Source organism: Spea bombifrons, chromosome 1 (genome assembly GCF_027358695.1).
Source record: "Spea bombifrons isolate aSpeBom1 chromosome 1, aSpeBom1.2.pri, whole genome shotgun sequence".
NCBI lineage: Eukaryota > Metazoa > Chordata > Amphibia > Anura > Pelobatidae > Spea > Spea bombifrons.
Genome location: NC_071087.1, coordinates 64,496,526 through 64,561,024, shown reverse-complemented (window position 1 = coordinate 64,561,024; position 64,499 = coordinate 64,496,526). Strand labels below are relative to the sequence as shown.

The window sequence follows — 64,499 nt, the reverse complement described above, 5'->3', positions numbered from 1 at the left end:
CCCGCGCAAGATCGGCAGCCAGGGCAACCGATCTTACGCGGTCCGCACCTCGAGCCCTGCTACTTACCTGTGGGAGGGTCTTCTCTACTGCACAGAGGAAGCGGAACCCAACAAAGTTCACGTGACATAACATCCCGCTTCCTCTGGCAGTACCAGAGAACGCAGAGGGAGGCCGCGCCCCCTGCTGAAGTCTGTGAGCGGCATCGAGGAGCTGCAGTGCAGGTAAGAGGGTGGGGAGGGTGTTTGAATAAGTATGCGTGATTGATGGAATGAATGAGTATATGAATGAATGAGTGTGTGTGTGATAGCATGGATGTGTAAGTGCTGGAACCTAGGCATGATGGGACTGTGATTGCTGTTAGCAATCACACTCCTATCATGCCAAGTCAGCCAGTACATGCTGAAACCTAGCTAGCTGCCCCCCTTGTGTATTGATGCTGCCAGCAATATGGGGTCTGCACATCACTTACAGCCACCCTGTACCAGCATGTACTGGCTGCCTGGGTATGATAGGAGTGTGATTGCTGTTAGCAATCACACTCCTATCATGCCAGGTCATATTGCTATTTTTTTGGTCCAATTGTGGTGTGTTACCTACTTTTATAAAAAATGTGAGTTTTTATTATTATTTTTAAAGGTGGGGGGTCATTTTCGGTTTTGGCCGTGAATGTTTTGGTCCAGAATTTTCATTTTGGTGCATCCCTAGAATAAATTTTTAATTATCCTGAGTCCTGAATTTGTAGTCACAAAACTTTCTAGGCCCAGAAATCAGTGAGAGGAAAAGCAAAGTTTTTGAGTCATTTACTTTATTTTAATCTGCATATTTTATTAAAGGCCATATTTTATCACAGTGAAAAATGAGTGTGGCCCGCACACATATACAATTCTTATGAAGTGGCCCACTGCAGAAAAAACTTGGACACCCCTGGGGTAGACAGTGAGAAGGGGGGGTAGGAAGAGGGTAGCTAGTGAGAAAGGGGGTAGGGAGAGGGTAGCTAGTGAGAAGGAGGGGTAGAGAGAAGGTAGCTGGTGAGAAGTGGGGGTAGGGAGAGGGTAGCTAGTGTGAAGGGGCGGTAGGGAGAGGGTAGCTAGTGAGAAGGGGAAGATAGGGAGAGGGTTGCTGGTGAGAAGGGAGGGTAGGGAGAGGGTAGCTAGTGAGAAGGGGGGTAGGGAGAGGGTAGCTAGTGTGAGAAGGGAGGGTAGGGAGGGGGTAGATAGTGTGAGAAGGGAGGGGGTAGATAGTAAGAAAGTGTGAGAGGGGGTAGATAGTGTGAGAGATAGGGAGAAAGTGGGGATCTGATGGGGGGAAATGCTGTACCCCCAGATTTTTAGGGGTTCCTACGCCCATGATTGAACACCTTTGGGATTAACTGGAACAGAGATTGTGAGCCAGGCCTTCTCATCCAATACCAGTGCCTGCCCTCAATCAAGCACCTAGCCATGGAGTCTGCATTTGCAAACATTTGTGAAAAAATGGGTCATTCTAAAGAGCTCAGTGAATTTGACTATGGTACTGTGATAGGATGCAACCTTTGCAATAAGAAGTCAGTTTGTGAAATGTCATCCCTGCTAGATATTTCACGCTTAACTTAGTGGCATTTGTCACGGTAACCCCTGAGGCTGAGGACACATGGGGGGTATGTTTGAGTTTGGGATGTGAGCAATGGTAGATTTCTGGGGAGACTTCTTACCTGCCTGCCCAGTCCATTCTTATGTCTAAGTAACCCTGTGGGGGGCACAGGGTGAACAGGAAACCCTGTCTGGTCTGCCCTAACCAGACTCCCGCAAACTAGCCGGCTATGGGGCTCTACATGCACAGAAACGCTCGGTGCTCCTGACCAGGACCTAGCCGCAAATTCATGGAACTGTACAGCAGCTAGGTACTGCGGCAATGCCCACCGACAATTGGAACTGCGTCTCTACAGACACCCTTTGTTACACCACGTCGCTCTTTTGAGGTTACATTAAGCTTGTGGTGGGGAACACTTGGTGGTGGTTACAGAGAGGGAGCTCATTTGGGAACCCTGGTTTTTTTTTTACCAAACTTTACTGCTCTGTAGGTTCTCCTAAAGGTATGTGCTTTTTAATTTTTTTTTATATTTTTTTTTTATGATTGTAAAGAATTCATATTAAAGTACTTTAATATCCATTCTTTATTGGTGAGATGCGTAGGAGACTGGATTGCCTCTTTAACATTAAATAACCTGATGCACCCACAGCATTTTTAACAGTTGTCTATACTGCCAGTTACTCTGTAAATATTTACCACTAATAAACTGAGTAGGAACCCATGGAATGTTTTCACATGAAGGACTTTCAAAGTATGTTTCACACTTCTGCTTTTTTTATTTGTGTTAAATTTAGAGCCAAAAGATTTATTGTGTCCCTTTTCTTCACAAGCTTTTTAAGTTAAATGATTATAAGGCAAAAGCTGGTAAGATATAATTTGCACTTGAGAGTATGTGTCAAAAAGTAAAGTACATTCATTTCACTTTTCAACACAAATAGATTGAGTTCCTGTTACCACGGTTATGCAATTACGCACTAAAGCTATGTGTGGTTACATGGAGACACCATAAGAAGGATGATATGCTGATGTGTCAAAGGAACCTGTTGAGTTGCTGGGCCCAAACAGTTCAAGGTACTGGATGCCTAGGTGGCACTTAAAACACTTAGATATACCTCCTAACGTGGCCAAAGAAAAGACACTTATTTCAGATATTACCGTATTTGCTCGATTATAAGACGACCCCCCAAAATCAAAATATTAATTTAGGAAAAAAACAAAAAGCCTGAATATAAGACGACCCTATAGGAAAAAAAGTTTTACCAGTAAATATTAATTCATGTAAATATATTTTTTAAATTTCCTTTTATTTGCCAACCTGCCCCCCTCCAGTTATGCCACTCTGCCCCCAGAAATGCTTTATACCCCCCCTTTTTGCCACTCTGCCCCATGATATGCCTTATACCCCTATATGCCACTCTGGCATATAGGGGGTTAAAAGGCATATCATGGGGCTGAGTGGCATATAGGGGGTTAAAATGCATTTCTGGAGGTATATATGCATATCATGGGGCTGAGTGGCATATAGGGGGTTAAAATGCATTTCTGGAGGTCCAGAAATGCATTTTAACCCCCTATATGCCTTTTAACCCAGCATGTACTGGCTGCCTTGGCTTGATAGGAGTGTGATTGCTGCTAACAGCAATCACACTCCTATCAAGCCAAGGCAGCCAGTACATGCTGGAACCTGGGGATGATAGTAGTGGGATTACAGCCTCCCTATGCCATGCTACAACCCCCACCCCCCTTACACATCCATGCTATCACACACAAACACACATTCACAAACATTTAAATACTCATTCATTCCATTAATCACACATACTTCACACATTAATCACACATACTTACCCAAAAACCCTCCCCCACCCTCTTACCTGAACTGCAGATCTCTCACTCGAAGACTTCTGCAGGGGACCGGCTGTACCAGCAACTTCTCTGGCCCCGCCCCCAGAGGAGGGAGGGGGAGATAGAGTTCTGTGAGGAAGCTACAAGCTTCCTTTCCTCCTGCTTCTAACGGAAGAGACGCTGCTCGCGACCGGTAAGCAGCATGGCCCCAGCCATTTTTTTGGGGTCTGATTAGAAGACGACCCCGATTATAAGACGAGGGGTATTTTTCAGAGCATTTGCTCTGGAAAAAACCTCGTCTTATAATCGAGCAAATACGGTACTTGGTGGCAGGGGTTTACTAAAAAAATACATTTGTGGCCTGTTGATAGCTGTTTATAAAATTAAAGGAACTGTCTAATATCCCTGAGACCACTACTATAGACAAATGCATATTAAAGTACTCTGTGATTACTTTAACCCCTTAAGGACCAGGCTGGTTTTTTTTTTCATACCCTTCGTGACCAAGGCTGTTTTACACTTTTGCGGTACTCTTGTTAAGCGGTCATTTTCTCCTCTCCTATTTAGTGTACCCACACAAGTTATATATTGTTTCAGGAAGAGCTTTCTTCAGATCCCATTTTGTTGATCATATTATCTAATTTCCTATTAAAATATATATATATATAATGAATTGAAAGAAGCACTTTTTCTCACTTTTATTTGACAAATCTTTTACTCATCTACAAAAGCTAATGGAAAAAGAACTGCTAAATATATACTACTATTTGTCCTGAGTTTATAAATTCTCAATGTTCTTATGTTATAGGGCAATAAGTACAAGTAGCATTTTGATATTTCTAAACCATTTTTTTTCCAAATCTGGTCATTCTGCTGCATGTGCTATTTGGGACATCTTTGAAGCTGGACAATGCATTTTACCCCCATGAAACCATATAGACACTCCAAGGTATTTCAAAGGGTGGTATTTTAACCCATTCCATGCACTAATTCTACTACCACCCTTTGTCAAACTTTGTGGTAGTAATTTATCTTGTGTTTTTTTATCACACAAATTTTACTTCAGGTGTGAATTTACAACTCCTGGTATATGCCACTGCCAAACAACACCCCAGTATGTGTTAGGCAACAAAATCTCCGGAGTACAGTGATACCCCCTAAGCATGGGTTTGTCGGGTTCTTTGGGAAGTGCGCATTTATCAACTTGGACCTTTGACATATGGTCCTTCTGCCACCATGTCCTAAGCAGGCCATCGTTAAAGCCGGCTTATACTATTTACCCCATCAAACCATATATTTTTAAAAACTAGACACCCCAGGGTGTTTAAAATCCTTTCCGCACACACATTTTACAACCAGCCTTCATCAAAGTTTGCAGTAGTATTTTTTGTGTATTTTTTTCCCCCACACACATTCTGGATTAGGCTTGAATTTACAGCTCATGGTATATGTCACTGTGAAACAATCCCCTAATATATGTTCAGCAACATCTCCCGCGTACAGCAATACTGCCCATGCAGGGGTTTGGGAGGTAAAACGCTACATTTGGGAAGTGTGCATTTTTTTTAACTTGGAACTTAGACATATGGTCCTTCTGCCACCATGTCCTATTTGGGACCTCTTTGAAGCCGGTCAGTTCAATTTACCCTATCAAATCATATATTTTTGAAAACTAGATACCCCAGGGTATTTCAAATGGCAGTATTTTAACCCTTTGCATGCACTAATGTTACCACCAGCCTTTGTCAAAATTTGTGGGAGTATTTTTTGTGTTTTTTATCACACAAATTGTACTTCAGGTGTGAATTTACAGTTTGACCCGGAGATCTCCCGGTCAACACCCAAATCCTCTGGGTTGCAGGAGCGGGGTCTTGACATGCCCCGCTCCCCGCCCATTTGCCCTTTAAATTAGGGTGTTTACCGCTGACATTAGCGGGAACTCCCACCGAAGTCAGTGGGCAGTCCCGGCCGCATCCTGCAAGGGAAGACTCCGGGTAGCCGGAGTGAAGATGTTCCCAGGTATGGTCACTGTCACACACTCCAATATTTGTTCAGCAACATCTCTTGAGTACAGCGATATCACCCATGCACGGATTTATCTGGTTATTTGTGGGCTAAAAGGCTACATTTGGGAAGTGTGTTTTTTAAATTTTGGTCAGTCTGTGCCTATGCCCTATTTGGGACATTTTTGAACTGACCAGCTTTGGGAAAAATGGTTTTGAAATAGCAAAAAGCTACTGGTACTTATTGCCCCATAACGTGCAGAAAAAAGCAAAAAAACATAAAAACATTGGGTATTTCTAAACTCAGGACAAATAGCAGAATCTATTTAGCAGTTTTTTTTCATTAGTTTTTGCAGATGAGTAAGTTTTTTTTTTTTTTTTTTTTTTTTTTTAAAGTGAGGATAAGTCATTTTTTAACAAAAAAATCACCATATTTTATAATTTTTCTTAAATAGTAAATTAGATGATATGCTAAAACGAAAGGTATCTAAAGAAAGCCCTGTTTGTCCTGAAAAAAAACAATATATAACGTGTGGGGGCACGAAATGAGAAAGAAGAAAATCACAGCTAAACAGCAACACTGAAGAGCCATTGCCCCACAATGTACTACGAGTAAGAAACAGTCTTGTCATTAAGATCATGGGCAAAAAAGTGTCTAACTCCTAATATGGACAAATACACTATATGGACAAAAGTATTGGGACACCTCACCATTTAACCAACAGGGGCTTTTATGGAATTGTATAACAGCTTACACTCTTCTGGCAAGGCTTTGTACAAGATTTTTGAGTGTTTCTGTGGGAATTTTGGCCCATTCATCCAGTAGAGTATTTGTGAGGTCAAGCTATGATGTTGGAGATGAAGACCTGGCTCGCAATCTCTGTCCAAGTTAATCCCAAAGGTGTCCGATGGGGTTGAGGTCAGGGCTCTGTGTGGGAAAGTCAAGTTCTTCCACACTAAACCCCAACCATGTCTTTATAGACCTTGCTTTCTCCACTGGGACAGTCATGCTGAAATATAAAAGGCCTTTCCCTAAATGGTTCCCACAAAGTTGGAAGTATAGTATTGTCAAAAATGTCTTGGTATGCTGAAGCATTGCGATTTCCCTTTATTGAAAGTAAGGGGTCCAAACACCATTGGAACCCCCCAAAAAAGAACCCCATAACATTATTCCTTCTCCACCAAACTTCACAGTCGGCGCAATGCAGTCAGGCAGGTAATGTTCGCATGGCATATGCCAAACCCATCAGACTGCCAGAGAAGCATGACTTGTTACTCCACAGAATACATTTCAGTCCAGTGACAACATGGTTTACACGACTCGATCTGACACCTGGCATTGTCCTTGGAGATGTGATGCTTGCATGCAGCTGCTCATCCATAGAAACCCGCTCCATGAAGCTCCCACTGCACAGTTTATGCCTCAGCACTTGGTGACCCAGCTCTGTGACTTAACGTGATGTAACGCTTCGTGTAAATCAAAGCAGATGTGTATTTCACATACTTTTTGCTGTTAAAATTATTGCATAATAATTTAAGGGAACACCTTTTTTTTACAATTGAAACTAATTTATTTTTTTTACAAATACTTGACAAAAAAAACAAAAACGGAAAATACCGTATTCGTTTTTCAAAAACGTGACAAATATTTACAGAGCTCCATAGCAAATATGATACATCACTATATATTGGTCCAAAATATTGCCATCAGTAACTATCAATAGTGCTTAATTTTTAAACACACTTTAGCACATCAAACTTATTTAATTTTTTTTGAAGAAGCTATTTTCAACAAAAATCAGGATGGTGTAATGACAAAGAAACAATTGAGGTCTCACAGTAAAAGACCTTTAGTTTTAAGGATAAATAATTAAGATGTTCCTGCAAGGTTTTTATGTTACTGGAAATGTTGTACATTGCCTTGCTGTAGAAAATTTTTGAAAAACAATGAATAAATCCAGTAATTTATGGGAAATCCTTTACTATTCTATGGTACACGCTCATCTTTAACAACTAAAACCACAGACCTCACCACCTGCACATTTCAAAAGGTTGGCACTGATAAAGAAGGTGCATTTTTCTGAAGAAGTTTGACAAGTTGTATTATCACAGTAGCATCCTATGTTCTACATTTCACCAGTTGCTATAAGGCCCCTTTTGCACCAGAACACCTTTTTATACACACCTTTACAAGGTGTGCAAAGGCTGTAAAACACATTCTAAATACCTCCTTTCCCCATGTGTGCAACACGCAATCACAAATGCATTCAAAGGAAATACATGTGGTGTTTTATTTGCAAACAGGAGGAAAACCGTGATATGGAAAAACACAACTGGGCCAGAATGTGTGCATGATTAAGAAAACGGATGCACATCACATGGTACATACAATGTCCTTTCATATTTTGGTTCAGCTGGTTTGTGTTACGCACTTGTTTATACCCTGTGCAGAAGTTACAAGGAGCATACAGAACACTTAAACCAGTATTGCTGTATAATAAGATGCATTCTTTGCCTCAATCATTGCTTGATGCTAGGAATCTTTTATATATCAGCAATAGTAATGCAAATAACTGCCATCATGGCTTTTTACAACAACTTCTAGGTAGCAGGGTTTGCAACAACATAGCTGGTCCAAGATTCCAAATATTACTGACATATGTATGTGTATATATATATATATATATATATATTATATATATATATATATATATTATATATATATATATATATATTATATATATATATATATATATATATATATATATATATACACACACACACACACACATTATCATATACACACATATACACGCAGTAACACTGTCATTTGCCAACTTTATATATAACTGTCATTTGGGCAATATCACCCAAAGAGACCCTTTTTCTTCTCAACTTTGACTTTCTTGATCACATTAGATGAGGCGGAATTTGCTCCTCGAGATCCAAACCATTCAGGTAATTTCCTCTTTGGGGTTGTTGCACTGCTCTGAAATAACAGTTTCAAAAAATGAAAATAAACATATACTGTGATACCTTGAAGAAAAAAAATGACGTACATATACTACGTAATGATGAGAAATGTTAAGTGGGATTTAATTGCCCCTTTTTCATGGGCATTCACTTATATCACGGAACTATTTTAAATTGTTTGGTGTTAAATAGTATACGCTGGCGCAACGTATGTTTAGAGCCGTTCTAGCAGGTACAAATGCCTAATGTGGCGATTTCTGATGGCCTGCACAATAGAATTTAAAAAGCAGAGTTGTTTCATTAGTTCCCAAGCATTTAATTAGCATATTTCAGAAATGCCACCTAACACCTGCCCATGAGATCAAAACTGGCCCCTCAAGTAGAGACTCAGACCTTAACTATTCCTTGGTGTTGTCTTAGGTTCAGAAAAACTATATGCCTATGCATGTTTAAATCACCTTACTAAACCCACTACCATTTCTGATGGTAGGGTGTCCCTATTAGCTAACACCCTCTCAGTAATGTAAAACTTTCTCATATTGCAATACAAATTGGAATAAACTCTCCATTCATGCACTATGGATGTTCAACTTCCACATTACATTAAAAAGTGTAAATACACACACAAAACATTCTATCTTCAGTATATTCTGGTGCCTTATGGCAGTTGCTAAAGGATTTTACCTGTAACTGAGATTCTGAGAACAGTTCCTCTGTTTCTGCATCCAGCGTGGGCTGGTTCCATGATGCCAGTTTGATCGGAGCTACATTTGGAGCTTTTGACGGTTCTGATTGAGCTATTGCAGGCTGCTGAAAATTCGATTTAAGTGTTTCCATTGATTTCTAAATAGATTAAAAAGAACAGAGACAATGCTTTTTGTGATACATGTAATGAACTGACAAACAGTGACAAAGAACAGTATCCTTAATTTGACATTATTCAACATACATTGAAATATCCTATGCATTACCCTTATTATTCCAATTCAGCTGTACAACCCAACTTCCATAATGAAATACTCCTTAAATTACACATGCCTGCAACAGCAATAAACTCACTTTTTTTCTGGCATTTTTATGTGATAACCATTCGTGGATAAGCATAAAAAGACAGCTTTAGTAAAGTGTATTTGTTTAGCATGTTAGTGCAATTGAAGGGACAAAAGAGCCATCATATGTCCGTTGATGCGTGTGATAGCTGCGTGTTCCCTTTGAATTTCTGTGGCACTCCCCTTGCAAATGCACTGGGGGGTCTGTACAATCCATTTTGCCATTTTCTTTACCCCTCAGCTATTTTCCATGCAGAAGATGTATTTAGCCTCTAGTCGACTCTTGCACATGCAGGGTTGCAGCATTGAACTATATTGGAAGCCAAACTGTACATCTACCTATCCCCACAGATACCTGCACTAAAAAGAACTGTTTGGCAGTACAGCCTTTTTCTCTGCCTACCTCACTGCATGAATCCATTTAAGAATGATGAACATAGCAGTCATAATACAGCATATTGCAAAGTAGCCAACAGAGAACTCTCCAGTTGTGGAAATCCCACAATGTTTAACTACTCACAGACACATTTTCCTTTACAATACAGTCAAAGCAGGCAGAACCGTTGAATAGGTAACTGAAGGCTAATACTCTGATATAGTTTCTAACCTTTTTGTCTATCCAGGTAACGGTTGTGCCCTTCATCAACTCGGGTTTTGGCTGTTCTGTGGTAATCGGTAGGCTTGTGCTTGAGAGCGCTTTTTGACCCTCTCTCTCCTTGCTGGGCTCCTTTTCCAGTAGAGCAATTGCCATTCGGATGAGGTAGCTATCAATGGAAGGAGGAACCTGCTCCCGAATTGATGTAAAACTAGACAGATCTTTAAACAGAAATAAAAAACAATTACTGGCAGATGAACAAACCATGACCAGTCAAGTGAGCCACATTCTATTAAGAATCTATTCTAGTATACATCATCAGGTATACAAATCTCCACAAAAACCTAAACATATAAATGAATTTAAAACAGTTGAATTAAAATACAAAGAAGTGCCAGCAACTAAACAAGCAATAAAGTCTGTAATACACAATTAGTACTGCTGAAAAAGCTTATTTTGGTTTATTTCTTTTACAAAGATGTTGTGCTGTCCTATATTAACTATTGCCATGCCAGGCAAGATAAATCCCCAGTAGGCTCCAAACATGGCTTACTCATTAAGCCTCAGACTATGTTAGAAGAGGCATGAGTTTATTAATAAACTATGCTAATGTAAATACATGAGTCAACATTTAAATTTAGAAAGTAATGATTATCTATTAATATATCTGATAAAACTGTAAATACACTTAAACATGCCCGTTATCACAGAAAACAGCACTGAATGTCTTCAGCATATTAATTCATTATTATACAGCCTACTTAGGCAAATTAGTTTACAATTGCTTTTTTAGGCAAATTTCTGCATCTTATGTACACCGATCAGCCATAACATTATGACCACTGACAGGTGAAGTGAATAACACGGATAATCTTGTTATTATGGTACCTGTCAGTGGATGGGATATATTAGGCAGCAAGTGAACATTTCGTCCTCAAAGTTGATGTGTTAGAAGCAGCAAAATTGTGATGGCTAGATGACTGGGTCAGATTACCTCCAAAACTGCAGCTCTTTTGGAGTGTTCCCGGTCTGCAGTGGTCAGAAAATATCAAGTGTTCCAAGGAAGGAAAAGCGGTGAACCTGCGACAGGGTCATGGGCGGCCAAGGCTCAGCGATGCACATGGGAGGGGGGCTTGCCTGCGTGGTCACATCCAACTAAGACGCGCTACTGTAGCTCATGTTGCTAAAAAAGTTAATGCTGGTTCTTATAGAGAGGCGTCAGATCACACAGTGCATCGCAGTTTGTTGAGTATGGGGCTGTGTAGCCGCAGACCAGTCAGGGTGCCCATGCTGACTGCTCCCCACTGCGGAAAGAACCTACAATGGGAACGTGAGCATAAGAACTGGACCAACTGGAAGGTGGTCTGGTCTGATGAATCACGTTTTCTTTTACATCATGTGGATCACCCAGTACGTGTGCGCTGCTTACCTGGAGAACACATGGCACCAGGACGCATCTATGGAGGCCTCACCTCGCAACTTACATGACTTAATGGATGTGCTGCTAATCACCACATCTGCCTCCACAATATCCAGGGAACTTTATAAAAAACTTTCAATAGCTTCTTACAAAGACTGGATTGGGATCCTACTGTAAACTGAGTCATGCAGTTCCCTGTGCTGCCTATACCACATATTTATGGTAAGGGATCAGTCTGAATCATGATGCAACAGAAAGATGGCAGAAATCACGTACCACAACAGAAAATAACTTAACTAGATGCCATTTTATTAACACTTGAAGTTGTATTGTTTTACATGTCCCATTTGTTTTCTACACAGGATGTCATGCTTTTGTCTACCAAAGCATGACATGACAGCATTTGCAAGCAAAAAGAAATGCCCAAATGTGCGATCCGGCATTCCCTTCCAGATGTAACTGCTGAAAAAAAATCACCAAAATGTATACCAGCTGCCCCTCTAGATTACAGAAATACCCAACATGTATAGGTTATTCTATAGTCACTCATTGCATCACATAACAACACAAGGGTCAGACATGATACACTGTACAAACACAGGTTAAAAAAAATAAAAAAACAGGGATGACATGGGCATGAGGCAATTGTCCCCCAAGCCATTCCAAATGTCTTCACAAAGGGTCGGTCTGACCTATGAACAATGTTGGGCCAGCCTAGGGAAGCAGAAATGTAGTGGGGGTCAGGTAACGTGGTAAAAGCATGACATTTTTGTGTGTGATCATGAATTTTTAAGTGTATGTGAGCATAAATGTATATGTATGTTAGTGTGTAAATTTGCGAAAATATGAGAGCGTGTATGTGTGACAGTGGGTATGCGAGTTACAGAGGGGCCCCAGCCGTCCCTTGTATGCCTGCCTCTTGTTTTTCTGGTGGACCTTTTTTGTGTGTCACAATTCCTATCGCCTTTTCAACATGACTGAGGCTGATGGGAGTTGTAATTCAAAAATGGTCATTAGCCCATTTATATGTTTAGAAAATGTGGATGCAGGTTATTGTGTTTTTTTTTTTTATTACGTGCAAAGCTGCCCGTCGGGTAGTGGTGTGTCCGGAGTGCACATTGGTAAATTAATCTGGGTGTTACTTGCCGATGTGATTTCTGGCACGTTTTCATGACAGCATGGAACTTCATCAAGGTTTTAAGGGAATAAAGTACTTGCAAAAAACTTTAAATTTAATTTTTAATTAGTGGAATTGAATGAGGCACTGCAGCGATGGATTTGTTGCTCAGTTTCCCAGCGAAGGATCTCTTAATGCTTCAATGCTTTTAGAAAGGAAATAATGTATCAAAGGTGTGTATTCACTAATAACTGACTCGCAGAGAATTTACCTTTCTCCAATTTTAGAATGCATTATAAAGGCATATAGATATCTATATCTATATCTATCTATATATACACTGCTCAAAATAATAAAGGGAACACTAAGATTACACATCCTAGATCTGAATGAATAAACTAATCGTATGACATACTTTCGTCTTTACATAGTTGAATGGGCTGACAACAAAATCACACAAGAATTCTCAATGGAAATCAAATTTATCAACCCATGGAGGTCTGGATATGGAGTCACACTCAAAATCAAAATGGAAAACCACACTACAGGCTGATCCAACTTTGATGTAATGTCCTTAAAACAAGTCACAATGAGGCTCAGTAGTGTGTGTGGCCTCCACATGCCCGTATGACCCCCCTACAACGCCTGGGCATGCTCCTGATGAGGTTGCGGATGGTCTCCTGAGGGATGTCCTCCCAGACATGGACTAAAGCATCTGCCAACTCCTGTACAGTCTGTGGTGCAACGTGGTGTTGGTGGATGGAGCGAAACATGATGTCCCAGATGTGCTCAATAGGATTCAGGTCTGGAGAACGGGCGGGCCAGTCCATAGCATCAATGCCTTCCTCTTGCAGAAACTGCTGACACACTCCAGCCACATGAGGTCTAGCATTGTCTTGCATTAGGAGGAACCCAGGGCCAACCGCACCAGCATATGGTCTCACAAGGGGTCTGAGGATCTCGGTCCCTAATGGCAGTCAGGCTACCTCTGGCAAGCACATGGAGGGCTGTGCGGCCCCCCAAAGAAATGCCATCCCACACCATTACTGACCCACCGCCAAACCAATCATGCTGGAGGATGTTGCAGGCAGCAAAACGTTCTCCACGGCGTCTCTAGACTCTGTCACGTCTGTCACATGTGCTCAGTGTGAACCTGCTTTCATCTGTGAAGAGCACAGGGCGCCAGTGGCAAATATGCCAATCCTGGTGTTCTCTGGCAAATGCCAAACATCCTGCATGGTGTTGGGCTGTAAGCACAACCCCCACCTGTGGACGTCGGGCCCTCATACCACCCTCATGGAGTCTGTTTCTGACCGTTTGAGTGGACACATGCACATTTGTGGCCTACTGGAGGTCATTTTGCAGGGCTCTGGCAGTGCTCCTCCTTGCACAAAGGCGGAGGTAGCGGTCCTGCTGCTGGTTGTTGCCCTCCTACGGCCCCCTCCACGTCTCCTGATGTACTGGCCTGTCTCCTGGTAGCACCTCCACGTTCTGGACACTACGCTGACAGACACAGCAAACCTTCTTGCCACAGCTCGCATTGACGTGCCATCCTGGATGAGCTGCACTACCTGAGCCACTTGTGTGGGTTGTAGACTCCGTCTCATGCTACCACTAGAGCAGGGGCGTCCAACATGCGGCCCGCGGGCCAAATGCGGCCCGCGAGACCTCGAGGTGCGGCCCGCGTCAGATCGGCAGCCAGGGCAACCGTTCTTACGCGAGCCGGACCTCAAGCCCTGCTACTTACTTGTGGGAGGGTCTTCTGGACTGCACACAGAGGAAGCGGAGTTCACGTGACATCCTACTTCCTCTGTGCTTTAGCAGAGAAGGCAGAGGGAGGCCGCGCCCCCTGCTGAAGTCTGTAAGCGGCATCGAGGAGCTGCAGTCCAGGTAAGGGGGTGGGGAGGGTGTTTGAATGAGTGTGTGTGATTGAGGGAATGAATCTGTGAATGAATGATTATATGAATAAGTGTGTGTGTGTGTGTGATAGCATGGATGTGTAAGTGCTGGAACCTAGGCATGATGGGACTGTGATTGCTGTTAGCAATCACACTCCTATCCTGCCAAGTCAGCCAGTACATGCTGAAACCTTGCCAGCTGCCCCCTTGTGTATTGATGCTGCCAGCAGTATGGGGTCTGCACTTACAGCCACCCTGTACCAGCATGTACTGGCTGACTTGGCATGATAGGAGTGTGATTGCTAACAGCAATCACAGTCCCATAATGCCTAGGTTCCAGTATTTACTGGATGGATGTGTAAGTGCTGGAACCTAGGCATGATGGGACTGTGATTGCTGTTAGCAATCACACTCCTATCATGCCAAGTCAGCCAGTACATGCTGAAACCTGGCGAGCTGCCCCCTTGTGTATTGATGCTGCCAGCAGTATGGGGTCTGCACATCACTTACAGCCACCCTGTACCAGTGTGTATTGGCTGACTTGGCATGATAGGAGTGTGATTGCTAACAGCAATCACAGTCCCATAATGCCTAGGTTCCAGTATTTACTGGATGGATGTGTAAGTGCTGGAACCTAGGCATGATGGGACTGTGACTACTGTTAGCAATCACACTCCTATCATGCCAAGTTAGCCAGTACATGCTGAAACATAGCTAGCTGCCCCCCTTGTGTAGTGATGCTGCCAGCAGTATGGGGTCTGCACATCACTTACAGCCACCCTGTACCAGCATGTACTGGCTGACTTGGCATGATAGGAGTGTGATTGCTAACAGACTTTATTTTAATCTGCATATTTTATTAAAGGCCATATTTTTTGTCACAGTGAAAAATGAGTGCGGCCCGCGCACGTATACAATTCTGATGAAGTGGCCCACTGCAGAAAAAACTTGGACACCCCTGCACTAGAGTGAAAGCACTGCCAGCATTCAAAAGTGACCAAAACATCAGCCAGGAAGCTGGAACTGAGAAGTGGTCTGTGGTCACCACCTGCAGAACCACTCCTTTATTGTGGGTGTCTTGCTAATTGCCTATAATTTCCACCTGTTGTCTGTTCCATTTGCACAACAGCATGTGAAATTGATTGTCCATCAGTGTTGCTTCCTGAGTGGACAGTGTGATTTCACAGAAGTGTGATTGACTTCGAATTACATTGTGTTGTTTAAGTGTTCCCTTTATTATTTTGAGCAGTGTATATATATATATATCTATAGATATATATAGATATCTATCTATATATATATAGATATATCACTCTCAAAGGATGGTCAGCACATCAGGACATGGTGTGCATTGGACTTTGTGAGTAAATATATATATATATATTCATTCACTCATTAACACATTCATTTACACTGCTTCTCACACCACCTTACCCCAACTGCAGAATTCTCTGACGTTCACACATTGTGTGTGCAACTTATCTTTTACACTCAGGAGCGCAGCAGGGTTGCATAACGTGACCTGCTGCATTCCTGCTTCCACTAGATGGTACAAGAGAGTGTGCGAGCAACACAGAGGTAGGGTGCAGGCCTGTGCGGAAGTGGTCGCAAGGGTCGCCCGGGCCCCCTAGAGAGGCGGGCTCGTTTGCCCTTCCAACCGCAGTTACTTCATGCCATAGCTGTCTTGTATTAAAGACAGCCCTGGCGCTTCTACTGCAATAACGGCTAAGATGGCCCTGCATGACGCACACTTATCAAACTAAGTGCATTTTTAACTTAAAAAAATACTAAGTTTCATAAGAATATTTTTGAGATGAGGCAAGAGGAAATTAGCTAACACAAAAAGACTTTTATACAACAAAACGAAAACAATTGTTAGAATATTTAAAATGTAAGAGCATGCTATGTTCTGTGATCAACAATGATGTCACCTCTGTAGAGCAATTGCAAATCTTACCTGAATTAATAGGCGGTTTTTTGATAACATTACTAATGGTGTCTTGTATAGTGGAAGTCAGGCCAGTCCGCTGCACATTCACTGGGTAACCTGCTTTCAATGCCTGGCATAAATGCATACCTACTGCAGCTATACTCAGACTACGTGCATCTGCAATTGTTTGCTGCAAAGAAAAAACAAAAACAATTACCGTATATATATATATATTATATATATTATATATATATCGTATTGGCTCGGATATAGGCCGCCCCCGTATATAGGCCGCACCCTAAAAGTTTGGTGCTTTTTTAAAGAAAAAGTTTTTTTTTAAAAAAGCCCCAAAAAAAAAACATGCTGCCACTCTGTCCCCCCCCCTAGATATGCTGCCACTGTCCTCCCTCCCCGAGATATGCTGCCACTGTCCTCCCCCCCCCCCGAGATATGCTGCCACTGTCCTCCTCCCCCCCAAGATATGCTGCCACTGCCCCCCCCCGAGATATGCTACCACTGCCTCCCTCCCCGAGATATGCTGCCACTGTCCTCCCCCCCGAGATATGCTGCCACTGTCCTCCCCCCCGAGATATGCTGCCACTGTCCTCCCCCCCGAGATATGCTGCCACTGTCCTCCCCCCCGAGATATGCTGCCACTGTCCTCCCCCCCGAGATATGCTGCCACTGTCCCCCCCCCGAGATATGCTGCCACTGTCCTCCTCCCCCCCCCGAGATATGCTGCCACTGTCCTCCCTCCCCGAGATATGCTACCACTGTCCTCCTCCTCCCCCCCCCCCGAGATATGCTGCCACTGTCCTCCTCTGCCCCCCCTCCTCGACTTACCGGAGCAGACTCCCGGGTGTCTTGCGGGGCCGGCGGGGGACATCTACGCAATACGCGTATGCAACTTCCGGTGCCGGTACCGGAAGTTGCATACGCGTATTGCGTAGATGTTTCCCGCCGGCCCCGCAAGACACCCGGGAGTCTGCTCCGGTAAGTCGGGGGTGGGCAGAGGTAAAACGTGGGAAGTGCTGGCAGGGGAGGCTGTCTGAGCGTATCGGGGAGTAGGATGCAGGTCCCCTGCACCGCTGCGGGGGATCTGTATCCTAACCCCGCTGCCTGCCCGGCGCCCGGGACAAGTGGGTGCTAGACCCCGAATATAGGCCGCACCCCCACTTTAAAGACTTAAAGTGGGGGGAAAAAGTGCGGCCTATATTCGAGCCAATACGGTGTGTGTGTATATATATATATATATATATATATATATATATATATATATATATATATATATATATATATATATATATATATATATTTGTTACAACTTCAGGTTGAATAGGAGTTCAAACAGAGTTTATGTTGAATTTATTTTATACGACAATACAAGTTTCTAGAGGGTCTATGCAAAAGCTTGCCGAAATCTCGGATGATCCATCATGGCTGACTACAGGTATTGTAATTAAGAATCCAGTGCTTTAGTGCCCTACTTTTCTGATCAGAAAGAGAACATTAACTCAGATATATCAAATTATATAGGACAAACAAAATTATTTAGATGCCACTGTCTCTAGGGTGTAAAAATTCTGACACAGAGAGGTTAAAGTACCATATTTGCTCGATTATAAGACGACCCTGATTATAAGACTACACCCCAAAATCTGAATATTAATTTACGAAAAAAAGAAAAAGCCTGAATATAAGACTACCCTATAGGAAAAAAGTTTTACCAGTAAATGGTAAATCATGTAAACTATGTGAACAATTTTTTTTTATAAAAGCTATGAATGACAAAAATATTTTGTTTTTATTTCCTTTTTTTTTTTCAACCTGCCTCCCCAGTTATGCACATCTGCCCCCTGGCTTGCCACTCTGCCCCAGAAATGCCTTATACCCCCTATATGCCACTGTGCCCCATGATATGCCTTATGCCCTCCCCCTCCCTCCTCCAAACTTACCAGAGCTTCTGAGTCCCCGGTGCGTAGTCCGGGCAGCGTGTAGAGCTCTACGCGATTCGCGTAGACAACTTCCGCTGCAGCCACGAAGAGGTGCGGTTAGCAGCGGGGCTTGTCTGCGTCCATCGTGCAGGCTGTCCCCGGCTGTCAGAGATCACGGGGAACTCTGGACGCAGACAAGCCCCATTGCTAACCGCACCTCCTCCCGGCTGCAGCGCAAGTTGTGTATGCGAATCGCGTAGAGCTCTACACGCTGCCCGGACTAAGCACCAGGGACTCAGAAGCACCGGTAAGTTTTGAGGAGGGAGGGGGAGGGAGTGTTAAATGGGGGCATAAGGCATTTCTGGAGGCAGAGTGCTCTGTGAAATGCCTTTTAACTCCCTTAATGCCACTCTGCCTCCAGAAATGCCTTATACCTCCCTATATGCCACTCTGCCCCATAATGCCTTTTAACCCCCTAAATGCCAGAGTGGCACATAGGGGTATAAGGCAATTCTGGAGGCAGAGTGGCACATAGGGGGTCAAAAGGCATATCATGGGGCACAGTGGCATATAGAGGGTTAAAATGCACAGTGGCATTTAGAGGGTATAAGGCATTTCTGGGGCAGAGTGGCAAGCCTGGGGGCAGATGTGCATAACTGGGGGGGCAGGTTGAAAAAAGGAAATAAAAACAAAATAGTTTTCTCAATCATAGCTTTTATTAACAAACAATTGTTCACATAGTTTACATGAATTAACATTTACTGGTAAAACTTTTTTCCTATAGGGTCGTCTTATATTCAGGCTTTTTCTTTTTTTCATAAATTAATATTCAGATTTTGGGGGGGTCGTCTTATAATCGAGCAAATACGGTATATATAATATTATTACATATACAGTGTAGGAATAGTGGTAGTCAAGATATGTCTGAACACTTACCATAGATAAATGCTGTTCTTGGAACATCGAATAAGTAACTCGCTGGGATTCGGGTAAAGAGATAGAAACAGAGACTTTCTTAACTGGTGTATTAGCTGATTTTGGGCTGGAACTGGAAAGCGCATCTGTCTGAAATGGATATTAAAGTGAATATCTTACAACCTGCAATATCGCCATTTATTCATAGCAGAAAAAATCCTGCACATTTTGGTTATGCTTCTTAAAGCAAAAGCATATACCCTCTGGCTGTCAGAGAGAATTCCCTGCACCGCTGTGGGGAACTCTCCTCTCTGACAGTTGGGAAACAACCCCCGCTTCTAACGACACCTCCTTCCGGCTGCAGCGGAAGTTGTCTAAGCAAATTGCGTAGACGTCTACCCGCTGCCCCGACTACACACCAGGGAGTCAGAAGCACCGGTTGGGGGGGGGGGGAGTGTTAAATGGGGTGCATAAGACAGGAACAAAGTACAACAGGGAAGTTTATTTCATAGGAGAAATATTAGCACAAGATACCATTGTCGAAAACCGGAGGGTCAGAGGTTTAGATATAATTTAAGAAACTTTTACTTCTTACAGACAGAGTGGTGGATAAACTTAACTGCCTCCCATCAGAAGTGGTAGAGACTAATACAATGAGAGTTGCATTGGATAGGCATAAAGCTATCATGAATTTAACACAAGACCAAGGGATGATTAGGGTCTGGGTCTCCACATCAAGTTCTATGTTTCTATGTAACCACATATTTTGGGTATACCAGATACATATACATGTACTGAATTGTACATTATGTACTAAGATTACATAAACCTCATAAAGCCCTTATTTAAAATGGAACAAGCAACCCACAGTTTGTGATGACACCAAATACGCTATGCAGAACAAGTCACAAGCTCTTAGCTGGGATTTAAATGTCTTTTCAGGTCTGTTTAAAACGAGGCTTAAGTCTTGTGGTTCTGTATCAACAAGTAATAAAAACTCACCTGTAAACCGTGAGCAAGGCAAAACTCCATGACGGTGGCAACAAGGGGTGCCAACATTGTGGCTTTTGCCTCTGACACACCATCAAGCTTTTTTATGTTGTCTACAGTGGTTGGCCTACAAAAGACAGTAATATGTTATTAACAACAAAAATTATTAGCAGGCACCAGTAAGTCATCGTATAGCATATTGTAATAGTTTACCAGGGATCCGTGTCAAATACCAGCAGCTTACCAGTATCGATAATATGGAAGACACAAACACTACTTCTTGCAGCCAGTTACATCACTGTACACATCCACATCTAAATAAGCTGACCCTGTGAATCTTGAAGTATTAACCCTCAATAGCCCATCATGAAGATTCTATGAAGTGATTGGCAAAATTTGTTCACCATCTCCAGACTGTGTGACCCTGAGAATATGTCCTTGACATCGGGGCAAAAGGCTCAGACTCAAGATCAAACCCTGAGAGTTCCCAGATATTCACACATCATTCCACATATTTTAAACAATAATGTAGAGCAGAGTGCGAAATGTTGACCAATCAGCAGAAGGTTCCACTGGTTTCAATGGAAACTGTTCCACAATGAAGGCTTTGCAGCAATTCATTAAAATAGATACATTGTCAGCAAGCAGAAGTCAGGAGCATTTTAGTAACAGTATATTCTAAATCTAAACGGTTACTAAAATTACAACTTTATTATGAGAAAAGGGGACGCCTTTTTCTTCTGCTCAATTCAAAATTAAATGTCTTCACTGAAGGTTAAATGTTTTGTTTTATGATAACATGTGAGTTACTAATTATGCATATTGAAACTAGCTACACCCTGCTGTTAGTGTCAATGTTTTGTTAAAAGGGTGTATTTTCTTCAAGCAATATATGTGGCAAACAAATATTGTTATTATGATCCCATTCCTCTCCTTCTCACCAAAGGCCGACAAAACCAATTAGGTTCCACCAAAGGCGAGCAATAATGTAACAAAAATTGAAGAATACTCATGCATATCTGCGAAGGGGAAGTCATTCCCTTGGTAAAGATGTTGGGTGTTTAATACATATATATATATAGTTTATTTAGTGCAATAATGTAATATGTTATACGTTCTGGAGTGTATTTGCTAAACTAATAATTGGAAGACATTTCATATCTCCCAATTCTTAAATATTATTCTTAAAGAACAGTTAAGTTGCTTCTGCATGATGCACAGCTAACCGAGGTGAATTTTAAGAATTTTCTCCAGACTGTAGAAATAATTTGGTCCCTTTATAGAGGATACAGTGTCATTTTACCTGCATATTGCACAGTGATATCAGTGAGTTGAGATGTGCAACCCACCTGTAAACTCCCAGTTTAGTAAAAAAAACAATAATCACTTCATGCCCATAGGTAAAACCCAATACAAGTTGAAACAAGCCTACATTAGTCATTTATGTCTTTTGATAAAGAAACTAAACAGGACTGTACCTCAATTTAGCCATGTCCACCAGTACTTTGTTGGTAGCCAGCACTGCAGGCGGTATATCTTTCTCGCTAGCAATTTTCTGTCTAGCAGCAACCAGCTTGCCATACAGGGAAGTCTTTGTCAAACAAAAGGGATAAAAAAAACAAACAAAAAAAATGAATTAAACCTATGGAAAACATGTCTGATAACCACCAAATTTAATGTTTAATTCAGTAGCCATATCTAGTTCAATTCTTCCCCTCACAAGAAATAATTTGATTAAGTTGGTCAATGTGTATTTGCAATGGCATCAAATAACCTTCATTTTCATAAATCAGTGGCTATGCCTGACAACGTGGTAAAAGATCTCGTTTTTAAAAAAAAAATTTATTATAGAGATCTAAAAGATCTTCCCTTAATAATATATTTTGCTGTGTAAGGGCTATGAACAGGTAAGACAGACTACACACACGCCTTCAGCCATCTCCAGCTCTGGCTCATGCACGAGCCCCACAAAGTAAAGAACGCATATAGGTACTGACAAAGTACATTAATATGCATTCAGATTTGAGGAAGCTGTTTGGGACAGTAGACTGCGTCTTTAGATGTGATCTTCTTGAGAAGCCAGTTACTTGTAAAATCAACTTGCAGATACTCATAGCAGCACAGTGTGAGTGATTGGAGCGACGGCCATCATCATTGGGGGGGTCTGGTACTGCAGGGTCACGTAAAGTGCATTATGTGACCCTGTAGTAGTAGTAGTAGTAGTAGTAGTAGTAGTAGTAGTAGTAGTAGTAGTAGTAGTAGTAGTAGAGAGGAAGTGATGCAGCAGATCGCTTGCAGAACGCGAGCTGCAAATGAGAAAGGTCTCCATGAATTAAGAGGGAGGGGAAGTAATGTGTTTGTGCACTGTACTGTTAATAGTGCGTGTATAGTGCTAGAATCAGTGTGTGTTGGAGTCAGTGTATACATTTTATATCTATCTATCGATATATATGTGTGTGTGTGGTGATAGCATGACTGTGTGTCTGTTAGTATTTGGTTTTCAGGCCTTACTCACAGCGGGCGTTCACATGATAGGAAGAGGATGACGTGCACTCGAATGCCGTCACAGAGCCTATCATATTACCCTGCTTCCTGATTGACCCAGAAGTGCCCCATACAATACTGGATGTTCATTCTACACACTGCCTTTGGTTGGTGTAGAGGTCCTAGTATTATCTGCTGCATTGGTGAATCAAGGTATTTCAAACGGCTATTCTTTTGACCTTGCTTATAGTTCCTGATCCAGTTAGGCACCTGTCTTTTTGGTATCATGACCTAGCCTAGTCTATAATTGTGCTTGCTCCACAATTTGGTTTTGTTTCATTAAGTTTGGTTCTGACCCAGCGCACCCCCTGCCTCTGCACCCATCTCGATTTTGTCCTGACAACCTGGTTACCTCAGTTCCTGTTTTGTGGACCTGCCATTTGGTCCTATCTCCGCTTCAGGGTTTTGGACTTCTGCATACATGTTACATGGTGTTGGGGTGTTATGTATGCTTGTTATCAGAGGGCAAAAGTTAGACTGCTCTGAGGTGTCACTAACCCAAGCTCACCCTTGCTCTCAGAAGGTGTGCATATGAGAGACTCATATGGAAGAGGGGTGGCTCGAAGGGTGGGACAATGGGATAGACCTGGGGCAGTATCATGGGAGGAGCATTAGGACCCAGGCTTTAAGTTTGTACAGGGCACCAAGATTTCTGATGGCGGCCCTAACGACAGCCTACTGAACTACCGACTGCATACCCGCAGTTGCTTTAAGAAGATGCCAGGGGTATCTCCAAACTTCTTACAGTACAATTTTATTGATGCTGTGACAATTTTCCTTTTTACCAGGATATTACATATATGTATATACATTTCACACAATGCTGATCAGTGCTACCTAAAGATCTCCTATGCAACAACAGTAGATATATTTATTTAACTTGAAAGTATAAAGCAGGGGTGCATAACTCCAGTTCTTAGGGCAACACACAGGCCACAATATCCAAGCTTGAGCAGACATCTCAATTAAACACATGCCCAGTGATGCAAAGAACATACACTTATTTTGCATGCAATTTAGTTTGAAGAAGATTATCACCTCTGTAATAAAACAGATTTGCTAATTTGAAAATGACCAGGAGATGGCGCTCCACAATGACTAACAATCAATGCCCTGTAATATGAATTACCTTTATAATGAATCTGTTACTGACAAGCAAAATATCTATTTGTGTAAAAAAAACAAACTTAATATTGAGCTTTTTAATAAATAAAACACAAAACATCATTAGAGCCCCATGTTTTAGGTTTCCAAAGCGGCACCCCACTCAGTCCCAGGAGAATACCCATATGGTGTGGTGTCACATCTACTGGCTAGGAGATACGTGTAGTTAAACTGATATACCAGCCATGACAACTGTACTTAAAAGCCAAGGAGAACTTCATTTAAGTGTGTCTTAGACAAAATGACTTTAGAACTAAGATACAGCTAGGTTCACCATTCAGCTAAAACACCTCCTTCCCTTCTAGCTGCAGGTTGTTCAACACATTTAAAGGTTACCACAACAGAATGCTCCATAACAGACAAGTAAGTCTGGCACAGGGATGCCATGACTGCTTCATCCATGCATTTGCAGAGATGTACAATAAACATTGTTTATCGTAAAACCGTTTTCAGGAAGACAACAATCTTTCTCTGCAATGTAAATTAATGCTTCATGTGAAACATTAATAAACTTCTAGCACCTAATTTAAAGCAGCCCTAACCATAGGTCTAGCCTGAGTAAGCAACTCACCTGCAACTCCAGCTCTCTGGGGGAAATTGTGGGCTCTGGTGGTTTGGAAGGCTTGATTGGTGACTGCAGTCTTGAATGACACAGTGGAAACATGATAAAAATGTATGAGATATGACCAATGATTAAAAATGTATATAATATATACCCTGGAGGGGTAGAGGCCTGCCTACACACACACACACTAAGTTAAATTCTGAAAAGCAGCAATTATTTTGGAATGGTAAGCACTTAAAATTATCTATTATAAAATGCTTGTCTCTTGGTACTAGGCAATAATTGTAATATTGAGAGCTTTCACATAAAAAGAACTGAAGACAATACAGCCGTATCCAATACTCGCTAGAAACATATAATGGTTATAAATGGACCAAAAACATTAAAATATGTTAAAAACAAGGATTAGTGAAAATAACAGTAAAGCTCAGTTTATGGGAAAGTACTGTAAGTTACCAAAACAAATGGTGCCTCAAATTTTGATTTTTAATATTCTTTTTGTCTATGGACTTAAATGTATCTTTCATATTCTTTAGTCATCGGACTTGTGACTCCCTCTACTCAAAGCAGGAAGCTTGAAGATGCTGCTCTACTTGTACATTAATTGCACTCCCTAGTAGGTTAAGCAAATAAACTGGAGCAGATCTGTCATTTTGTTCCTCTGAATATTTAATCAGATAAAAAAAAATGAAAAAAAAAACAAGCCTTTTCAGTTTTGATGACAACAACCAATTCCTCTTTTTGTGTCACTGGATAATTAAATGTTTTGCCAAAATTTTACTTGATGTAAGAATTATTTCTGGGAAAGGTTTGGGCATTTAAGAGTGTTAGGGATGAGGTTTCCAATGCTATGTTTAGTGTGACATTCAGCAGAGTATGTGGAACAGCAACATCTAGAGGCAGGGAAATGTGACAATTGTCATTTTCTAACTCCTTTTTTTTTTTTTAAATAAGCATCAGTTTACATGGATTAAAACACATCGAAATTCATGTAAATTTGATTTCAATATGCATTTTATATTAGAATATGGCTGGCAATGTCCCTTAAAAATTGGAAAGGGTAAAAATCAGGTCAGGAATGAATAGGCATGTGAAACAGGGAAACGCTCACTTTACTTAAAACAAATGTTTAATTAAAATATCTATCCTTTGTTCAGATGACTTTTTTTATGCATGAAGAAACAAAGTTAAAGAAAGGTACCTTGTTTTTGAAACTGAAGTTTTGGGAAGTTTCTCCCCTTCTTTATATGAAAACCTGTCCAAAGTTTTCTGCAAGTTTATAGTTAAAACAACACAATGTCAAACTCAAAGTGTAAAAAACAAACAAACAAAAAAAAGCAGTTTACATAAAAACTACCAACGAACCCGATGATCTGGTCCAGGTTTAGCAGATCTTGCATTTGGTGAAGGCTGTCTCACTAAAGGAGAATGTGTCTGCAGACTGCAAATGACAAAAATAAAGAAATAAATGATCACTTACACCATACATAACAGGAATGCTTCCCAGAAACACCATATTACAGGAAACCATTCGATAATTCCTTAATGGTGCCCTGGTGCCAATGACACAATAATCAGATGAAAGAGATACAACTGTTGAGGACAGCCTAGGAAGGGATAACTAATACTGGACTGACTAGAAGCTTTAACTTTCCCCAGGATCTAAAATGTATGTGTTACCCCAAAATTAGTACTTGAAATCAGGCATTACGTACATAACTTGGTGCATTTAGGTTTTTTTTTATGGTAATCTATATGAATAACAAAACATTAACGTTTAGACAGCTATTCAAGTTGACACCATAGACTGACACAGACTTTTTCAATATAGGTCTATCATTTGCCTATGTAATAATTCCTAGCCACACGAAGGATTGTTTTGGGGACAAATTTAAAGATAGGTACCTTGGAGTAAAGGTTCTACGAGGACATAAATCTTCATTGGGCTGAAGCAGCAAACTTGGAGTTAATTCATTTTCAGCTTTGCTAATCCAGTTTCGGCCCTAATTAAAAACAAAACAATATTAGAAGCATTTAAGACAGCAATTAAAACATTTAAGCTAGAACTGGTAGTACCTTAACAGTAAGGCCACAAGTAGTGGCAAACTTGTTGTGGCCAGAAGACTCTTGAAGGAAGCCCTCTGTGATAAGTTGCCGGGCCAAAGCCTTCCAGAAAACCTCGGTCTGGTCTTTACCCTTGCCAAAGCAAGGGTGGCGGCGATATCTGTCTGGCAACCGCTGTGAGTTCTAAAAAGACAAATACTGCTAATGATCAGTACAACCAAATGTACTTTTTTATTTTAAATAATTTTTGGTGTACACTGAAGGTTCTGTTATATTGTGCTATGCAACTATTTTGAACTTTGTTATGTGGTAGCCTGATCAACAGTCAGACCAAATCAATTTTACAAAATCTATCTAATCTACTGTTGCAATGTTTCTCTGTCAAAAGTATGACCGGCCTAGAAATAGTCAATTGATTTTTGACTCAATTGGGCAAAATGTCCAATCGAAATTAACCCATACATTTTTTTAATGTAGAATTTTTTTTTTTAACACACCATGTATGAAGATCTATGCTTTCTTTAGTAAACAATTTTAACTTCCTGTTGCGAAATTCATGCTGCTTTGGATGCACAAGTTATAAGCCAGATTCCAGTGCGGATGTCAAAGCTAGGGTGCAAGTCAGGCCTCAGTCTGGTTCATGGAGTCAGGGTATGAGACAGAACTTGGCCTGGTTTGTTGAAGCCAGGATATGAGCTAGCTAAAGATATCCCCAGGCGAGGATTGTATCACCCATGCAAGTTTTGTGGGACTTAAGTGCTTAAGTCCCCAAAAAATTTGAGTACCCATTCCTTAACTCTTTACCACACGGTGCCAGCCACATATTATATTACTGTGACTTTCTTCTCCTCTATGCGCAACCACTATCGCCTGTGACCTCCAAGTTATTTATCAAGCCAAGAAGAGGAAACCTTGGCGAGTGGGCTGCTGCTATTTATAGGACTATTTATTTTATTGCTGTTTTTATTGTTCTTAGCGCTTTTACCTTCCTATTTTTTGCTGCAGGATATGAGCTAGGCCTAGCCTGATGAAGCCAATGTACAAGCCAGACTGCAGCCTGGTTCATTGGATCCAAGGTATCAGCCAGACCTTTGTCTAATTCACAGGAGCCAAACTCAAGCCTGGATGTTGACGCCAAGGTACAAGCCAAACCCGGCCTGGTTCACAAAGCCAGGGTGTCAGGCAGATGTTAGCCTGTTTTGTTGAAACCAGGATATGACCCAGGCTTTGGCATGGTCCATGAAGGTATGAGCCAGACACGAAACTGGTTGGTTGGATCCAGGGTGTGCGAGCCAGACCTTAGCCTGGTTAACTAAAGTCAGAGTAAGGGGGCAAATTCATTAAAACCACAATATGAAGCCAGGGTATAAGCCAGATGGTGTGAGCTAGATTTTAGCCTTCTAAGTGAAGCGAAGGTACAAGCTAAACCACAGCATGGTTTGTGGAGCCAGCGTACAAGCCAGAGCACGTAAGTATGATACTATTTCTAAAGTGGGAACTGCCAGCTATAATCTTACAATAAATACAAATTCTTACACTGTACATTTTATTGCCCTGTTACATAAAAATTAGCTGTTCACGCTGCCACTAACTGCTTGAGAGAATGTGCTAATCTGGCCTGTGAAGAAATACAAGAAGAATTAAATGTGCTGCTTCTCTTTTAACAGGAGACTGATAAGCATTAATTAGATTTATAAATAGAAACCTTGCAACTGAATAATAATACAATGAAACTGATATCTTAATAACAGTAAAAGCAAATGTTGCCTTTGGTGATTAGGGCCTGAAAAAACCAGTTAAGCAACATCTCATTAAGTAGGATAAGACAACCACTTTATTTTTTTTTTTACTTTAGAGGGTTTCCTTTTTGAGATGTCTTGGTTCTCATTATAACAGAGGTAGTATAAAATTTCATCAGAAGCAACTTCTTAATTTGAAAGTTCCCGGGAGGTCTTGTTCAGTACAACAGACTGACTCCGTTTACAGATAATAACTGAAACCAGATACCCTCCTGTGGTCTATATCGGGACTGTCTGGAAGCCCATCTGTACTTTGTTATCAGAGGGGAAAAAGTACAGGTGGACTGAACATTTAAAAAAAAAACAAAAAAAAAAAACCTGAATTCACTGTATGAAAAATAAGAAAGCATAAATACATTTAAATATGGTGATGTATTTCCCAAATAAAAAAAAACAATCTTTTATTATTATCGGTTGACAATATATAATTTCAAAATGGGAATATTTTGAGGCTATGGGGGGGGCAGATTAAGTATTTATTTCTTTATTAAAAAGCCTATGCGCCCAGCCAGAGAACATGATCAAATTGTTCCTTCACCTTCTGTAATACAATTGACTGTCATGCAATATTAAAATAAATGAAGAGTCCAATAATAACAAAATTGTAGACACTTTTCTTTAGAGCGTATATTTAAAAAATGTTTTTAATAAAAAGGTATTGACAATCCAACTACTAAAATTTAACTTTTTGAGATTTACAATTATTCGCTGCATTTGCCTTGCCACCAAACAAAAAATATTTCACATATTCAACATCAGTTGGGCGATACTTAAAAGTTAGTATTCAATTAATGTAAGATCAAATCACATTGCAATTGTCAGTACTAGCACGTTAAGGCAAGGTTTCCATTTGGTTTTTTTTGCTAAAAACGCCTATAAAAACGCCAATAGCGCCACCTGGCGTTTTTTTTGTGAAAAACGGCTGCAGCCAGATGTTAGCTGTAATTCAATAGGAAATCGCAAAATGCCATTTCCACTTGGCGTTTTTCTGTTTGGCGTTTTTTCAGTCCTCTTTGGCGTTTTTCTGCTTTTTTGGGCTCTGTGGCAGTTTTTCAAAATCGCAGCATGTTCACACTCTGGCGTTTTTTGCAAGAAATCTTGGCGTTTTTCCTCCAATAGAAGTCTATGGGAGAGAAAAAACGCCATGAAAAAGCCATGTGGGTTTATTGCCTTGGCGTTTTTATGGCGTTTTTTCCACAGTTACAATGCAGAGGATGGACCCAGTATCTGTGTGTCCTACGAGAAATAGGCGGAAAACAAACAGTTTCACACAAAACAAAGTCCTTGACTGGTTCATATTGAATTTTACACCATTTGGAACAAACATGCCATTACAAACAAACATACGCGACTGGATCCTGCGTGCCAAAAGCAACAGCAAAAAATTTGCACCATCATTTGGGGCCAATCTTCCCAGAGGAGCAGACATTCGGAATAAAGCATGCCTTACAAACCACAGAAAAGAGACAAAAGGGTCTACCAAGTAAATGACATCAGGAGAGGGCAGATACTTGCCATTTATCCTAATCCCTTTTAGCTGGGTGAAACTTCTAACTGGAAAAACTGCCTAAGGTCAAAAAAAGCAATTTCCACAGAAAGGCTAAAACGCCAGAAAAAACTGCAGAAAAAACGCCAAAACGCAGGTAAATGCAGCGGCAGTTTTCTTGGCAGTTTTCCTGGCGTTTTTCATCAAGAAAAAAACGCCGGACAAAAACCCAAGTGGAAACCTAGCCTAAGGGTATCAAAGTTAGCACATACTATTTTGGGGGTACATCAAAATACCCCCAAATAAACCATGAAAGAAAGTGCAGTTCTAGAAGTTACACGAGCCACTTACCGATCCACGTAGAAACAAGACAGGAACGCCAGTCCCAAATTTGCCACCCAGTGCCTCTACTGCCGACAGGAGCTGGTAAGCCTTCTGGCCAAAGTCTTGTAAATTGCCTTCCGTGTCATTGATTGAAAGATTATGTAATAATCTAAAGAATGGAAAAATAAATTTATTTAAATCACACAACACATAATGACACTCACGTGGGATGCATTATTCTCATGCTGCCACAGGCAGGGATGGACATGGTTTAAGAATTTTAACCATCAGCCGCTACGCTTGAACATAATTATACATGTATGAGTTGCTCTGACAGATCAACCCCACCCATGTGCTTGCTGTACTCTTTCACACAAGCTGGCATCCTCGGGACCATGGGATTCACATTCCAATGCACTGGTACTATTTCATCAACAGGCAGACATGTTTGTACTTGTCTCTAAATTTTTAGTACCCATTGAGGTGCTGTGCATTCACCCCTTTTCAGATGTGCGCAGGGCCAGATTAGCAATGGCCAGGTGGTTCTGGCACTTTAAGGTGGGAGAAAACCACACAGTGCATTGGAAAGAAGAAAACAAAAAAGTATTCTGAAAAATATACACAAAAGGGTCCCATGTGGGGTAGTACAGTGATGGTGCAGATTTAATGTTTCAGAGGGCCACATCCATGCTTTACATATCACCCTATAGTACAGATTTAAGGGGATTAGGGGGGGTAGTGATTTTTTTCATTTTTACTTATAGTGGATGTGGTGAGGGGCTTTTCTTTTTTTTAGAACTATTTTGCTTCATTTTCTTTTATAATAATTGTTTTTGGCTCGAGAGCCCTTTGAGCATCTCTCACACATTTTCATTTGCCAGTGATGTTATGGTGGCATCATTGGTCTCCCAATGAATTTTTTTTTTTATTTAAATTTACATTTCATTGGCAAAAGGAGAAAGTATTTTTCTTGTTCTCCTAATCCTAATTGTTCTGATTAAACTATGATCAGCAAGCAGGCCTTGATAGACCTGCATTGCAGATTACTATAACTACAATCAGCCAGCAGGGGGAGCAATGGAAGGCGCCAGCAGGTTCTATGATGACCTTACCGAGGCTCTCCTGTTGTCAAACGAACTTGCGGTGGGTTCCATACCAGCGCTCAAAGCAAGCGTGGTTACACATGGTCAACTGGCAGAAAGGGGACTGGACAGTTTGATAAGCATTCTTTGTAAGATGCTATGATATTTTGTTTGTTAGTCCTTTAGTATCATAATCATTAAGTATGTACTTGACTGTGATAAAAAAGAAAGGTCAAACATGTGTCCTGGCATTTTCCCCATAGGGCAGAGTATTCACCTTGTCCTGCAGTTATCACAGCATTTTTCAGTTCCCATGATGCCAGACAAGGCCTTGCGGAGTTGTTTGTCTTCAAAATGAGACAAGATGATCCTACACGTGGGACCAATGTGAGGTAAATAAAAAGAACAAGAATTTACATGTTAACTTGAACAGGATCTGAAATCATCTTCATTAAATAATTCTTAGGGGAGACAGCTACTTGTCTTTGTTTCATTCACAGAGAGTGATGTCAGTCTTGAAAAAGGGAAGAAAAATAAAACTATATTGAATAACAGATTAAAAAACCTTTCCCCATTACTGTTTATTTTTTTTTAACTATTGGAAAGTGAAGCAAATCATGATTTCCTTATTTTTACTATTAGTAAGCGTCAAGTTGCAATTTTTTTTATGAATACTTGTCCAGATATCACCAGTTCAATGAACCCAGCCACAAAAACAGGGAAAAGAGAACATTGCTCTCAGCTAAACAGTACTGCAGCCCTAGCAGATATTCCAAATGTGGTCTCTTAATATAACTTTGGCCACAAGTTACTTTGTTAACCCCTTAAGGACAATGGGCGATCCCTAAACCCATTGAAAACAATGTGTTTTGAGCCCGTACATGTACAGGCTTTGTCATTAAGGGGTTAAATTCTAGTTTTGGTCCCAGAAAAATATGATATGCAATGATATGCCGTGACATGTTTTGCTGGTCACAGAGCTGTTCACTAGAAATCCAATACTTTTCTAAAAACTAACTGTTCAATGTTTCAACAATTGGCCTATTAATAATACGGGTGAAATAAAAATAATCATACTTGCGTCGACAGCTGCTTGAATTGAGGTATTTTTCCATCTTTCCCAACATTTTCAGCTTGTACTCTCCAAAAGATTTGTTTTTTATCTCACTAAGCATGTGCCTAGCAAAAAGTGGAAAATACACTAAGCAACATACAGCTGTCATATGTAAGCGTATTGACTTAAAGGAACGCTAACAAAGAAGATCAAAGCTTGTTTATTATGCAGTGTTCCCTTAAAAACAGTATTCATTAGGTTACAATTTCATTTGACCCTCTTATTTTGTCTAAAGTACTTCTATACAAACGTACGTAAAGCCAATGTAGGTAAAGACATGTAGGACTTTTCGCAGGTGTTCTTGGCTTTGTTCAGCCATTTACTGAATACATATTTAAATCCACATTAACATTTCTATGAATTAATAGTTATTAAAACCAATTATTAACTGTCTGTAATTTAAAATGGAGACATTTCTGTAAAGCACTGCTGGTATAAAAGCAGCAACCATTAGAATAAAAATTCTTTGGGTCTCAATAATGACTGCTCCATACATGTAACTATGCCCCAGAATTTATAAATATGGTCTACTTACTTTCCATTAACAATATTTACCTGTTAAAGTTCATGTCTGCTGGGGCCCATAGGGCATGACAAGAGCTGGGAAGTCCATCCCTTCCTGCTCTGCCAATCTCCTGGTAGTACGATTCCATTTCTTTAGGAGCCCCATAGTGGATTACTTTGCGGATATCAGCCTTATTAATGCCCATCCCAAATGCCACAGTGGCCACTACACACTGACAGAAGAGTAATAAGAGCAATGGTTAATATTGTTCGCTACGCTCAGGCCTGCTTGAGCTATCACAGCATCTCGTTTGTGCAACAATTCTAAATGGTGTTTTAGATCAGGCCTGACAGCTTTACAAAAATCACATCTCACAATCAAAAATTGATTGTAGAAAAAAAAAAAAAAAAGCATTTGCCTAGGGGCATTGAAATGCATACAAAATTCAATGTTTTACTATAAAGGGTAAATATTCGAACCTATGTAACAGGTATGCTGATACTGAATCGCTTATCTCACTGCCCTATGTATGACGTTTCTGAGGGAATGTATTAACTGCATCACCATCATACCAATAACAGTCCTCCAACTTCCCTCTATTTGCATACTTTAAATTATCACATTCACATACATCAATATTCCACAAACTTTCATCTTAACACCTTATGTTAAGGGATTATCACCCCTTTGACATTATTGGCACAGACAATTTATGTTTCACGAACGTACTACTCAACAGCAGATTGAGCGTTACCACGTAAAAGTGTCTCTACTGTAAAAATGATATGACCCAATGGTTCCCCCACCTGGATTTCATCTCGCATGAAACGGTGATGTACGTCTCTCCTTGCCTTGATCCCCATGCCTGCATGATATGTGTCACATTTAATGCCCAGCTTGGTCAGCTCTGCTGTGACTTGCTCTGATGTCTTTCTGGAAGGGCAGTAAACAATCGTGGCTCCTTCAAACTCCCAGCTAGACCTAAAGCAAAACAAAGCAAGCAAAGAAACACTGGTTTAAACTTGGTTTTAGAGGGCAGAGGCCTGTGTTGTGGTCTTCCAAGGCAAAAAAAAATAAATATGCAATAGATGGAAATTGAACAAATATAAAAATCACGTTTCAAGAAATAGAAAACCCTTGATGTACAATATACTACATCATCAGCAGAGAAAGAGAGAGAGAGAGGCAGATGGCCAACATTCTGGGAAAGTTTTATTTGTAAGGTATTCAAGAGCACACTGATCCAAGGGATCTGCAAATGGTTGTTTATGGGCCATGTCCTTTGGGTTGTACAAAAGAAGATCAAAATAACCAAAAACCTAACACAATAAAGAAAGAATCCTCATAAACAACTAATTAATGACTGGGTTAGTGAAGAGAGAGAATGAGAAAAAACCCAAACCTTTAACACCGTTTAGAAAGTGAGCAAAACTAGAGTATGGGCTGGTTGCATCATAGCATCTCATAAGATGAATATCTTATATTCGAGGTAGTCTTATAATCAGATCCTAGCCAGACTATAAAGACAAAGATCCAGATCCCCCGCAGCTCTGCAGGGGACCTGGATCCACCTCTCTGGCAGCCGGTGGATATCTGCACGATGCACGCAGACAACCTCCGCTGCAGCCGGCACTTCCGCCGAGGATTCTACAGAACGCCAGCATGACCTTCCTGTGCTCCACCATAGAAGCCCGACAGAAGCACCGGCCAGCAGCTGAGGAGGTTGTCTGCACGCATTGCACAGACGTTGACCGGCTGCCAGAGAGGAGGTTCCCCCGCAGCTCTGCAGGAGCCGGTGAAAACCTCCGCTGCTACCTGACACTTCCGCTGGGACTTCTTTGACAGAGCACCAGCATGACATTCCAGTGCTCTGTCATAGAAGCCCCGGCAGAAGTCCTGGGTAGCGGTGGAGGTTGTCTGCGCACATCGCTCAGGGAGGCAGAGTGGATTAATATTTACTTATAAAACTTTTCCTCTTATAGGGTAGTCTTATATTTAGGGTTTTTGTTTTATAAATATTTACATTTTGGGGGGTCGTCTTATAATCAAGTAAATACAGTATTATTGGAAGCGATTTCCATCAGGGCTGGAAGAATAAAATTTGCCCTACCAGTGAGATAATTGCCTTTAATCTAAAGTTATATAATTTAGGACTATTAAAAAATATTGTTCACCCTAAACTCTATTGTTCACCTTTAACCAAGAATAAAAACAATATTGCTTAGAAGTCAAGATATTTTTAAAAATTATTTGTCATTTTTTCCCAGATTTGCATCAAATCAGATTTGAGATCTAAATCCAGATTGTAGTATAAACAGATTCCAGGCCTTAACATCTATAGACAGCCATCTGTGTATACAAATTATACCAATTACCAAAGTATAAATTCTCAGACAGCGTCGTCAGACTCATTTACCTACTAATGATATGTTTGGTAAAATGATCCGGTACCTGGAGGAAGCCCTCAGAGAAATTACTGGCATTAACTTTTTGTTTGGACCCTGAGCTCTATCCATCTGTGACAACATCTGTGTATTTTGCAACCCTGAATGAAACTTGATAGATATCTGAGGAAAATAGGTAAAACTACCCTTGGGCAGGCCAATCTCTTTGTGGCTCAGGTGTAAATTTTGATAGTTAGCTCTTCAGCAGTATATCATATGTATCATCCCTTTTTGAAATTATGTAAAGTACATTTTGGCAAACATATGGTTACAGTAACTGGCTCCTTTACATTAAGAAGTTAGAAAATCCATTCTTACAAATGTAGTATTGCAGGGACAATTGCACTTCTTGAAGAAAAAAAAAACCTGCCTTGATGACTTAATAGAAAGATCAGGAAACAGGTCTGTAAAGATCCTGATTAAAAACTGTGAAACCTCCCAGGGAAACTGCCCAACTTATTTACAGACCCTTCATGTTTCTAATAATTTGCTACAGTAATCTATGAGTCTCAGACAAGCTAAACAAGGGAACACTATGTCGTCGTCCTCATCAAATGCCAATGACAAAGCCAATGCCAATTAGATATACGGTACCAAATGTGCATTTCAAAAACACGTTCTTTAAAAAGGACCAATGTTTTACACAAACTTAACCTTCTATAAACCATATATAAGTGCATCTCTAAAATGTGTAAGCATACATGTTTAACCCCTTAAGGAACGGGCTGTTTTGTCAACATTTTTGTACCCCTCATTTTAACGTTTCTGCTGTGTTTAGCTGTAATTTTCGTTTATCTCATTTCGTGTGCCCACATAATGTATTGTTTCAAAGGGCTTTATTATTTTATATATTATTTTATATATTATTTTTACGTATTTCATCTAATTTCCTAAAAAAAAAAAACCTTCTATAAAATGTTTTACTCATCTACAAAAGCTAATGAAAAAAAAAACCTGTTACATAGATTCTAATATTTGTCGTGAGTTTTTAAATACGTAATATTTTTTTGCAAGATATAGGGCAATACGTACAAAGTAGAGTATTGCCATTTCAAAATCATATTGGCCATCCTGCGCTAATGTCCTATTGTGAGCATCTTTGACCCTGGCCAATTCAATGTACCCCCACCAAACCATGTATTTTTGCAAACTAGACACTCCAGGGTATTTTAATAGGTGATATTTTAACACTTTTCATGTACTAATTCTACCACCATCCTTTGTTAAAGTTTGTGGTAGTAAGTTAATTACACAAAACTAATTTCTACTGCAAACCTTGAGAAGCTGGTGGTAGAATTGGTGCATCAAAAGTGTTAGATACCACCATTTGATGTACCCTGGGATGTCTAGTTTTAACTTTTTGGGGATTTCAGTGCCAATTTTAGGACTTGTTCATAAGGAAAACGTTTTTGTTTTTTTCTAAACTAAATATCTCCAAAACCTGAGGATTTTGCATGTTTGTGGAAGCAGCACAACATTTTTTTCTCTGCTAGCCTTTTGATGAGCAGTGTATCTCAAAGAGTACATCTGGAAATGTTGTACATTATACACATGTGTATATACACGCCAACACTACATGGACAAAAGTATTGGGACAGTTGACCATTACACCAACAAGGACTTTTATGACATTGCATTCTAAATACATAGACATTAATATGTAGTTGGGGCCCCTTTGCAGTTTTAACAGCTTCCGCTCTTCTGGGTAGGCTGAAGGGGGCATTTCAGGACATTTCGCTGAAGGCCCTTTTCTATTTTAGCATGACTGTAACCCAGTGAGAAAAACAAGGTCCATAAAGACATGATTGGATGATTTTGGTGTGGGAGAACTTAACTGGCCCCACAGAGCCCTAACCTCAACCCCATCAAACACCTTTGGGATGAATTGAGCCAGGCCTTCTCATCCAACATCAAATTGTCTACTAGGTAAATGGGCATAATTTTGTGTTGATGTAATGGTCAGGTGTCCCAATACTTTTGCCCATATGGTGTGTGTGTGTGTGTGTGTGTGTGTATACATACATATACACACAGCTTGTTTCCTTAAAATACACAGCCTAACATTTATAGCTGGCAAGCAGGTGTGGGATCAAGCTAAATGCTCAATTTTAAGTAGATCAATCCAGAATCTGGATTCTGAAATCTGGATCTAGAATTGTGGTTCTCACAGCCATTATGTGTGGGTTTGGGCAGGCTCAAGTGTAGCTCTGTAATCGAAGTCCAGGGTTTGAGCTCCAGCCTAACTTTGCTTGTGTTGCGCCACTGGCCTGCTTCCCAAACCTCTTCAAAAGACCAGTCATTCTCAGTAAGGTTACCCATAAGTTAGGGTGATCGTAAAATCCAACACTTAGGGTAATATTGCATTGCTAGCTATACATTTTTCTTCTTCTATGACTGTTACAGGTTTAAACGAGAAATAGTTTCAATAAATTAATTAAGCTACTGAAGCTCTAATAAGAAAATTAAAGCATCAGCTTTACAGATTTAGCACAATCTATTATTTGCTCAGCTCACAAGATAGGTACCTCAAAGTCTATACAGTAAGATGCTTCTTACCAGTCTGTACATATGCCTGGTGATAAAATTTAATTTATACCTTGTGTACATGGAGTACGTATGTAGATGGGCCACCTTAAACACGTGTGGCTTTAACTCTTATGTAATATGCCCCCACCTCCTTCTAGATTGGCCTCTTATCCTTTGTTCCTGAAAGTCCAAATTGTTATGCAATAACTTCTGCTTCTAGGTGCAGTTAACCGATTGTTCAGCACAGTAGAATATGATTCCGAAATACAAGTCAATAAATAATAATCCAAATTATTTCTGTTTTACCCTTGTTTTTTAATGAGAAACTGTTGCAGATCTTTGCTGATATTAGAGGTTTTGCGTGCCACTTCCAGGAATAGGTTGGGCCGGTCAAAGCTGGTACAGGTGATCTGTGGGTCTTGTAGATCAAGTGACCGAATAATGTCCTCACGGATCGAAGGGCTTGCCGTAGCAGTCAAAGCCACAAATGGTACCTGATCCGGAACAAAGAAAGTCCTTATGTCAAGCTAGTCTGTACACCATACATTTAGGATTGTTAGCTTCATTAAAGCTACAGAAAGGCCTCATTACAAGTACGCCACTCAATAATACCACCAAACACTGATCCTCCAGCAAACACCGTTAAAAAAAAAAAAAAACATTTTAGAAGTATTCTATCACTTTCACAGATACAAGTCTTACTGGACATGTATCAGTATACTTTCTGCAGGTCAGACATGCACCAGTGGCATTTGTTTGGTGATGCTTATGCTGGTTCTGCCATAACCTAATAGAGGATAAATGTATTTATTGTGCACCTTAGGTTTACAGGCCTTTTGAAACCCAGTATAAAGGCTGTGTGCATGCTATGTTTATGAAGACCTCACAGTAGTTATTTGCTATAAAAGGATGAAAATAATGAGTATACTGTATTTAATTTACTAAACCATGAGTCCACAGATTAGTTGCAGTGAGCTAAATAACTTAATCAATTTAAATATCAATAATGAAAGGCAATCCCAGGTAATTTCTCCTGTGAGAAGAGCTGGGCCAACAAGAAATCAGAACACATTATGTATTATACAGGCTCCTCTCTGCCCTTCTTGCAGAGACATTTTTCAGAATGCATTGGATAGATGTGCACTTACTGTTTTAAGTGTTCTTTTCAGGGACCCTAAATTTCGGTAGGCACTTCTGAAATCATGACCCCATTCCGAAATACAATGTGCTTCATCTATCGCAATCAATGTTATGCCTACAAAACAGAGCAAAGAAGGAAACAAAAATTACTGTGGTTAGAAGAAGCACACTTTTATTCAAAGCTTTTGATTCTTCAAATCGAAACGTTGCCTAGAAATCTAAGGTAAAAGGTATCTTATAATAAACCTACAATGAACCAACCAGTGTGACAATCAATCCTGTGAAGATATTGCCATTTAACTGATACAGCAGATGACTGTTCCAATAATTTTCTCTGGGGGTCTCTGGGTGTCATATTAAGGAACCTTTGGAGTATTCTAGGAAGATCTGGGTTATACAAAATCAAATGGGCGACAATTCTTTAATGCATTCTGATATTTCCTTTCCCAGGGGACTTGGGTTCACCCACACATGAAATATGTAATTTAATCTGGACTCATTTTTTCTGTATTCTATGAACTGAATGTACTTAAAATGTACTATTGAGCTTAAGCTGCTGAATTTAAGTTATGTAATAAAGTCCAGGGGGAAAGGAGAAACAGGATGGTAGGTAGATGGGGACGCGAGCAACACAGAGGGAAGCAGTGGGCCCCTGCAAGTGGCATAGTTTACCTGCAGTTCAGGTAAGGGGGTGGAGCAGGGTGTATGAATTATTATGTGTGACTGAGCGAATGAACGAATGTTTAAGTGGGGGCACCACAAGGAGGCGGTCTGAGTCTGCTTTTAGTCTGGGTACAAGAAACAAAAACTGTCTGCGCTTCTTACCCTAATAAAGTTGGCAATAAATATATAAACATAATATAAATGAGAGGTTTTGGTTATATGAATTGGCCAAAGCATAATTAAGCTCACCCGCCACGTCAAGGCACACTCTCAATAGGGTGAGAACCTACTCTCACCTCCTACATAGTGGGCAGACAAAGCAGTTTATACTGCTACCAAAACCGTATTAATGTGTTGGGGGAGGTGCAATTAAACCTCCTCCCCTTTAGTCTGGGTACCAGGCAGGTCCTGTGGATGCAATGTGGGTACCAGGACTGACATAATAAAGAGGAGGCTGGCTGGGTGGCATAAAATACACAATGTGGGGCTAGCTGGGGGCATCACATAAATCAATACTAAAGGGGGGGGCTGGGTGGTGGGATAAATATACAATGTGGGGCCAGTTTTTAAGTTGATCATTTTTGTATACCCGCAAATGATGTTATAAATATCAAAATGGCTGAAAAAGGTTCCCCACCCCTCGGTTAAGGCTTTAAACTGATGTTGGGTCTCAGTGGAACGCCAACTTTAACTACAACTCCCCTCAAGTATACTTTCTTCTGGTTCTGAACTGGCAAATACACCTCCAACTAATATAGTAGTATTTTTTGACGTAACAAATGGGCCCGCTCATGTCATCTGCTTTAAACAGCATCATATTTGAAAACAAAAATATTTAAACTATAGCTTACCATATTTATTGTGGAGATCCTGAAGAAGGGACATGCCACTAGAGCAGAACTCTGGAGTCATGTAAATAACTTTAAATCGCCCCCTAGGAAACAAATGGAAAACGACCATTACCCAGTACGCACGATTTGAAGTACCGGTAATTAATAATGTTACATAACAGAATGGAGATTTACAAGAGTACCGTGAAAGTTTTGAAATACCTCAAAACTTTCAAGGTCTTAAAACTTACATGACTTTACAGCTTTTTCAATGAATTACAGCACACCGACGGGAATCAAAACTCATTTTTCTTTAAAGGAACCAGCTATTATTCACACTTTGATGTGTGGTCCCTTTAAATTGTGTCTATTGTGCAAACCCCTGGGAGGTCCAGCAGAATATGCATTTGTCCCTTTCTCTACCCCTTACCCAGCTAAATGCCATGCTTGCATGCTTTAACGTGCATTCTTTTATAGGGAGGTGTCAGGGACTGTCTTGTAAGTCATTTGTAAGAAGCAACAGTAGAACATGATTTTATGAAGTAACAACAATACAGGCAAATTCTACAGAGAGGTATAAGCAGTGTGTATTTCAAATAGTTTTGTCCGTTTCAGAAACAACAAATAGCTTCCTCTTCTGTAAAGAAGAGCTAGTGGTAGGACCTGGGTCAAACAACATAACATGGCACCACTCAGCTTAGAGGTATAAAGGGCAGCATACAACGCAGACCATTGACTGACTTCACCCCTTCATATTCATGACACACGTTCCAGAATAAAACAAAAACTCACTTACGCCTTCACATCGTGCATGACGTTCTTTGACTGAGCAGATCCGAGAAAGCACGATGCAATGTTTGACATCCTGCCATTCCATGGAGAACAAAAGAAATTTCATTATAAAACCAAGAAAAAGAGAGACAGAAAAGCACAGCCAATCACAAGCTGATAATATATTTTTTATAGACAAAAGTGACATATACAACTCATAGTGACAAATATATATTAGTAGGCACATGATACATTAGAATGTGTGATTCACCACACTGGGTAACGGACAATTATTTGTACTCTACACTAAGTAAATAGCAACTATAAAAAAACAAATGTTTGAATGTACTTTTCTATCAAATCACCTTGACATTATTTCAGCTCCAACAGCTGTCATACGCAAACTCACTTTTTTTTTTTTAAGAATCAGAATTACTGAAGTCTTTAGAAACACGTGGATTTGTATATTGTATACAGATGCGTACCATACAAGAAAACATTGACAGGCAAGTGGCAATGTATCCTGTGGTAAGCATGGTGTAAAACATACAGCTCATCGATTAAATAAATGTTAACATACAGACAATACGTGTGCTTCAAATAGAGATCTATACACGAGATCTATAAAGATCAGCCTTGTCTGTCACCTTCCAAGCATAACCCAATGTACCATCCCTTCCAAGTGCCCCTGTTAAGGAGGGGCAAAACCTGTTTTGTTCCCTTAACTATGATCTGATTTAAATTTCGCCAAGACCTGCCTTGACCCCGATTGTCATGGTTTTCCACCAAACCACAGATACCTCAACCACATAACATGGTATTCACTCTGTCATACACAGTCAAAAAAAATTTACTTACCTTTATAGACATTTACTACCCAGTATTAACAACTTTACAACAAAGATTCCATACTTATAGTGTAGGTTATACCTCCTATTTCCAAAATTACACCAACTCAATCTATTGGACACAAGCGTTCACTAAGAATACTAACTTTAAATGCATTTACTGAGGTAAAAAAAAAACTAATTTAAAAAAACTCACTCAAGCTGTAGCACCTGGTCTTCCATCAGTGATATTAGAGGGGAAATCACAATTCCAATACCAGATGTGTATACTGGGGCAAACTGGTAACACAAGCTTTTGCCATAACCTGAGAGAGGAAAAAATATCCAAGGTCATTAAACAGGAACAGTCACAAATAAAAATGACATCTGCTCCTTTAATGCAAAGCCATCTTTGTCAGGCACTATGAGTAAGCCTCAAAAAGCAAGCCAGTAACCAACCTCATGCTGATAAGTTCCCATTAAGGACGAAACAGCTGTCTATAAGCGATTATCTGGCTTCTGCAACTTTGTTTAAAGGCTGTCTAGTACAGCAGGAATTTGATCCATGGCGTCCATGGATAAAAGATATGGAGGCAAAAATGTGATCATTGTTAGCATTATTTGCGTATGCCTAACCAGAATCCTTTGCAGTGGTGCTAGCATAAGTTTAGGGTTTCTGGCTGGAGTATGTAGATTAGCCTTTTATAATGCATCTACTACCCCCTATGATTGAAAGTGACACTAGCCATCATAAGCACTTTAATGCATGTGGCAGCTGAGAGGTCCTATTTAAATATACATGGGGCCCCTTTTCCAAATGCATGGCGGATTCTGCAGAACATCCCAAATGCATTTGCCCCTTTCCCCTGCCCAGAGGCATGGGGGCCGATTTATACACATTAAATATTACACAATGAAAGTCCTGTGTTGTGCTTTTGTGTTTAAGTTTGCATTACTAGTGTTCCAGGATTTGGAGATTTATCCTCACAGGCAGCACCAGGAGGCTTTAACAAAACAATTGATGGACATTATTTATTGGACCATATAAATGTGATTAAAAATGGAAGAGCTTTTGACACACTGAATTATACATTTTATAGAGTGGCGCCAGTTTCCTTTATTATGCTTAATTTTTATATTATAAATTATCACCGCATGACACCAATATAAACCAAACACTTACTAACCTGTTGCCATAACCACCAGGTTATCTCGTCTCTCTTTCAAAACTGAATGGATGACCTTCCACTGAACACTGGTATAACATATACATAAAACTGTCAAAGAATTAGAGCAGACAAACAGCACGCAACAGCTAAACAATGTATAGTAGCATGTCTCAGTTAACCCCTCAAAAGGAAAGGAAAATAATTGCTAGTATCAGATTAAGAATTAATAACCGTTTTTTTAAATGGTTCTACTCTTTTCACAAGGTAATGTCTTCAGGTATCAGCATAATACTGTATATGTTCTAACTCTGCTATATTAGCCCAATCTACTAGACAAAAGCTCTAGCTTCTTATTATACTGCCTTGTGGTGAAGAATACAATAGGTCAGTCTTAATCACCAAGCTGGATGCTCCGCCTAATGAAAACAGAGGAACAGACTTTATTAACACTGCCATAAATAACCAGATCAGTGTGGTGTTTGAGCAGGGAAAACCCACCCAAGATATCAAATTACCAGTGGCGTCGCTGCAGGGGGGCAAGGGGGGGCAATTGCCCCCCTAGGTTAATCCTTGCCCCCCCTGTTGCCCCCTGCCTAATTTATTTATTTATTTTAATGCGGAGGAGAGAGAGGGTGCGGCCCGCGTCAGACCGGCAGCCAGGGCAACCAATCTTACGCGGTCCGCACCTCGAGCCCTGCTACTTACCTGTGGGAGGGTCTTGTGTACTGCATAGAGGAAGCGGAACCTAGCAGAGTTCACGTGACATCATATGACTCTGCTCCAGTCCTGTTCCTCTGTACAGTACCAGAGAACGCAGAGGGAGGCCGCGCCCCCTGCTGAAGTCTGTGAGCGGCATCGAGGAGCTGCAGTGCATGTAAGGGGGTGGGGAGGGTGTTTGAATCAGTATGCGTGATTGAGGGAATTAATCTGTGAATGAATGAGTATATGAATGAATGAGTGTGTGTGTGATAGCATGGATGTGTAAGTGCTGGAACCTAGGCATGATGGGACTGTGATTGCTGTTAGCAATCACACTCCTATCATGCCAAGTCAGTCAGTACATGCTGAAACCTAGCTAGCTGCCCCCCTTGTGTATTGATGCTGCCAGCAGTATGGGGTCTACACATAACTTACAGCCACCCTGTACCAGCATGTACTGGCTGACCTGGCATGAAAACACAGTCCCATCATGCTTAGGTACCAGCATTTACTGGTTGCCTGGGTATGATAGGAGTGTGATTGCTGTGTGGGCAGTGTGGACGCCAGGGCTGGGTTTGGGGTGTGCAACCTGTGATCTATGCCTGTAATGTAGGGGGTTTTAAATATACCTTTTAATGACGTGTTTTTATGTGAATTCCAATTGATCTATACCTGCAAAGCTGGTTTTTTGCGTTATTCTGTAGATCCATATCTATATATTTTCATACATAATTTATGTATACCTGCAAATACAGTGTTTGTATGTCTTATTCAGTTGATTAATACCTGCAATGCTGTTTCCATGTATTTATTTGATCTATACCTGCAATGCTACGTTTCATATACTATTGTATACCTGCAAATACAGGATTTGTATGTCTGGTTCTGTTTATTTGATATATACCTTCAGTGCTGAGATCACAAGTGAATTTCAGTTGATCTATACACGCAAAGCTTGGTTTGTGTGTTAATGTGTTGATCTATACCTGCTATCGGCAACTGGGGCTAATATTAATATATATGGGCAGCAGGGGCATCAATACCCAAGGGGCAAACACTAAGGGGGGTATAAACGACAATGCAGTGTGAAAAATCCATCCTGATGTAGACTTCTGTGACGTAGTTTGTGTCCTGCTGTTTGTGTGTTTTTGGTTATCAGTGTAGCACAGCCTGTCCTCGGGTGTGTGTGTATAGGTGTTGATGTGGTAGAGCCTGTCCTGGTGTGTGTTTGGGTGTTGGTGTGGCAGAGCCTGTCCTAGGGTGTGTGTTTGGGTGTGGCAGAGCCTGTCTTGATGTGTGTGGGTGTCTGTGTGGCAGAGCCTGTCCTGGTGTGTGTGTTTGGTTGTCGGTGTGGCAGAGCCTGTCCTGGTGTGTGTGTCTGGGTGTTGGTGTGACAGAGCCTGTGTTGGTGTGTGTGTTTGTGTTTGGTCATCTGTTTCCTGGCACTTAACTTACAGTAGGAATTATTTAATTTATACTTATCCAGAGATAAAATGCCCTCCTGAAGTTGTAGTGACTTCAGGGGACAAAACGTTCAAGGCCCTGAAATCATTTAGTGGAAAAGTTATTTAGTGTGTTTTAATATTTAGTTCAAGGATTAGTCGCACTCAATTGTGGCTTCAGGCTTCCCATGTTGAATGATCAAGTATTATTTTAGCCCAATAACAAAAGTATAATTCCATAGCACATTACTTTTGGAAATTATGAATGCCCTCCCAGTTTGACTGTGGTATCTTGTGTGCCCCCCCCTATATATTGTGTCTAGAGTCGCCACTGCAAATGACTAACAATGGCAGCCCCCAAGACCACAGATAAAGGATGTTTACTGGGAGAAAATGAGATAAAACCAGGTATTGTCAAAGCTAAATTACATTACTGTATACAGCACTAGATTTTATGCTGAAAGAGAAAAAAGAAATCCACAGTAAAAGAGATTACAAAAAGTGAACACATAGGATATCAGAAATGATAAAGGGCCTCGTTTCTAGGACCTTAAAGACACATAGGATTACAGGTTCAGATCTGCACAATAAATGTATTTGTTACCAAGGAAAACAGTAAATTTAATGTAAAAGAACACTCACGGTTTAAAACTTGAATGGCCAAAATAGGTCTTCAAACATGAAATTTGCTGTAGAGTTGGTTCGGGAACAGATGGATCTTTGTGAAAAGGGAAAATGAATAATGTTAGTGGGGTGGCAATTTTATTACCACTGAATGAAATAAAAATCAAAATTTTAAAGTTACAATTGTGTTCAAATATGATGCATGTTTCAAACACTAACTTAACACAGACTGATTTCTGGTATTGCTTACAGTCCCAGCTTACAAATCCTATCTGTATAAGAGAACCCTGAGGTCTTGAATATTTTTTTTCCGATAATTGTTCCAATAAAAACATATCATGTATCGTCCTGATCAAAGACTCCAAACCCAGCTCAGATAATTAAAATCATTTGCTAATCACCACTAGATAATTAAAAAAATGTCATATTAATATATTACATGGAAATGGAATTCAGAACATGATTGAATCAGAATGTTAAAGATGGAAATTCATAAAAATGGCAGCAATGGTTTTAAAATAAAGATAATGAGGCCAACTATCATTTGTCAGCTATACAATCTAGTGTTTCCAACCATAGTGCTTATGCGAAATTTGAAAATTATACCCCAGTCATCTTCCTCTTCTTCTATGCCTTCATCATCTTCATCTTCTTCATCAAGAGCAACAGTCAATTCTTTGCCAATGGCTTGCTGAAGAGGCTCAATTTCATGACACTTCTCTCGGCTATTGTCCAAGTCATCCACAGACTGCAATAAACGACATACTTTTTTTTTATTATTATTATTCTGGGGGTAATTGTTTGCCTTCTCTGATATACTCTATCAAAAGGAGTGGTATGGATGGAATTAGCATTTTGCATGAGGCCTATCGTCTACTCCTGTTAAACAATGCTTGAGAAAGCTCGATCTAGCACCTCGAAATCAAGAATATTTGCATTGTAAGCTCTAGTTTCAAACAGGAAATAGTGCTTAGATAACTTGTGCACATGCCTAAGTTTCTTTCCAGGGCTCTTTTCCCATTAAATTAACTGTAGAAGTATATGAAGAACATCATTATTGCAGATTTTATACATTTTAATTAAAATATTTAACACCATATCAGATTGGCAACTGTAAATACAGATCGCAATTTACCAAAATGTTGTTAACACCTCAAATAAGTGTCTTTACTTTACAATTCAAGTGCGTTGGTGTTGACATGGTATAAAATGGCAGTGCTAAACAAAATAATACGAAGCAGGCTATACCTTAAGCATTTCACTTTCTAGCTCTTCATCACTGTCGATTATGATGGATGGATTCGTGTCCACATCTGCCTCAATCATATCCTGTCACGAGATACATAGGGTAACGTCATAAACATCACTTTCACAAAATGGATAAACAGGGATTTGAAGCCATGTTTTTTGAACGAGGGTTGGATGAAGTATTTTATAATGTCACATTATAACACATTTATCTCACTTTTTTCTTTAAAAACTGCTTCAATCAGAAACACTGCTTAATAACTGTACCAGCTGGCAGGCAGCACCAAAATTGGACTCACCCGTCTAGTACAATTAAAAGTTGTGCTGCTAAGCAAACTACTATTTTAATGGGGCAGCCAGAAGCAGTGCTAAATAGCTCTGCTGAGGAATATTATGCTAACATGTAATAAATATGAATATAAAAAAAAAATTTGACATGACTACTTTAAATATTGTTGCTAGTAACAATAGATAAGAAGATATTTTGAGGAATATGCTGTTAATACCTGAAATAAGTGTCTTTACTTTACACTTTTTTGTTATTGTTAGTACTAGGGCTGCAACTAACGATTATTTTCATAATCGATTAGATGACCGATTAATCGAAAAAAAAAAACAATATGCAAATGTTTTTGTTTATTTAAAATCATTTTATAAACAAACTGGGTGTTAAAAACAGACATCAGAATAAAAAAAAACCTTAAAATTTACATTAGCATGTGTCATTGTACTCTGCGCACACAACACTTATCTCAATGGCATTTCTTTAATCGCCTTCTTATTTTACCGACATAATAATAAAAGCTAAATTTAAAAAAGGAACAAGAACCCAAACATACTTTTTCCTCAAAATACCCAATACCTAAAAAAGTTTTACTAGTACATATTAATTTACATCTAAGCTATTTTTTCATATTTAATAAAAATAGGAAAATATGCATTTCTTGTTTTTATTTCCTTTTATTTGCCAAAATTCCCCCCCAATTATGCACATCTGACCCCAGACTTGCCACCCTGTCCCCCAGATATGCCTTATACCTCCAGATATGCCACTGTACCCCCTGATATGCCACTCTGCCTCCCAGATATGCCTTTTACCCCCCTGATACACAATGTGCACAGACAACCTCTGCTGTTAGCAGGCACTTTTGCTGGAGCTTCTATGACTGAGCACCGCAAGGTCATGTGACGCTGGTGCTCCATCATAGAAGCCCCGGCGGAAGTGTCGGGTAGCAGCGGATGTTGTCTGCGCGCATCGTATAGACGCCCACCAGCTGCCAGAGAGGAGATCCAGGTACCCTGCAGCACTGCAGGAGATCTGGATTTTAGAGATATAGTCCGACCTCTACTTGAGGTTGGGTTATAAGACAAGGGGTATTTTTCAGAGCATTTGCTCTGAAAAAACCCTCATCTTATATTAGATGAAATTGATTCAACTAATCGATAATGAAAATGGTTGACAATGATTTTCATTATCAATTGTTATCGATTTTATCGAATAGTTTTTGCAGCCCTAGTTAGTACTGAATTATATATTCTCCCTCAATCACAGGATGACAAGTCACCACACATTTTACCTCATCTGACTTATAATCATTCTTGCTTCTTTGCTCATCAACGCCTTCTTGCTCAATCATGTTTAGCTCCTCTTCACTGATGCCTAGAGTACTGAAGAAATCTTGTTCTTCGTGTCCTTTTCCCCAGGACTCATTACTCTTATTGCCTCTGCTAGGCCCTTCATTGGGTCCCATACACTTTTCATGCAACATAGGAGAGTCACTCTCTTGGCCACCGTCTTGTAGTTGACCGTTATCATTTTTGGAGTCCTGTATAATACTTTTCAACTCTTCCAGCCTTCCAAAAATGTCTTCTATAATATGGAGCGCTCTGGATCAACAAAAAAAAAATAGATGATCAAATTATTATGCAGTATTTTATGCAAGCATTTGGTAATGTAACAAATATAAACACAACCTCTGGCCGTCTTTAGAGTGCTCAAAGTCACATGGAACCAAATCTTCGAGTTCAACTAATCCTTGCGATAAACTACTTATCTTCTGTTTTACGCCAAACGCCGCAAAATTATTTTCTGTAAAAAATATAATTTTAAAAATCACACTTTATGTGATCATTTTTATGTTTATTTTTTGATAGAACTCTACTAAACATTATTTAAAATTACCTTTGTTGGGATGGTAAAGAGTCTTCTCTTGCTCATCCATGCTTTCTAATTTCTGGTATATTTGGAGACCAGCCTATGAAACATTGTGTAAATATATTTCTTAATGAGTGTATGTAGAATCTCCATGGTACAAATTTAATACGTAATGTAATATGTTATGGGCAACTGAATTATTTTGCTCGCATGCGAACAAGATGGTTATAAGATATAATTTATCACAGACAGACTAAACTGTTTTGCACTGAATAAATAGTATATGGATACTTGCATAAGCATCGGAGGCAGCATACAGTTTCTGCTCCTCTTTGAGAGGAAACATATCCCATCTGCTGCAGCGCACAGCACTGTCCTTAAGAAGTTGCTTTTTAAAGAGGTGCTTCACCAAACCATTCAGACTCCACTTCTCTTTGCACTTAAGCTGGTAAAAAAACAAAAAAAAACCCATAAAATTAAGCATAAAAAGAATAAAAAAAATTGCTAATTCTTTAAATCAAGCAGAGGATGAGCTAACTTCAAAAATAAGACTGTAAACGCATTTGAGCAGGGCCTTCCTTGCTTTTTATTACAGTAAGTCAAATTATGTTATGCATTGCTTCTTGTGTCCTGTTTACCCATTGGACATCACTGCAGACTATGACGGTGCTATGTCAAATGTACAAACATAAAATTATTCAAATGCACATATACCCTTTTTTTTTTTTTTAAATAGATATCCTAACATTTAAATTGCCAACAAAAAAGTACCCGCTGAGTGAACCATTCTGGTGGTTGCCATAGTTATAGGATTATGCTTCAAACTTTGGACCAAAATAATAAACTTATCCTTCAGTATTTTACAAAAGTTAGCAGATTAATATGGTATGAAAGAGTCATATAAATTGGGGAATTAATGGCACATACTTTTTGGTTTGCTACATCTGCAAGTTCAATGAACCCTTTCAGTTTCAAGTCACAGTCACTCATCAACTTCCACTGGTCTCCTTCAATTCCCACGCCAACCTTTCTTATTGACTCATCTTCCAGCAACCTCTTTAGCCCTTTTGGGAAGCCTAGCCAAAATTAGGTGATTATCAGTATAACTGTGTACTATACATTGTTCAAACCATCAAACAGTTTAGTTCAGGGATGCACCAATATATCGGTGGCCGAAATATATCGGTCGAAAAGGGCATTATCGGCAAAATGCCGAAGAAAAAAAAGCACTTGAAAATCGTCCGCAGGGGCTGGGCTGCTTACCTGCATGTTGGTCGCACAATGTGCGAGCAGCATCTCGGCCAGATAAAGCAGGAACCCAGCGGAGTCAGGTGAATGCACATCACATGACTCTGCTCAGTTCCTTCTTCCCCTGGGGGCGCAGCCAGAGAAGTTGTTCGAGAGGAAGCAGCAGGGCCCCTGCAGTAGTCTGCGAGTGAGAGATCTGCAGTTCAGGTAAGGGGGTGGGTGTATGAGCAAGTATGTGTGATTAAGGGAATTAATGAGTATCTGTAAATGAATGAGTATCTGTAAATGAATGAGTATATGAGTGTGTGTGTGGGGGGGGGTTATATTAGATAACTTTTTATAATATGGTGGTATTGTACTAATGGATACTTGCCTTTTAACTTTGTACATATAGCAAATCAAAGACCAATTTGCAGGCATTGTTTAGTACTTCAGATGTATTTTTAACCAGGTGTGCGCCCACAAATATAAAGAAACGTCATGTGCAAATATATATAGTTCCAACAAAAAAAGAATATGTTACAAACATATAGGGCTGGAACACTGCACAGCAGTAAACAAGTAAAATTCAGCAGACAAGTACAATGTGAATTTTGACTTCGTCATGGTGCATCCCTTTTAGAGTACTCTGGGCTCAGAGATGCAAACCTCTCAGGCTTAAACTTCAATGAAGTAATTACCTCCTGCTGCTTCTGTCATTGGGTAAATGCACACTGCTCATTAATGTAGTAAAAGAGCAGCAAAAATTATATCATGCACAACTGGAGTACAGTATACACATAGAATTTGAAAGCAAAAAAGAACCATTCTGTCCATGTAGTCTGCTCATTTTTTATGATCGTAGATTCTTGTTAGCTTTATGCATATCCCATGCATGTTTAAAATTCCCTCACTGTTTTACACTCTACCACTTCTGATGGGAAAAATGGTCCTAATGTTGTAGGTTTTTGAGTGCTGATAGAATAATTCTTTTGGTTTTCTTGACTAAACAACGTTTCGAGGCGACTTTTTATACCCCTTCCCAATTGGAAGTTTATCTTCCTTTGCTAAAATGTCTTTAACAAGTTTTCCATACGCTCCTCAAGCCATGTAAAGTATGAAACAGAAACCTGAAATAGGCGTCCCAAAAATGAGCTATAACCTGATAGAAAGATGTTATCACAATGTCTTTACAAATCACAACATAGTTAGGGGAGTCCATATACAAACACTACCAAAAACACACAATTAACTAGGGTACCTTAATGAAAATTTTCTAGTGTATTGTTAGTACAGATATATGCTTTATTTGTTTACCTTTAATAAGACTGTAGCAACCTGCTAAAATAAATGAACTACAGCAAAAATTTAGAAAATAAGGAAGCAATCTCATATCCTCTAACTGAGCTGCAAGCTTAGAGTAAGCCGTTCCCATGACACCAGTTAAATCCTTCTGGATTCAGCTTCAATACAATTCTTATTTTAAACCTCATCAAATATGTAGACAAAGTTGGTGGTGTGTGAATTTGAAAGATAACGCGTGTTGGCATTTTTTGTCTGATATGGTATCACTTACTTGTCATGGCAGAAATGTGAAATAAGTAGCATTTTCTCTCTGAAACGCAGACTTGGATGAGGGCGACTTTACCATTTTTTCCCTTTGTATATACCGCAGGCCATTCAATGTCAAACCCAAGCACTGCTCCTTCAGGAAGCTCAGACCTGGATTTGAAAGGGAATATAAAGATGACTTACATAGCCATAGTACCGACAAATGAAAACACAAACATGCATAAGGTTTTCACAGTTTAAGCGACATTGTTCCCAACTGGGCAGTTGTTCCCAACTGTGTTGTTCACTAGTAAGTCGAGCATGAAGAACTAATTGTGCATGTTTGGCAAAACAAACAGATGCCGATGTCAACCCCCCCCCCCTTCCAGGTTATAATTTTTTTACATGTAGTGCCAGGACACGTAAAAAAAAAATTTGTTACTGTTTGTTTTTATATTTTGCTTTTTCACTACCCTGGTTTTTGTTTTGTTTTTTTTTATTTTTAACTTTGTTTCTCCCTCAGATCACACCGCAATCAGCAAGCATGGCTCCAAAGCCTTGTATCGCTGATCGCAATGTGTGCAGTTAGCCGGCAGGGGAGTCAGAGATGTCAGCTGGGTCTCTCCTCTTCTCTGAAGACCTTCCTGCCTTGACACCTACAAATGACCGATCACAGGATGAAGGTGTGCACAAAATCTGTCGAGAGGAAGTCTGGCTTCTGTTAATAATGGAGAACCCAGGCTGTCATCAGATGTCCCTGCCACTGCAAAAAGGCGGGATGTTTTAAGTGAGTTACACCTGACCTTGCTTTAAGCTATGTAAAAGGTGTATGTCACATAGATGTTAAAGTTCCATATTGTGCTAGCCAAATCATTCGGGAAATTGCTAACAAATAATCAGACTCTTGCTTATATTCCGACTTTGCATAACAAGGCTAGAAAGAAAAACGGTATTATCTCACCTGATGACTTCTGATAATAGAGAGCAGTCATTTCCTTCGTAGCTGTACACTATTGAGCCAGTGAACTCAAAGAAAGGAAGGTCGTCTTCTAAAATATTCTTCTTATATAACAATTTCTAATAAATAAAATTTTGCGACGATTTAATAAACACAACATTTTACAAGAATAGGTTTAAAGAAAACAGGAGATTTTCAAAAAATAAAAATGTAAAAAAAAATGGAAACTGAACCATGGCAAACCTGAACTAATACTATTAAACAACATAAATCGACTTCTACAAGACACTGTATGCCTGTTAACTTCATATTTTGTTCTTTTAAATAGGTAAGAGGTAAGATTGCCAACAGCTGATCTAATATCTGTTTACATTTTTTTATAAGTAATTTGAAGAACATCCTTTTTTAAAAAGATAGGTATTCTAAACTTGCCTTTTTGTTACCATTTGCACTTTCCTTTTCTTGAGCAGACATCCATTGGGGAAGATTCCTCGGCTCCTTAGCCATTTTGTAACCAAAGAAAAAAAACTTTATGGAGTCTTAAAAAAAAAAAACATAAAACAATGGTTCAAAACAGCCATCAGAGATAACTGGAAGCACTGTAAAACAATGACAAAGTTGAGCAATAAAAGCTACTTTGACCTTCATTGTGGCTATGTTCTCATATATAATGTCATTCATCAAGGAATGTCATGTCATTGAAGTCCTACACACATGGGTATGATATGTTGGGATTTGGTGTTATCACGTAGAAGCTTCCAAAGCCACCGATCACTATCTAGTGTGCTTTGCAGTCACATTCCACTTTAATGACCAGCAAGACTGGTTCTAGATCATATAGCACCCCAGGAAAAAAATACTATTTGATGCCCCCACACTTTACGTTTTTAATCAAAACATTCTGCTCTCTTAGGAAGAAAGGACATCAGAAGAGGTAACAGGGCACAAGAATTTCTGTCCCAAACGATCTACCAGACATGTCTCCCAAGGAAGAATACACCGCAGCAAACCAGCGATGCCCCAGATAGCCGTCTGTCATGCCTGGTGCTAAGACTTTCTATGTGATCCAGATCAGTTAATATTATTGCTGACCCCCAAAATAAAAGTTACAGACAAAGTTAACACTTATTTAACATTAAAGCCCTGGACTAGTTGAACAGGGGAACATTTTCGGCAGCAACAAAGTAGTTGATTTAAAATGTTTTATGTATTTCATTGTTTTTGTTGTGGCTTTGATTGGGGTAACAGTCTTCTTATGCAAAGGAACTCTGCCTGCAAATTAAAAGTTTGCGTTGCAGCTTACAGGGAGCTTGGCTCTTTTCATTTGAAACATTTTCTGGGTGTGGGGCCAAGAGTTTATTTGGAAATTATTGATTGTTATTAGTGACAATGTCCCATTCCACCACGTGATTCTTGTGTAAATCCTCAGCAGCTTCCAAAGTAGATGTCATGTATTATATGCATTCACTCACTGTTATGTATGCCTAGTTACCTGCCGATCCCTAATGTTTCACTTTGCCAATACTACACATCCATATATCTAAGCTTAATGCTCTCGACTCACCTGTACCATGCTCACACGTCACATTTCCGGCTCCCACACGTCACATTCCGTCAGCTCGGTTCTGCTTAAAAATTCAATCTATGGCGCGGGGAGAACGAAGCGCGCCAGCAGACTGGCAAGATTCAGCCTCCGTGACGTCACCTCCGCGACTCATGTTAGCCGCGTCACACACTGTGGGACGGGAAGTTTAGCACTGATGCCGAAGGCCGGCGTATATGCGCCAGTTATAAACGTCGTGTCACTATTGGACAAGAAACCACTGACACATAGTTAATGAGACTAAACTCAATATGGTTGCGGGATAAAATAAACCCGGGGACCATTTTGCATATGTGAATACCTCAAAGGTATCTACTACTAATTGTACCCAGGTCTTCTTTGAACGTAGCGCATTTGTTTAGAGATGCTGATGTAAAACAGGTTGCATCCGTCTTCAGTCTTTCCAGTGGGTTAAGAGGGACAGTGCTGCGTTGTCCTTGATGATCTGCCTCATTACTTACTATACTTAAGTATAGGTAATGCTTGTCAAATTCTCCCGCGAGAAAGTCTGAGTTGGCCCCCATGATACAAGTAATGATTGAACTATAATGCAGCACCACCTTGACATACACTACACATTTAACGATTCAGTAAAATAATGAAAATGGTCCCCAAACCAGTTCAGTTGACCAAAATACCACGAAAATGTTAATGAGAAAACCAGAAATGCATAGAGGGTTTTTGGCAGTTATGGGGCACATGCCAGTTCCCTTTTTCAAACTTGTAATTTTAACATTTTATTTTGTGATGCATTTCTGCCTCATTTTGGGACTGTTTAGCAGCCTACCAGTTCAAAATAACCCCCTACAAAAGTGTATATTTTTGGAAAGAAGACAACCCAGGGTATTTTACTAGGAGCATTTGGACACATCATGTAGCCATTTTATCACCAATCCTTGGCAAAGGGAGCCTTAACATTGATTTTCGTTTCCCTTGTTTAACCAAAATTTCAGGATTGTTTATGCAGATTACATGCAACTGCAGATACACTCACTAAAATGTATTCAGCGTCATTTCCAGATTGCAGAAATACCCCATGTGCATACGCTTTGTAGATTTTATGAACTCTACAGGAAGCACTACCTGACACACTCATTTCACTGCACACGGAAAATAAAGGGTTAAATGATAATACACTATACAAGCACAGTTAGATACATTTGCACAGGTATGCCAGCCTTAGCTTTTTACTGTTGTGGGCCACAACTTCCATCATCCTTATCAGCTTGGCGCAGAGATGGGAGTTGTAATCCACAAAAGCAAGGGCACAATAAAAGCTAAAGGTTGGCATCAGCCCATTTTAACCCCTTCAGGACGAGTTTTTGTTACTACATTTGTGCTAAAAGACCAGAGCAGTTTTTGTGTTTTTGCTATGTCTTTCTTCAACAGTAAATTCTCTCTACTCAATTAGTGCACCCACACAAATTATATATTGTTTTTTTCAGCACAAGAAGGGCTTTCTTTTGAAATAATATATATATATATATATATATATATATATATATATATATATATATATAAATATATAGTATATGAAAAATATCTAAAAATGTGGGGGGAAATTAGGAAAAAAAAAGAAAATAGTTTTAACAGTTTCACCTATAACAACTTATATATAATGTATATAATATGGAAAAAAAAACTTCAAAAGTGTATTTAGGTATTCATCCTGTTTTTGGAAACACCTCATATGCCTGGTATTTTCATTTATTTTGGCTCTTACAGGGTTACAGGGCTTTGCTCACTGTAAGGGGCTTGCATTTTCTAAGTGACTTGCTTTCTGTAAGTGACCAGTTTGTGCACCACAGCAGCGGCAGAGAAGTGGTATTATAAGTATACCAACAGTGGGTTTGTATCTCAACCAGCAACAAGAGGGTTGAAGGGTTTGTGGTAAAAAAAAACTGTGTTTTGCATTAACTGTTTGGTTTTTTTCTCTCCCATTTTCTATAGTGTAATTAGTTAAGGGTGGGGTTTATAATCAATTAACTGTGTTGCTCTGTATATAAGGAAGTGGTTAAACTCACAGAGCTTGCTCACTGTAAGGGGCTTGCATTTTCTAAGTGACTTGCTTTCTGTAAGTGACCAGTTTGTGCACCACAGCAGCGGCAGAGAAGTGGTATTATAAGTATACCAACAGTGGGTTTGTATCTCAACCAGCAACAAGAGGGTTGAAGGGTTTGTGGTAAAAAAAAACAAAAAAAAAAACCTGTTTTGCATTAACTGTTTGGTTTTTTTCTCTCCCATTTTCTATAGTGTAATTAGTTAAGGGTGGGGTTTATAATCAATTAACTGTGTTGCTCTGTATATAAGGAAGTGGTTAAACTCACAGAGCTTGCTCACTGTAAGGGGCTTGCATTTTCTAAGTGACTTGCTTTCTGTAAGTGACCAGTTTGTGCACCACAGCAGTTAGTGCAACACAAGAGTGCAAGAGCAAGGAGGGTAAGTGACATAAAGCAATTGTTTAAATTCTATACTCGCGTCCCTTTATAAAGAATGAGCAAGCTTGGAGATTTCACTCAGTGCACATCATGCCATATGTATGCATGCTTGGAACAGCAGTTCCTGGGTCCATATCGCTGTGGTAAGTGTGATCAATTGGTCTCTCTGGAAGCTGAGGTTGGTGCTCTGAAGAGGCACATTGAAACACTGAGAGAGATTGACAACCTTGAGAGGAGTCTGTTGCTCACTGAGCAAAGTTTAGATGGGGCCTCTAGCAATGAGGGAGGAGATCAGTCAGAAGGGAGTCAGGCACATAGCTGGGTGACAGTAAGACGTGGTTGCAGTGGGGAAGAGGAAGAGGCAAGCCAGCCCAGAGTCTCTCCCTCCAAACAAATTTGTCCTTTTAAGTGAGCATGTTGGGGAGGCAGACTCAGAGGTAGGCTTTGCGGAAAAAGCTGTTCTCCCTAACAGCCGGGAGAGCAGCTCATCCAATGTGCAGGGGATCCGAAAGGAAGGAAAGCCCAGGCAGGTTGTGGTGGTAGGGGATTCAATAATCAGGAAAACAGACAGGGTAATCTGTAGCTCTGATCGCAGCAACCGAATGGTTTGCTGTCTCCCGGGTGCCCGAGTTCGGCATGTTGCGGACAGAGTGGATAGATTATTGGGAGGGGCTGGTGAGGATCCAGCTGTCTTGGTGCACATTGGCACCAATGACATAGTAAGAGGAAGATGGAGTGTCCTAAAAGATAATTTTAGGGACTTGGGTAGTAAGATTAAGAAAAGGACCTCCAAGGTAGTATTCTCAGAGATACTACCTGTGCCATGCGCTACACCAGAAAGGCAGCGGGAGATTAGGCAGCTAAACGCATGGCTGAAGTCTTGGTGTAAGAAGGAGGGCTTTGGGTTCTTAGAGCACTGGGCTGATTTTGCTTTGGGGTACAATCTCTATAGTCGTGATGGATTGCACCTAAATGCAAGAGGGTCCAATGTGCTTGGGGAGAGAATGGTTAGACGGTTGGAGGAGATTTTAAACTAGGAATGGGGGGGGGGAAATAAATACCGGGTTAGACAGTATAGAAAGGGAAGGCGATTTACTTAGTAACCAGGTGGGTGGATCTGGGGGCTTGTTCTATAAAGATAATAGGGAGAAGCATATGTTTTGCCCCCCAAAGCAAGGACAGAAAGTGATTGCAGCATCGGTGTTAAATGACAAGATAAAGGTCATGTCTACAAATGCTCGCAGTTTAAGGAATAAGATCCATGAACTTGTAACAGTTGTGGCAACTGAGAATGTTGATATAGTGGCTGTTACTGAGACATGGTATAATGAGAAAAATGACTGGGACATATCAATACCAGGGTACTCTTTATATAGAAAAGATAGAAAGGGCAGGAAAGGGGGAGGGGTGGCCCTATATGTGAAAAATAACATCAAATCTAACTTAATACAAGTTGGTGAAGAGAACTTAGTCGGTTTGGGTTACAGTACAATTTGGCAAAAGTAAAGTAACTCGCATAGGTGTGATTTATAGACCCCCAGGACAAGTAGAAGAACTCGATAATCTACTAGTGGAGGAAATAGCTAAAATGACAGTGAAGGGGGATGTTATAATCATGGGTGACTTTAATCTCCCTGATGTGAACTGGAAAACGAAAGTAGCTGGTTGTACCAGGAGTGCGGATATTCTAAACTCCTTATTGGGATTATCTTTAAAACAGGTGGTTGAGGAACCAACTCGTAAGGAGGCCACATTGGATTTAGTGTTCACAAATGGAGATTTGTTAACAGATATTTCTGTAGGTGAAAGTTTGGGATCTAGTGATCATCAGTCTGTGTGGTTTAATATACGAACAGTGACTGAGTCACACCACACAAAAACAAAAGTTTTAGATTTTAGAAAAGCTGACTTTTCTAAAATGAGAAAATGTATAGAGGAGTCATTATCAGACTGGCACAATTTAAATGGTGTTCAGGAGAAATGGGATTTTGTAAAAGCTGTTTTATCGAAGATAACAGAAAATTGTATTAGGTTGGTCAGTAAGAGTAAAAAATTAAGGAAACCGCTGTGGTACTCTGCAGAAGTGGCCAAAATCGTGAAAGACAAGAAGTTAGCCTTTAGTAGATACAAAAATACCCAAAGTGAGGAAGATAGACAGATCTATAAAATTAGGCAGAAAGAGGCAAAGAAAGTTATAAAAACTGCCAAATCACAGGCAGAAGAGCGAATTGCCCTATCAGTAAAAAATGGAGATAAAACATTTTTTAGATATATAAATGAGAAAAGGAAAGTTAAACAAGGATTAGTTAGACTAAAAACAAAAGGCATATATGTAGAAGAGGATAAAGGTTTAGCTGACTGCCTCAATGAATATTTCTGTTCAGTTTTTACAGATGAGAATGATGGAATGGGACCTCAGTTGGGAAAAAAGACTGAATCATTTGAAATACCGTATTTATCGGCGTATAACACGCACTTTTTTAACTAAAATATGAAGCTGAAACCCTACCTGCGTGTTATACGCCGATAAATCCTAGAGCCAGTGGCGGAACTACCGGGGTCGCAACTGCGACCGGGCCCTGGAGTTCTGCCAGTCAGGGGGGGGCCCAAGGGGTGCCGAGCGGTTGCTGAAGACGACCGCTCGGCAACTCTCGGGCCCCCCTGACTGACAGAAATCCAGGACTCCTCTGCTGGCGGCCGCCGCCGCCGCCTGCCTCAGCCGCCGCCGCCTGCCTCAGCCGCCGCCGCCTGCCTCAGCCGCCGCCGCCTGCCTCAGCCGCCGCCGCCTGCCTCAGCCTCAGCAGCAGTAGCAGCCGCCGCCGCCGCCTGCCTCAGCCTCAGCCGCCTGCCTCAGCCGCCGCCTGCCTCAGCCTCAGCAGCAGCAGCAGCCGCCGCCTGCCCCAGCGCTTCAACTCCTGTGTTGGAAGCGTGAGGCGTTTGTCTCGGGTGCCGGCGCTCAGCAGTGAAGCGCCGGCACCCGAGACAAACGCCTCACGCTTCCAACACAGGAGTTGAAGGTAAGTGGCCGCCGCCGCCTGCCTCAGCCGCTGCCGCCTGCCTCAGCCTCAGCCGCAGCCGCCTGCCTCAACCTCAGCCTGCCTCAGCGCTTCAACTCCTGTGTTGGAAGCGTGAGGCGTTTGTCTCGGGTGCCGGCGCTCAGCAGTGAAGCGCCGGCACCCGAGACAAACGCCTCACGCTTCCAACACAGGAGTTGAAGGTAAGTGACCGGTGTGGGGTTAGGGAGAGAGAGGGGAGATCCTGAGAAGGGGGGTTAGGGTGTGTGTGTCTCAGTGTGAGTGTGTCTTACTGTGTGTGTGTCTTACTGTGTGTGTGTGTGGTTTCCCAGATAGCAGTGATCAAAAGTTTTTTTTGTTCAAAAATGGGGGTGCGTGTTATACACTAGTGCGTGTTATACGCCGATAAATACGGTATGTGAGTTTATCGAGGCGGAGGTTTTACTTCAGTTGTCTAAGGTAAAGACAAATAAGTCGATGGGGCCTGATGGGATACACCCCAAGTTATTAAAAGAGCTTGGGGGTGTACTAGCAAAACCGTTAACTGATATATTTAACGAATCATTGGTAACGGGAGTTGTCCCTGGGGATTGGAAAGTAGCGAATGTTGTGCCTATACACAAAAAAGGCAGTAGGGAGGAGTCGGGCAACTACAGGCCAGTTAGTCTTACATCTGTAGTGGGAAAATTTATGGAAACAATGTTAAAGGAAAGGATTGTTGAACATCTGAAGTCACATGGCTTTCAAGATCAAAATCAACATGGGTTTTCCTCGGGAAGATCTTGCCAAACAAATCTTATTGATTTTTTTGATTGGGTGACTAAAGTAATTGATCAAGGTGGTGCAGTAGACATTGCGTATCTGGATTTCAGTAAGGCCTTTGACACTGTCCCACATAGAAGACTTATAAATAAACTGCAATCTCTGGGTTTAGATCCCAATGTTGTTGAATGGATTAAGGAGTGGCTGAGTGACAGAAAACAGAGGGTTGTAGTCAATGGCGTATATTCAGAACAAGGTCTTGTTACCAGTGGGATACCTCAGGGATCTGTACTTGGACCCATTCTCTTTAATATTTTCATTAGTGATATTGCAGATGGTGTTGATGGAAAGGTATGTTTATTTGCCGATGACACAAAAATTTGCAACAGGGTTGATGTTCCTGGAGGAAGAAGCCAAATGGCAAACGATCTAGGTAAGCTGGAAAAATGGTCAGAGCTGTGGCAATTGGCATTTAACGTGGATAAATGCAAAGTAATGCACCTGGGGCATAAAAACCCAAGGGCAGAGTATAGACTATTTGGTACTGTCCTAACCTCAACGTGTGAGGAAAGGGATTTAGGGGTAATTATTTCTGAGGATTTAAAGGTAGGTAGACAATGCAGTAGAGCAGCAGGTAATGCTAGCAGAATGCTTGGTTGTATAGGGAGAGGTATTAGCAGTAGGAAGAGGGAAGTGCTCATGCCGCTGTACAGATCACTGGTGAGACCTCACTTGGAGTATTGTGTACAGTACTGGAGACCATATCTCCAGAAGGATATAGATATGTTGGAGAAAGTGCAGAGAAGGGCTACTAAAATGGTTTATGGATTACAAAATAAACCTTACCAGGACAGGTTAAAGGATCTTAACCTATATAGCCTGGAAAAAAGACGGGACAGGGGGGATATGATAGAAACATTTAAATACTTAAAGGGAATCAACAAAGTAAAGGAAAAAAGTTTATTTAAAAGAAGAAATAAAACCGCAACAAGAGGACACAAGCATAAACTAGAGGGGCAAAGGTTTAATGGTAACATCAGAAAATATTACTTTACGGAAAGGGTAGTGGACGCATGGAATAGCCTCCCAGTGGAAGTGGTAGATGTTAATACAGAAGTCATTTAAGCAAGCATGGGATAGGCATAATGCCAAGCTAGATATAGGATAAGGGCAAGTACTAAAGGAGAGTACTCAGAGGTTGGGCAGACTGGATGGGCCTTCTGGCTCTTATCTGCCGTCACTTTCTATGTTTCTATGTTTCTAATATGAATGCATACCTTTTTTTAAATGATAAAAGGCTAATGTAAGCCTCCCTCCCAGGACCCTTACACACACCTGCCCATAAACATACATATAGACATACACTGCCTTTACACACACACATACACTGCCCTTACACATACCTGCCCATAAACACACGTATACACATACACTGCCTTGACACACACACACACATACACTGCCCTTACGTGCATATACATACACATACCTGCCCATAAACACACGTATACACATACACTGCCCTTACACACACATATACACGTACACTGCCCTTACACACACACATATACACGTACACTGCCCTTACACACATGCATATATACGTACACTGCCCTTACACACACACACACACACATACATGTACACTGCCCTTACACACCAGCTTACAAATACCTATACTGCTCTTACATACACTGGCCCATACACACACACAAGCTTACAAACACATACATACACTGCCCTTACACCCCTTTCTCCTCATCTCTTACCTTTTCCACCATCCTCCATCCTTCTGCCTCCATTCTGTATCCTGCGGTGAGAGCGCGAGGTCTGTCACTTCTACTACTGTCTCATCACTAAGTGCCGTCATATCCCCGCGCTCGGCATTATATGCTGACGGGTTGTGATTAGGGAGCAGTAAAGCGAGGTTTGAAGTGACAGATCTCGCGCTCCTTAATGTTGAGCCGACTAGAGGGAGATTGTGATCTCCCAGCTAGTCTGCAGCTGATGTGAATATCGCTTTCGCCTCACCCTTGCTCTGCCCCTGCAAAGCGGGACAGAGGAAGGGATAGGCGGGACAGAGACCTGAAATTGGGACTGTGATGGAAGGCTCAAGGATGGACTCTGGGTGGCTGTGCTGGTCTGCCCAGACATCCAGATCCCCACGATTGTGGCTACGTGGGGGAATATTTTTGAGATGGCGTACCTGGTACGTCCTGGTCTGCAGCTACCATGTTGCCACGGCGTACCAGGTACGTCCTGGAATCGAAAGGGTTAAAAAAAAGGGAAGGGTGAGGCGAAAGAGGCACCTGCCTCTGGCGCAGCTGCAAGGGGGCGCACAGCCGCCCGATCACCAGCTGCAGCCTGCAAGACTAGTTGGGGAGATCACAGATCTATCTAACCAGCCCAACATTAAGGTTGCGCATTGGGCACACTGGCAATCGCCCAGGGCCCCAGCAATATAAATTACCACGAGGCCCCTAAAAAAACACTACCGTATCTATAGGGGAGGGGACGGGCAGAGAGGCCACCACGCGCTCCCTGTTGGTCCTGTTAAAGGGGGATTGTGCTCTCCCCAACCAGCCCTGCTCATCAGTGTTGGTATTGGTAGGAGGTGTCTGATAAGCAGGGCTGGTTGGGGAGATCACAACTCCTCCCCTAACCAGCCCAACAGGGGGCGCAAGGTCTGTCACTTCAGACTTTGGCTTCTGTGCACCCTAACACTACGAGCTGGCAAATGACATCACCCCGGTGCTCTGCATCAAAGTGATGAGGGAGCACTAAAGCACAGGCCTGGAGTGACAGACCTTGCGCTCCCATGACAGGATGGAAGATAGAAGATTATGGATGATAGAGGATGAGAAAAGTGAGAGATGGGGAGAAAGGGTTGTGTCACGCCCCATTCTGGCTGCAGAGCTGCTTGTTTCTAGGTTTCCCTGTCTCACTACAGTTCCCCTGTCTCGCCACTGTTCCCCTTTTGCTGTAATCCATTCCTGGATTTCCTTATGCTCTGGCCTGTACTTTGATTCCAGTTCTGCTCTTAGTTTCAGCTCCTGTTTCCTTTATAAGGTGTGCCCCACCCGTTTGTTATGTTTATCTCAGTCTGCAGTCTAAAGGTATGTCCTTCTCTGTTTTGTGTTTAAATTTACTGCTTAGCTTACGAGATCAGACGAGATCGGGTGCATTCAGGGTGGTATGACTCCAGGGTGCCTGCAGGATATCACTATGATTTGTTCTGGACAACATCCGCTGCTATGTCAGGGCCCTGATATGTGGCCACACAACCCTAGGTGCTCAACACCCTGGAGAGCGCACTCGCCCTGCACCAGGCCCTGTCCACCTCCACTACTGCGCAATACCTTCTGAACTCCATCTTTGGGTGCTCTGGGTCATTACAGTCGTCTGTATGGACCCAGTCCCTGACAGATTGTATGGGCAGTGTGTGTGTGTGTATGGGCAGTGTGTGTGTGTGTATGGGCAGTGTGTGTGTGTATGGGCAGTGTGTGTGTGTGTGTGTAAGAG

At 40.7% G+C, this 64,499-nt stretch overlaps 1 protein-coding gene across 1 annotated transcript; it reads right to left on the bottom strand.

Annotated features, from left to right (window-relative positions):
- Positions 1-8,225: 8,225 nt before the first annotated feature.
- On the bottom strand, positions 8,226-54,863 carry WRN (WRN RecQ like helicase). The gene is made up of 35 exons (XM_053462732.1): positions 54,725-54,863; positions 53,593-53,699; positions 53,164-53,279; positions 52,228-52,373; positions 50,352-50,500; positions 49,720-49,869; positions 49,452-49,524; positions 49,244-49,358; positions 48,847-49,156; positions 47,270-47,350; positions 46,628-46,769; positions 46,040-46,115; positions 43,275-43,342; positions 42,305-42,413; positions 41,286-41,354; positions 40,511-40,593; positions 39,005-39,111; positions 38,163-38,350; positions 33,693-33,867; positions 32,937-33,118; positions 32,345-32,446; positions 31,545-31,637; positions 30,213-30,354; positions 26,589-26,759; positions 26,418-26,515; positions 25,878-25,953; positions 25,714-25,781; positions 24,519-24,588; positions 21,718-21,830; positions 20,252-20,366; positions 19,271-19,399; positions 16,428-16,590; positions 10,048-10,256; positions 9,076-9,234; positions 8,226-8,407 (listed from the first exon to the last, which is right to left on the bottom strand). Exons 2-35 carry the CDS (start codon positions 53,665-53,667, stop codon positions 8,285-8,287), a joined length of 4,245 nt encoding a protein of 1,414 aa, XP_053318707.1. The 5' UTR covers positions 53,668-53,699; positions 54,725-54,863; the 3' UTR covers positions 8,226-8,284.
- Positions 54,864-64,499: the final 9,636 nt, after the last annotated feature.

Excerpts from the sequence above, each read along its gene's own strand:
- WRN (XM_053462732.1), bottom strand. The coding sequence starts at position 53,667 with ATGGCTAAGGAGCCGAGGAATCTTCCCCAATGGATGTCTGCTCAAGAA. Across the intron at positions 52,374-53,163 it reads CTATTATCAGAAGTCATCAG|GTCTGAGCTTCCTGAAGGAG; the intron begins GTGAGATAATAC and ends TTTCAAATCCAG. Across the intron at positions 46,116-46,627 it reads AGAAGAGGAAGATGACTGGG|ATCCATCTGTTCCCGAACCA; the intron begins GTATAATTTTCA and ends CTTTTCACAAAG.